The sequence below is a fragment of the Lathyrus oleraceus genome, chromosome 2 (genome assembly GCF_024323335.1).
Source record: "Lathyrus oleraceus cultivar Zhongwan6 chromosome 2, CAAS_Psat_ZW6_1.0, whole genome shotgun sequence".
Classification (NCBI taxonomy): domain Eukaryota; kingdom Viridiplantae; phylum Streptophyta; class Magnoliopsida; order Fabales; family Fabaceae; genus Lathyrus; species Lathyrus oleraceus.
Window position 1 is genome coordinate 288,089,362 of NC_066580.1, and position 72,089 is coordinate 288,161,450.

A 72,089-nucleotide genomic window follows, 5' to 3' on the forward strand; every position below is an offset into this window, starting at 1 on the left:
CAATTCAAGCATTTCAAGTAAACATGTCAAACAAATATTCACATAGCACACACTATAGCCAATCAAGAGGGCTCAAACAATGGGTTTGACTGCCGAAGCAAGTCATCTGTACATGGGTAGTATTCGCTCTTAACCTTGCCATTACGAGGCTAAGGTGAAGCAGATGAAAGGTGAGTGAAGATTAGACTTCACAGCTCTTATCCCTGACCAGGGAGAGCTTCTGACAAAGGAGCGTGGGTCCAGAATGGAGGGACCCTTCTACGCTCAAAGACTCTGACTCGATTGTGCAACAGCACAGGATCTTGGGTTTGTGTCCCAATGCATCAACACACAGCCGTGTGAGCAGAGGGACGACTCACAGAATAGTGGGGGATAGATTGCATATCCCTTTGATCCACCAATTGCCTCATAGAGGTCTTTACCTGTTTGGGCACAAATGTAAACATCCACAAACATCGCCTCTTAAGGAGGACTTCAGACAGTTGCCTGGCCAAGTAACAGGCCAGGTCTTCCAGACTACATGAAGAATAGAAGTCCTACCTCAAGTGGTTTAAAAACCAAGCAACAGCAAGCAAGTTCTTAAAGAACTGTAAGCGACTTAATGTACCTGAAATCAATCAAGTATCATCAGTACTCAGACAAACCAACAGTAAACAGCAAATTGTTAATCAGTTAATCTGTACAAATTAAGCAACACAAGTTAATGCACATAAGTGCAAGCTATAAGCTCAAGCTCAAGCTTCACAACCTACAAAACAAAGTTATGTTAGTTCTCAACATCCAACAATCTCAATTTTATTGACTTGGATCAAACTCCTTAAGCATTGTGCATTTCATCCTGAAAAGTCAAACCAAATGTGAGAAACTGGACCACTAGGCCAAGCCTAGGGTCCAAAAGAGAGAAAAAAGTCTAAACAGCAAGTAATTCTCAACCAAAATCAAATTCAAGCAAATAGAAAACCAAGGCAATTGATCCCATACTCATATCATTCACCATATTCATTTCATGACCAAAACATCACAAACTAGGTCAAATGCAACATCCAATGTTCAAACAGAATGACTTCACTCAAAAACATATCAAAACAAATCCAAAAATTCTCAAATAATTCACACCTAAACAGGACACAATCAACAAGTAGCATGTCAATTTTCAGCTCAATTGGACAAAAGGAACTAGGTCAATGAAAATCAAGAAATCCAGACAAGATTATTCAAGCCAAACCATAGCATCAACACAAGCATTCACTTCAAAAATTCATAACAGAGTGAAAACAATTAAGAAATGAATGGGACCAAAATCATGGTGTCCTACAATGTGTCTACAACCAGCATACCAAATTTCACATTCATACAATACCATATGAGGATTTCACAAGAGATTTACAAACATGTGTCACACAAGCTTGCAAAATGAACATACAGTGAAGAAAAATATCAATCAAATTGAAAATGCCATCAAAACTTCCAGCAAAAATCACACAACATTTCAACCTATCAATGATCATCCATGCAAAATTTCAATCCAATCCAACATCTCTAGGTCATGCAAATAAATTCAGAAAGTTGACCTAGCTAGGTGTGACACAAATTGTCACACCTAGATTCAAAAAATCATATCTCACTCCTCAGGTATCCAAAAATCATGAACTTTATATGGAAATCACCATCAACATGTCCAGAATGAGCACAAAAAATTTCAATCATTTCTTTAAATGTATGAGCATTTCACATTGAAAATGGCAAAACATGTAAAATATACATACAAGTCAAAGTTCAATAGTCCAAGTCAACATTTCACCAAGCACAACTTGTAAAATCATGCTCATAAAATTCTAGGGAAAAAATAGGATCCAACAAAAAAAACTCTCATAATTTTCTGATTAGCCAATATTTTTTTATGAATTTTCTAAGATTTTTGTGATTTGTGTAATTTTTATTAGATGTTTTATTAAATTAATTGAACTCAGTGGCAAAGTGGTAATTAAGCGCGCAGGGACCAAAACGCACAGCTTCACTAATTGACATGGAGGCGTGTGATTGGTTAAGATCTGGCGCTAAACAAGATTCAAACGCGGCAATGCATTGAGACGGATCAAACACAAACATTTTCCAGAAATCTATCATCTTCATCAACGTATTTTCCAGAATTGGCCATGAACTCAAGAACATCAAAACTCAACGAAAATTCACAAACGAGTAACCGTTGGAAAGGTCTGAGTGTCAGGATCACGAATATGCTAACGATTTTGTCTAATTCTTCCTAAATCTCCTGGATCGAACGTTTTAGGTTTTGATATCACAACTAAAATTCAAGATATCTCGTCCTATGTTTCACCAATCCAAAAACCAATGGCATCATGATAATCTACATGGAACGAACTTCAAAACGCCTATAAACATTCATCAAATCATGAGATTCGAATTTCATGTACCTTGAGATGGCAGTAACGATTCTTGAATCCTCCCGCTCCAATTGCCAAAAACAGATCAAGTAGAAGATATAGGAAGATGAATGAAGTGTCCAGGTTAGCTCGAATTTGCTCCTAGTGCAAGAAATTGGAAATCACCATGGATGAGTCAAAGAGGAACAGTCACGATCTTGAGGTTCTTTGATGATGAATTGCCAAAACAGTTGAGGAAGAAGATGAATGGAGGAGGAATCAACAAGAATTACACGAATTGATGGAGAATTGAAAGAGTTTGATCCAATTTTGCTCTTGTGTGTTCTTGAGAATTTTGGAGAATTTGGAGGGAAAAATGGTTGAGATTCTTGTGAAATGTGTTTCTGATCAGAAGTTAGTTATGATTAAGCTTAAATACTCCAGCTCTAATCACCTTGTTAATCACTAATTAACAAAAATGAACTGTAATTAGCATAAATGTCATTTTCACTTCAAGGGCAAAAATGCCATTTCACAATAGGCCTTGTGACAGCTGTATGACAGCTCACACACTCTCCAAATACCAGTTGTGATGTGTTGCAACTTGTCCCATGGTCATTGGTTGTGTAATTTTGATTTTCACTATGTCATGGCAAATGGTATAATTTTCAAGTACACTCCAAAAGTGACTTAACCAAATAATGAACCTCAACATGTTATGACCATTCCAACAATTTTCAAATTGCATTTGTGAGGTGTTGCAAAAATCCCCATTCCAAAATTCTCATTATTTCTCAACTTGGACCATTTTGCCCTTGGTCCTTTAACTATACACTTGAAAATTGACTTTTTGCATTGACCATTTTTGATGAATTCCAATTATGCACCATTAAAGCACATGTCAAATGGAGTTTGTACATAAAAAGATCACTCAATTTGGACACTCCATGTGGAAGTTATGCCCCTCTGATTATGGGTCCTTTTTGAAATTGAATGGACCATAACTTGCCAACCATACATGGGATTTTCAAGTTCTTGGACTTTTTGGAAAGGTGAGACCAAGATCTACAACTTTCATGTTGAACAAATTTTCATTTGAAGCTTCCTTGGACATGTAATTTTGAGGTCAAAAACTTTCCATTTTTGGAAACTTCCATTACAAGTCACTTTCTATTTTTGGCAGTTTTTGTCCTGACTTGATCTTCTTCATTCTTGAGCTTTGAAATGTCAAATAACACTTGTTCCAACATGAATGAAGTGTACCCAACTCTCTTCCCCCTCCAAATCCATCAAATCATGTACAGTTGACCACAGTTGACTTTTTCAACTGATAGATGAATTTGGCAATGCACTGATCAATCTGAGCCCCAATTCTCTGATGAAATGGCCCAAGGGTGAAACCCTAGCCTCAATAAGCACAATAAAATCATGTTAAGATCTCCATAGCCCTCATAGACCCCATCTCCTTGCTAATCCCTGATTGGCCCAATGCAACTGATTAGGGTTGACCAGTGGTCAAAACCCTAATCTCAAGGAATCCTGATGATCAAACTTCTTGAATTTTCTGGATAATACAAGACCATGATGATGATGATGTATCACTTCAAACAAGACCAAGATCAATCTCCTTGAGAATCATGAAACCCTAATTTGAACTTCCACATCCTCAGATGATTAATGACCAGTCCAATGAAACCCTAGCTTGCACTTTGACTTCCTCATCTTCTGATCAAGACTTGGGAGGATGACTTGCACAATGTAACCACATGATATGCAATATGCAATGTCTAATGACCTAAAAATGATATGTAATATGTTATGCTAGTCCCAAGAGAGGAGGGCAAATTTTGAGGTGTTACAGTATGCAAATGTAACCAAGCAAGTTGTTATAAGGTTTATCAAGAACCAAATTATATGCTGTTATGGTATGTCGAGCAAGATCATTACTGATAATGGATCTAACTTGAATAACAATATGGTGGAAGCTCTTTGCAAAGACTTCAAGATTGTGCATCATAATTATTCTCCCTATATACCTAAGATGAATGGGTATGTTGAAGCTGCAAACAAAAACATCAAGAAGATCATTCAGAAGATGGTTGTGACATACAAAGACTGGCATGAGATGCTCCCATTTTCTTTGCATAGGTACCGTACATCCATCCTCACTTTAACATGGGCAACCCCTTTGTCTCTTGTCTATAGTATGGAAGTTGTGCTCCCCGTGGAGGTTGAGATCCCGTCATTGCGTGTTTTGATGGAAGCCAAATTGACTAAGGCTGAATGGTGTCATACCATATATGATCAGTTGAATTTAATTAAAGAGAAGAGATTGACCGTCATGTGTCATGGTCAGTTGTATCAGCAGAGAATGAAGAAATCTTTCGATAAGAAGGTCAGACCTCGTGTGTTTAGAGAAGGTGACCTCGTGCTCAAGAAGATTTTATCTTTCAAACCTGATGCTAGGGGAAAATGGACTCCTAATTAGGAAGGTCCATATGTTGTTAAGAGAGCCTTTTTTGGTGGTGCTTTGATTCTTACAACTATGGATGGTGAACAACTCACTTGTCCTATGAATGCCAATGCAGTCAAGAAATACTTTGTCTAAAAAGAAAAGAACAACTCGCTAAGTTGAAAACCCGAAAGGGAGGCTTAGGCAAAAATGAGAGTCTCGGTGGGTTGAAAACCCGAAAGGGAGATCCAGGCAAAAGTTAGAGACATAAAACAGAAAATTTATCCCGGTAGATTGAGTACCCCAAGTTGGGGCAATCTAGGAAAAAAATTAGGGATTATGGCAAGTAACTGCATTCGGTTGGTCTTGATCATGAAAGCAGTTTTGAGCAAGTCGTTTGGTTCTGATTCATCATTCTCAACCGAAGACAACCCCAATGGATTTTTAAGTTTGTAGGGAGAGTAGTGATCATTGTATTCAATGCATCCCTTTTTCCATGTAAATTACCATTTTCAACTTTATAAAGATCTATGGAGTCTCGTTATTTACGGACTACCATTCTATTAAATAAAGTTGAGCTTTTTATCCAATTATTTCTATTCTTATTTACTTCTGCTAAATAAAATTGAATTTTTATGATGATAATTTTAAACTAATGAATAATAATTTTTCTTAAAATAATAAAAACAATCACTTTAAGAATAATCAATTTCAATAAGGAATGTCAACAACAATCTGAGAACAGGTAAGTCTTGAAGTGTGAAGCATTGTTGGTCTTCCCCAAACAGTTGGTTTGGTAACTATTTTCCTTCCCAATTGTTCGTCATTTATCCCTAGTCTGGTCGATGAGTTTCTCACTGAACAATTTATCTCATCCCCAGTAGGGCCAGTGAGTCCCATCTCCAGTAGAGTCGAATTGATGATCGGTCCCCTTCACAAATTCGTATTCCCCAATTGAGGTGCTCATTTTTTGTATCCCCCAATTGGTGTTTGGACCCTGGAGATCCGGAACCTTTATTTGGTTTCCATTTTGCATAAATGTGTTGCATAACTTCGACAGTTTCTCCTCTGTTTGAATCAAACCTGGTCATCTTTGCCTTGGAATTGGTTTATTTCGTAATTTCGAAGAAGAATTTGATGATTATTGAGGAATGCGATGATCTTGGTTACTGCATCCCCAACAATTTGCTTAAATCCTCATGCAGAGTTTTACCTCTTGTATTCCCCGACAAAGTTCATGTTCTGATATGAAGATCCCTCGTTCCCGGCAGTATTGGATTCTGAGCAGTTTTTAATTTTTGTCCCCTACAGGGTTGTCTCCCATTTTGATATGGAGTTGACCTAAAATTCCCCGCAGTGTTGACAATTTGGACCCTCAGCAGATCCTTCTCTATCCTTGGCATGCCAGATTAGTCATCCTTCAGCAATGCTCGCATCCCGTAGAGTTTGTCGTGATTGATTAGAATCATGTTCTCCATGATTTTTCCATCCATAACTGATTTGTTCAGAGCTAGATGATTTATTTTCATCCCTAGCCTTTCCTTCAGTCGATGTTTCCATCCTGTTGAGATTAGCCGAGTATTGTAGTAGTGATTCAAATCTTCGTAATTTGTATCCTTTGTGTTGCTTTGTCAGCATAATCACAATCATATACATGCATATTCATGCATAAAGCACAACATCAGATATTTCATTGTGCATTTTATCACATTGATTTTTCTTCTGATCCCCTGCTTTGGTGAAGTTATGTCCCCATGCAGATTTGGTGTGTCTGTCCTCCTTCAATTATAGAGTGTCAGCCCCTTAAGCAGAAATAATTTAACATTTCTCATTCACCACTGAGTTATTTCCTCATGGATGATTATTATTTCAGTTTCCTCCCTAGTTAATTATCTGGATGGAACCACTCCCCTTGAGTTAGATCCTCTTTCGGTTGAGTCATTGATTGATCGTTTCTTTCTAGTTATTACCTAGATAGATATTTTGGTCCCCTGAGAGTTTATTACCCAGTAGCTGGTCATATTCTTCTGAATTTTTGAGTACCTTACTTTTGCCCAATACCCGATAAAATGTAATCTACTTCTTTTGTTTTCTCCAGCGGATTCATTTTCACGTTTCCCCAGGTAGTTTATCCTTGATATGTTCATCCTAACTAATGATAGATATTCTTCCTTTTGTGGTTTTCTACCTAGTAAAAAGGTAGTTGTAATCCCTATTCTATTCCACAGAGGGTCTATCCTTGATATGTTTACTTTAGCTGGTGATGGATTTTCTCTCCCTTTTCGGTATTCTATCCAGTAACCGGTAGTTGTAATTCCTACTACTCCCTGCTGAGTTTATCCTTGATATGTTCATCCTAACTAGTGACAAATATTTTCTCTTTAGTATTCTATCCAGTAACTGATATAATTCCTATTTCTCCCCGGCAGTTTATCCTTGATATGTTTACCCTAACCGATAACGAATATTCTTTCTCTTTGTCCAAGCGGCCTATTGAAGCTAGCGGAAATATAACCGAACGTATCGCATGCTCGAACATACAACAGAGTCGCCATTGAACTTTATTTATCCCCAAAGGGAAGGGAAAACATTGATAAAACTCGGGGGAAAGAGATATGCTGGGTAAGGAAGTCGGTTATGCAAGGGGAAGGTATTAGCACCCCAAACATCCATGGTACCCCATGGGAACCGTTTTGATTGTTCTCGCTCGAATAGGTGTGATATATAAAGATTACTCGCTAAAGAAAGGGGAAAGGAAAGAAAATTGATAAAGTGCTCGGTGAGGATTAGGGCCCTCATGCCTACGTATCCTCATAGTGCAATGAGGAATTCAAAGCTTCGTAGTTCAAGGAACTAGAGGCAGGAGGTGGAAAGAAGTGTAATCAAAGTATGGTCTGAACCAAAGGATTATGTTATTTGAGCTTCAAAAGAGGGTGAAAACGTGAACCCAAGAGTAAACAGGTATGAACCAACAAGTGAGGGCATATAGCACTTGTATCACTATACTGGAACAACCGAAAAAGAGAGGAATTAGGTGTTTGGGATAAGGGCCAAACAACTCCTGGTTCACAAGGAGGTACAAGATGGAGCACAAAGGTATAGCGTATTAGGCTCGAAGATAAAGGTACATCACGTGGAATGAAGGAAGGTAGATTATGAGTGTATCGCAAAGTGAACAGAGTGAAATGACCGAAGTCACAGAATTGGATATTTGGTGATAAGTGACTGAAGAAGTATTGCTTGAAATCAAAAGGTGAAAGTGTATTGGAATCCATAAGAGAAGTGAGATTTCTACCATACAGGAAAACAACTTTGACCGCGACATGGTGTTAGCCATAAAAGAAGGAATTAAATGTTTGGGATAAGGGCCAAACAACTCTAGGTATGAAACGCGTACTATTTGTTAGGCGTCCTAAAAGGGTATGTATGGAATTCCAAGGAAAGTGTATTTCGATGTCAAAAAGACAGTATGTCACTGGGCGAACAGTTTATGATCGAAGGTAGATAGTGAATTGTGAAAGATATGAATGATGCTCTAAGGCGAGGGAGGAATAATTAGAAATATGCTCGCCAAGGATTCACATCCTCGTGCCTACGTATTCTCATTGTGAAATGAGAAAGTCAGAGCAATCATAGTCCGGAACTACGAGAATGGAAAGAGAGAGATTGGTAGTACTGGAGTGCAAGGAGTAGTGTATCACTCGCTGGGGAATTGGAAATTCAAGATCAACTCAGGATAGTATCTTGGATCCAAGAGAGGGATAGACTCTTAATCAAAAAGCAAAGTGGTGTGTTAGCCTAAAAAGAATGAATTAAATGTTTGGGGTAAGGGCCAAACAACTCTCGATTGAAGAAATGGATTGTCATCAGGACGTCCTAAAAGGATGGATAACGAGTCCAAGGAGAAGGATAGACTCTTAATCGAAGAGCAAAGTGGCATGTTAGACGAAAAAAGAATGAATTAAATGTTTGGGATAAGGGCCAAAGAACTATCGATTGAAGAAATGGACTGTAATCAGGACATCCTAAAAGGATGGACAAGGAGTCCAAGGAGTAGTATGATTGATCTCAAAAAGATGGTATTGGTTGAGTGAATGGAGAGTGATCCATGGGATAGAGAAGGTAGATTGATAAATAAGATAGCTCGTGAAGAAACCGGGTTCTCCTGCCTACATACCCTTATGGTGCAATAAGGAAATCATAGCTTTCGTAGTTCATCCCACTAGGGCTGAAAAGAAATTGTTTGGAGGCAAGAAGAAATGGATGATTGAGATTGAATTGATTAGAATTGGCATGATTAAGAGTTGAATGGAAAGAAGAATGGATAGACTTGATAGTTACTGGATGAGAATCACACTAAAGTCTATGGGTAAAGGTGGATATGATAAGCAACCAGCCAAACGTCTCGCACCCAAAGATATCCAGGATGAGTGTAGGAAAGCTCCAGTCTCATTCCTTCTTTACCACTTAAGGCTCGTGGCATGTAACTCTCACCTTAAACCTCAAGAGAAGAGAGAATAGTTGTTGTAGTTGTTTCTTGCATTGATGATGAAGACCTTATCAATCGTTAGATTCAAATTGCACTAAATTCTATGAACAGAGGTCAATACGATGAGCGTTGGGTCATACGCCCCATACCCAAAGATACTCAGAATAGGGGTAGGAATACTCCAGTCTCACTCCTTCTCCATTACTTAAGGCTCGTATTGTACAACTTGATTCATGATTGATAAGTTATTGATAATCCTTTCTTTTGTTGTTTTGCTTTTGTGAAGATAGACTTGTTAATCGTATGGTTAGAATTGCGCTAAAGTCTATGAATAGAGGTGAATACGGTGAGCACTGGGTCATACGTCCCATATGAAGGAGAATGGCGATCCAAAACGCAGCGGAATTTAAAAATTTCTCCTTTAATGATCCTTACGAATGGGCATGATCAGTGATAGAATCGTTACCTCTTGTGGCGATCACGAACGTTGAACGATGACAACGCCTCTACTCAGTCCACACGAACGGATTCCTTCAATCTCAGTGCTAGCTGCTACGAATGAAGGCTTTGAGTGAGAGAGAGAGAAACGAAATGCAAGAGTGACAATGCTTCTACCCAAGGGTTCTATTTATAGAACCACTTGTGTGGGCTTCAAGCTAAAAAGCCCACTTAAGTGTATTTTGGCCCATATCTTATAATATGCCCAAAATCACGTAAGCGTGTGGTACCTTACCATATTTCGTATTCCATTTAAGTGCACCGTACCCTACGGTGTTCCTTAGTTACTCTATCTCTCATCAATCCGTCCTTTGTGTGTGACCCTGTAGGTTTTCGCGACGTTGGCAATTATATTAAATCACGCATTTAACATAATAAACAATTAGCGGTATCTAGTAACACATCACTGCTACCCAAGACACGAAAATGTCATGTGATCTGACAAATCCTTCTGTGATAATAATTATGTGTATAATTACCCTTTTGCCCTTATGTCTATATTGAACACAAGGCATAGACCATGTCGTCCTTGTCCAGTTCAATATTGGGCCCATAGACATTTATCCTGTTACGCAGGATGGGCAAATTCCATCTAGGTCACTCATGTCCCTTAGCATGCTTTGTGGAGTACCCATCAACTGTCTTTATGGTTATCCAGTTACGGACAACGTTGGATCAGCAATAAAGCACTCGACTTTACATCTAGGGTCCATAGTGGTTTCAGGTCGAAGAGTGGTATACACCATTATCACCATGAGAATAACTTATGACACTTTGCATAACATTCTATATAGTATTCTCATAGCGGGTCAATCCAGTATAAATATTACTCTTAATATTCATACCTATGTTTGAGACTTGATAACTCCTTATCCATGATCCATGAGATGTGATCATCAGTCTATAAACATAATAGTCTTCATGCTCTAATGTTATCCCATTTCACAATAAATCTCGACTACGGATACTTTAAGAATAGTGTCCTTATGTTTAATGTGCCCTCATGATTAAGTCACACTTGATACATTAAACGGACTATCTATTCCAGGGACTTTATTAAACAAACATAATAAAGAAAAAGCCTTTTATTATTAATAAATAATTCAATACAAGTACCAAAAGTATTGGCCTCTAGGGCTTACACCAACAATCTCCCACTAGCACTAGAGCCAATCAGGCATACCCCTAATGCTCATAGATCTAGTATGGCCATCATGCTTCTGCTGCGCAAGATGTAACACCCCAATAAAATAAAATAATTATTTAAATTAAGTTAATAGTATATTTTTAATTTAATCAAATAATTGGGTTATTTTATTATTGGAATATAATTATTGGAAAATATATATAAGTTGGAAATAAGAAAAGAGTTCCATTTTTAGTAAAAGAGTTTTTACGTGAAAAGTAGAGAAGCGATTGAGAAAGGGAGAAAGGGCAAAGAGGCAGAGCAAGAGGAAGAAGATTGGAGAAGAGAAAAGCTTGGAGCTCAAAGATTGCCGGATTAATCAGGTAAGGGGGGTTTATCGTCGTTTAATGGGTATTATTGGTTAGCATGTAATGGGTAGTGATAAACCGTTGAATTGACCCTAATTGGGATTAGGAATGCTGAGAAATTGTGATGAATAGATGAGGTAAAAGTTGTAATTTAATCTGTAATTGGATAGGTAGTGATTTTCCGAAAGTGTAGCTTTTTACGGAATTGGAATCGGAGGTCCGGAAGTCCTCCAACGGCGGAAATTGCGGAGAATTCTGCATTCTGCCTTGTGTTAGCGCAGGAACAGCTTTCTGTCTTGCGTTAACCGGTTAACCCAGGGTGTTAACCGGTTAACACTGTGTTGTATTGTGTAAAATTGTTGTTTTGTCTGCGTTAACCGGTTAACCCAGGGTGTTAACCGGTTAACACTGTTGTGATTGCTGAGATATTGCTGTTCTGTCTGCGTTAACCGGTTTACCCAGGGTGTTAAACGGTTAACACTGTTAAGTTTTGGGCAGGAAGCGTGTTTGTGCTGCGTTAACCGGTTAACCCAGGGCGTTAACCGGTTAACACTGTTGCAGAGTGGAAAAATTGGCTTTTTGAATGTTGTGTACTTGATTGAGGGTTTGCCTATATTGGTGTACGATGTAATAGGGATTATTCCCGTTGTTTTGAGTGGTATAGGTATTAGTAGAGTGTGCTAATACTGTGAATAATTATTTGACATGATATGATGTTTTGATACATGTGTTGATGAGGTATGATGATATGCATAATGTTGTGAATGTATATGTTATGCATGTGTTGTGAATGGACTGTTTTATGGCTTAGAGAGTGAGCATAGGTCCATTGTGGATTATTGTTGTGATGTTGCATTCCTAGGTGATTAGCATGCATAATGTGGCCTTTATGGTGGTAGCTAATTCCCATGGTGAGGAATTAGTGATGTTAGTCATTTTGGATTGTTGTTGATGTTTGCATGCTAGGTGAATTAGCGTGCATAGCATGGCCCTTGGGGTGGTAGCTAATTCCCATGGTGAGGAATTAGTGATGTGAGTCACTAGGTCTCAAATGAGTGGGACTAGTGAGCTTGGTAGCCGTACCTGGATTTGGTCGGTGAAGTTGAACTATATGTTCACGAATAGTCGGTACCGCATGCATGGAGTCTCATTGCATAATATATGTGTGGCGTATAATATGAATGGATGTATTCCAATATTATACGTGTGTTTTGTGTTGATGTTGAGTATGAATTGAGATTATACATGTGCTTTATGTTACTGTTGAGCATGATATTTGAGTTGGTGTGCCGTTACTGAATGTATGTTATGATTAGGGTGATGAAATGTGTTAAATTACTTAGCATTACATGATATTTTATAATGCTTATTATATCGATTGAGGAACTCACCCTTACAACTATTTTTCAGGTAACGAGCAGTGATTGAGTAGAAGCTAGTGCTTGGAGTCTAGTGTAGTCTCCTTAGTGGGTCGTGCTCTGATAGATGTAACATCGGGATGGGATGTTTTAATTAATTGTTGTGGTTGTTGAACCAGTTTACATGTAGTATGCTACATGTTTTGCATGATCAATTTGATCTCTATCCGCTGCTTATTATGCAACTGTTTTAATTGATAAATAAATGAGCATGACAAGCTACTTTGATGAATAGTGTGAAATATTGTGTGACACCCTTAATTGCATATTTACTCTGATAGATACATATTTGTTGTTTTAATTAAATATTTTGGGGTATTTTAGAAGGGTGTTACATTAGTGGTATCAGAGCATAGTCGGTCGTGTCGAGTCGTAATTATTCTGTTTCCCCTGTACGGGATAGGTGTTGTGTAACCCTATCAGTACTTATTGTTTTAGCTTGTTGGGTTTTCAGAATAGAGATGGCTGGAAGAGGTAGAGACGATGCTGCGATTGCTGAGGCTCTGGGTATGCTAGCTGGAGTACTTGGAGGGAATCCGAATGTTGTGGGAATGGGAGCTGCTCGTCAACTGAGTGAGTTCCAGAAGAACAATCCTCCAATGTTCAAGGGAGCATACGATCCAGATGGTGCTCAGAAGTGGTTGAAGGAGATTGAGAGAATCTTCCGAGTGACTGAGTGTGCCGATAACCAGAAGGTCAGGTTCGGTACGCATATGCTGTCAGAGGAAGCAGATGATTGGTGGGTTGCTACCCGCACTGAGTTGGAAACTGCTGGGAATGCTGAGATCACTTGGGCTGTGTTCAGAGAAAGATTCCTGAGGAAGTACTTTCCAGAGGATGTCAGAGGAAAGAAAGAGATAGAGTTCTTAGAATTGAAGCAGGGCAATCGGTCTGTTACGGAGTATGCTGCTAAGTTCACAGAGCTGTCAAAGTATTACACTCCCTATAATGAGGCTGCTGGAGAATTTTCGAAATGTGTGAAGTTTGAGAACGGGTTGCGTCCTGAGATCAAGCAGGCTATTGGATATCAGCGGATCAGAGTGTTTTCTGACTTGGTTGACTGTTGCAGGATTTTTGAACAGGATTCCAGAGCCAGAGCGGAAAGCTATCAGCAGAGGGTTGATAGGAAAGGCAAGAATCAGAATGATCGTGGGAAACCGTATGCAGCTGGCAAGGGTTTCCAGAGGCAGAGTGGGATGAAGAGGCCTAGTGGGGGAGACTCCAGTGCCCCTGCTAAGTGTTACAGATGTGGTCAGGCTGGACATCGTTTCCATGAGTGTGCTAGTGTTGAGAAGAAGTGTTTCAAGTGTGGCAAGGGTGGTCATTTGGCGGAAGAGTGCCGGTTGAAGACTGTGACTTGTTTCAACTGTGGAGAGGTGGGTCATATCAGTCCACAGTGTCCTAAGCCGAAGGAAGAGAATCAGTCAGGAGGCAAGGTCTTTGCCTTATCGGGTTCTGAGACTTCTGCAGATGATCGTTTGATCCGAGGTACGTGTTATATTAATGGCCTTCCTCTTGTAGCTATTATTGACACCGGTGCTACTCATTCCTTTATATCTTTGGATTGTGCTGTGAAACTTAAGTTAGAGATATCTGAGATGCATGGAAGTATGGTGATTGATACTCCTGCGAAGGGTTCAGTGACTACTACGTCAGTTTGTTTAAATTGTCCCTTGAGTATTTTTGGTAGAGACTTTGGGATAGACCTTGTGTGTCTTCCACTAGTGCAGATTGACGTTATCTTGGGTATGAACTGGTTGGTGTTTAACCGAGTTTCTATCAACTGTTTTGATAAGACTGTGATATTTCCTGAAATTGAGGAAGGAAAGAGTTTGTTTCTATCAGCCAGGCAGGTGAATGAGGAAGTAGCAGATGGGGCAGAGTTGTTTATGCTGTTAGCGACTTTGGAGGCTAAAGATAAACTAGTGATTTGTGATCTAGCAGTGGTGTGTGATTTTCCTGATGTGTTTCCGGAAGAAGTGAATGAATTGCCGCCAGAGCGTGAAGTTGAGTTCTCGATTGATTTGGTACCTGGTACTAGACCGATATCGATGGCTCCGTACCGTATGTCTGCTGTTGAGTTAGCTGAATTGAAGAGTCAGCTGGAAGATCTGTTGGATAAGAAGTTTATTCGTCCGAGTGTGTCACCGTGGGGTGCACCAGTGTTATTGGTTAAGAAGAAAGAAGGTACTATGAGGTTGTGTGTGGACTACAGGCAACTGAATAAAGTGACGATCAAGAATCGGTATCCTTTGCCGAGGATTGATGATTTGATGGATCAGTTGGTTGGTGCGAGTGTGTTCAGCAAGATAGATTTGAGGTCTGGGTATCATCAGATACGTGTGAAAACTGAGGATATTCAGAAGACTGCTTTCAGAACAAGGTATGGACATTATGAGTATTCTGTAATGCCTTTTGGTGTGACTAATGCGCCTGGAGTATTTATGGAGTATATGAATAGGATTTTCCATCCGTACCTAGACAAGTTTGTTGTGGTGTTTATTGATAATATTTTGGTGTATTCGAAATCTGAAGAAGAGCATGCTAAGCATTTGAGAGTGGTTTTAGGAGTTCTACGGGAAAAGAAGTTATTTGCTAAACTATCCAAGTGTGAATTTTGGTTAGAAGAGGTTAGTTTTCTTGGTCATGTGATTTCGAGAGGTGGTGTTGCTGTTGATCCTTCTAAGATAGAAGCGGTGTCTAAGTGGGAAGCTCCTAAGTCTGATGCTGAGATTCGAAGTTTCCTTGGTTTGGCTGGTTATTATAGGAAGTTTATTGAGAGATTTTCTAAGTTGGCGTTACCGTTGACGATGTTGACTAGAAAGGGGCAAGCGTTTGTTTGGGACTCAAAATGTGAAGAAGGTTTCCAAGAGTTAAAGAGAAGGTTAACTATTGCTCCTATTCTGATATTACCGAGTTCGTCAGAATCATTTGAGGTTTACTGTGATGCTTCATTGTTGGGTTTGGGTGGTGTGTTGATGCAGAATAAGCAGGTTATAGCGTATGCTTCGAGACAGCTGAGGGTTCATGAGAGGAACTATCCGACGCACGATTTAGAGTTGGCAGCTGTGGTATTTGTTCTGAAGTTATGGAGGCATTACTTGTACGGGTCAAGATTTGAGGTTTTCAGTGACCATAAGAGTTTAAAGTATTTGTTTGATCAGAAAGAGCTGAATATGAGACAGAGGAGATGGTTAGAGTTTCTGAAGGATTATGACTTTGGTTTGAATTACCATCCGGGTAAAGCAAACGTAGTGGCTGATGCGTTGAGTCGGAAATCATTACATATGTCTATGTTAATGGTTAGGAATTGGATTTGATTGAGCAGTTTAGAGACTTGAGTCTGGTGTGTGAGAGTACTCACAATAGGGTTAAATTGGGAATGTTGAAGTTAACGAGTGGTATTCTGGATGAGATTAGAGAGGGTCAGAAGTCCGATATGCTTTTGGTTGATAAGTTGACTCTAGTGAATCAGGGTCAAGGTGGTGAATTCAGAGTCGATGAGAATAGTGTTTTGAGATTTGGTAAGCGGGTGTGCATTCCGGATGTTGCTGAACTTAAGAAGAGTATTCTTGAGGAAGGACATCGTAGTGGGTTGAGTATTCATCCTGGAGCTACGAAGATGTATCATGATTTGAAAAAGTTATTTTGGTGGCCGGGAATGAAGAGAGAAATTGTGAGTTTTGTTTATTCTTGTTTGACTTGTCAGAAGTCAAAGATTGAGCATCAGAAGCCGTCTGGGCTAATGCAACCGTTGGCTATTCCAGAGTGGAAGTGGGATAGTATCAGTATGGATTTTGTTTCTGGTTTACCGAGGACAATTAAGAATTTTGAAGCTATTTGGGTGATTGTTGACAGATTGACAAAATCGGCTCATTTCATTCCGATCAGAATGGATTATCCGTTAGAGAGACTAGCCGAGTTGTATATTGAGAAGATTGTAAGTTTGCATGGTATTCCGTCGAGTATTGTTTCGGACAGAGATCCTAGATTTACATCGAAGTTCTGGGAAGGTTTGCAGAGGGCTTTGGGAACTAAGCTGAGATTGAGTTCTGCATATCATCCGCAGACTGATGGTCAGACTGAGAGGACGATTCAGTCACTAGAGGATCTTTTGAGAGCTTGTGTTTTGGAAAAGGGAGGTGCTTGGGATTGTTATTTGCCTTTGATTGAGTTTACCTACAACAATAGTTTTCATTCGAGCATTGGTATGGCACCGTTTGAAGCTTTGTATGGTAGGAGATGTCGGACACCTTTATGTTGGTATGAGTCCGGTGAGAGTGTTGTGGTTGGACCTGAGATTGTTCAACAAACTACGGAAAAGATTAAGATGATTCAGGAGAAGATGAGAATTGCTCAGAGTCGTCAGAAGAGTTATCACGACAAGAGGAGGAAATCACTTGAGTTTCAAGAGGGAGATCATGTGTTTCTTCGAGTTACTCCGATAACTGGGGTTGGTCGAGCTTTGAAGTCGAAGAAGTTGACACCTCGATTTATTGGTCCTAATCAGATTTTGGAGAGGATATGGGAAGTAGCCTATCGTATTGCTTTACCACCGTCACTTGCGAATTTGCATGAGGTTTTTCATGTGTCTCAGTTGAGGAGGTACATTCATGATCCGTCGCATGTGGTCCAAGTAGATGATGTACAGGTGAGAGATAACCTGACTATTGAAACATCACCTACGAGGATAGAGGATCGAGAGTTGAAGCAGTTGCGGGGTAAAGAGATTGCCTTGGTGAAGGTAGCTTGGGGAGGACCAGCAGGTGGCAATGTGACTTGGGAACGGGAGAGTCAGATGAAGGAGTCTTATCCGGAGTTATTCGCTTGAGGTATGTTTTCGAGGACGAAAACTCTTTTAGTGGGGGAGAGTTGTAACACCCCAATAAAATAAAATAATTATTTAAATTAAGTTAATAGTATATTTTTAATTTAATCAAATAATTGGGTTATTTTATTATTGGAATATAATTATTGGAAAATATATATAAGTTGGAAATAAGAAAAGAGTTCCATTTTTAGTAAAAGAGTTTTTACGTGAAAAGCAGAGAAGCGATTGAGAAAGGGAGAAAGGGCAAAGAGGCAGAGCAAGAGGAAGAAGATTGGAGAAGAGAAAAGCTTGGAGCTCAAAGATTGCCGGATTAATCAGGTAAGGGGGGTTTATCGTCGTTTAATGGTTATTATGGGTTAGCATGTAATGGGTAGTGATAAACCGTTGAATTGACCCTAATTGGGATTAGGAATGCTGAGAAATTGTGATGAATAGATGAGGTAAAAGTTGTAATTTAATCTGTAATTGGATAGGTAGTGATTTTCCGAAAGTGTAGCTTTTTACGGAATTGGAATCGGAGGTCCGGAAGTCCTCCAACGGCGGAAATTGCGGAGAATTCTGCATTCTGCCTTGTGTTAGCGCAGGAACAGCTTTCTGTCTTGCGTTAACCGGTTAACCCAGGGTGTTAACCGGTTAACACTGTGTTGTATTGTGTAAAATTGCTGTTTTGTCTGCGTTAACCGGTTAACCCAGGGTGTTAACCGGTTAACACTGTTGTGATTGCTGAGATATTGCTGTTCTGTCTGCGTTAACCGGTTAACCCAGGGTGTTAACCGGTTAACACTGTTAAGTTTTGGGCAGGAAGCGTGTTTGTGCTGCGTTAACCGGTTAACCCAGGGCGTTAACCGGTTAACACTGTTGCAGAGTGGAAAAATTGGCTTTTTAAATGTTGTGTACTTGATTGAGGGTTTGCCTATATTGGTGTACGATGTAATAGGGATTATTCCCGTTGTTTTGAGTGGTATAGGTATTAGTAGAGTGTGCTAATACTGTGAATAATTATTTGACATGATATGATGTTTTGATACATGTGTTGATGAGGTATGATGATATGCATAATGTTGTGAATGTATATGTTATGCATGTGTTGTGAATGGACTGTTTTATGGCTTAGAGAGTGAGCATAGGTCCATTGTGGATTATTGTTGTGATGTTGCATTGCTAGGTGATTAGCATGCATAATGTGGCCTTTATGGTGGTAGCTAATTCCCATGGTGAGCAATTAGTGATGTTAGTCATTTTGGACTGTTGTTGATGTTTGCATGCTAGGTGAATTAGCGTGCATAGCATGGCCCTTGGGGTGGTAGCTAATTCCCATGGTGAGGAATTAGTGATGTGAGTCACTAGGTCTCAAATGAGTGGGACTAGTGAGCTTGGTAGCCGTACCTGGATTTGGTCGGTGAAGTTGAACTATATGTTCACGAATAGTCGGTACCGCATGCATGGAGTCTCATTGCATAATATATGTGTGGCGTATAATATGAATGGATGTATTCCAATATTATACGTGTGTTTTGTGTTGATGTTGAGTATGAATTGAGATTATACATGTGCTTTATGTTACTGTTGAGCATGATATTTGAGTTGGTGTGCCGTTACTGAATGTATGTTATGATTAGGGTGATGAAATGTGTTAAATTACTTAGCATTACATGATATTTTATAATGCTTATTATATCGATTGAGGAACTCACCCTTACAACTATTTTTCAGGTAACGAGCAGTGATTGAGTAGAAGCTAGTGCTTGGAGTCTAGTGTAGTCTCCTTAGTGGGTCGTGCTCTGATAGATGTAACATCGGGATGGGATGTTTTAATTAATTGTTGTGGTTGTTGAACCAGTTTACATGTAGTATGCTACATGTTTTGCATGATCGATTTGATCTCTATCCGCTGCGTATTATGCAACTGTTTTAATTGATAAATAAATGAGCATGACAAGCTACTTTGATGAATAGTGTGAAATATTGTGTGACACCCTTAATTGCATATTTACTCTGATAGATACATATTTGTTGTTTTAATTAAATATTTTGGGGTATTTTAGAAGGGTGTTACACAAGAGGCTTTGTCAGTGGGTCAACAATATTGTCAAGTGTACGTACTCTACATATTTTCACATCTCCTCTATCTATTATCTCTCGAATGAGGTGATAACGCCTAAGTATGTGTTTGGATCGTTGGTGAGATCTAGGCTCCTTAGCTTGTGCGATAGCACCATTGTTATCACAATAGAGACCAATGGGATCCACAATGCTAGGAACTATTTCAAGTTCACTAATGAACTTTTTGATCTAAACAGCTTCCTTTGCTGCACTTGAGGCAATAATATACTCGGCCTCGGTTGTAGAATCAGCAACTGTATCTTGCTTTGAACTTTTCCAGCTCACAGCGCCACCGTTTAAGCAAAACACATAACCAGATTGCGATCTAAAGTCATCCTTATCTGTCTGGAAGTTGGCATCGGTGTATCCAATTACAACCAACTCTTCCTGACCTCCATATATCAAGAATGAGTCCTTAGTCCTTCTCAAGTACTTAAGGATATTCTTGACAGCTACCCAATGGGCATCACCAGGATCAGATTGGTACCTACTCGTTGCACTTAAAGCATACGAGACATCTGGTCGAGTACATAACATGGCATACATGATAGATCCTATTGCAGATGCATATGGAATCTTATTCATGCGATCCCTTTCTTCCTTAGTTGAAGGGGATTATGTTTTTGATAGACACATGCCATGTTGCATAGGTATGAATCCTTTCTTGGAATCATGCATGTTAAAGCGTCTCAGCACTTTGTCTATGTACGTACTCTGACTTAGGCCAAGCAGTTTTTGTGATCTATCTCTATAGATTCTGATTCCTAATATATAGGCTGCTTCACCTAGGTCCTTCATAGAAAAGCATTTCTCCAACCAAGACTTTACTTGTTGCAGGGTAGGGACATCGTTTCCAATGAGTAATATGTCATCTACATATAATACCAGGAACACGATCATGCTCCCACTAACCTTCTTGTAGACACAAGGCTCATCTTCGTTCTTGATGAATCCATATTATCTTACTGTTTCATCAAAACGAAGATTCCAGCTTCTGGAAGCTTGCTTCAATCCATAGATTAACCGTTGTAACTTACATATCTTTTGGGCTTCTTCTGGTATGTCAAATCCTTCAGGTTGTGTCATGTACACATCCTCAAGAAGATTCCCATTAAGGAAAGCAGTTTTGACATCCATCTGCCATATTTCATAATCATGATATGCAGCGATAACAAGTAAAATTCGAACAGATTTAAGCATTGTAACTGGTGAAAAGGTGTCATCATAGTCAACCCCATGAATTTGTTTATATCCTTTTGCAACCAGTCTTGCCTTATAGGTATGTACCTTACCATCCATGTCAGTCTTCTTTTTAAAGACCCACTTGCATCCTATAGGGTTAACTCCTACAGGAGGCTCTACCAAGGTCCAAACTTGGTTTGTGTACATGGAATCCATTTCAGATTTCATGGCCTCTAGCCACTTCTCAGACTCGAGACCAGTTATGGCCTCTTGGTAGGTCACAAGCTCATCTTGATCCATGAGTAATACATCACCTTGATCTGTTATGATATATCCATATCTCTCAGGTAGGTGACTATCCTGCCTGACCTACGCTGATCTTGTTCTACTTGAGCAGGTTGCTCTTTCACAACCACTTGTGTTTCCTGCTCTAATTCCTCCATAGGTGTATCGATGCTTTGTGATTCTTGAATTTCTTCAAGCTCTACTTTCCTCCCATTGATTCCTTTGGAAATAAAATCCTTTTCTTGGAAAACTCCAGTTCGAGCGACAAACACTTTGCCCTCAGAAGGATTGTAGAAGTAATACCCTCTTGTTTCTTTAGGATATCCCACAAATAAGCATTTGTCAGATTTGGGCTCAAGCTTAGTTGAAATTTGTCGTTTCACATAAACTTCGCAACCCCAAATCTTCATGTAAGACATATGTGGTTTCTTACCACTCCATATCTCATATGGTGTCTTCTCAACCTTTTTGGATGGAACACGGTTAAGTGTGTGAGCTGTTGTCAATAATGCATGTCCCCAAAAGGAGTTTGGAAGATCGGCGTGACTCATCATGGATCGGACCATGTCTAACAGGGTTCGATTTCTTCTCTCAGATACAACATTCCATTGGGGTGTTCCAGGAGGAGTGAGTTGGGATAGGATCCCACATTCTTTCAGATGGTCATCAAACTCTAGGCTTAAATACTCACCACCTCGATCTGATCGAAGAGTTTTAATATTCTTACCTAGTTGGTTTTGTACTTCATTCTTGAATTCCTTGAACTTTTCAAAGGACTCTGATTTGTGTTTCATTAAATACACATAACCATATCTACTGAAATCATCAGTGAATATGATGAAGTATTGAAAACCTCCTCTGGCTGGTATGTTCAGTGGTCCACATACATCAGTATGTATGAGGGCCAAAAGATCATTAGCTCTTTCACCCTTTCCTGTGAATGGAGACTTTGTCATCTTTCCAATTAAACAAGATCTGCATGTCTCATATGATTCATAATCAAAAGAGTCCAAGAGTCCATCTTTATGGAGTTTGGAAATGCGCTTCTCATTTATGTGGCCTAATCGACAATGCCAAAGGTAAGTTGGATTTAACTCATTAGGTTTCATCCTTTTAGTATTAATTTTATAAATAGGCATTTCAAGATCAAGGACGTATAATCCATTGTTCATTTGTGCAGTAGCATAGAATATATCATTCAAATAAATTGAGCAACAATTATTCTTTATTATAAATGAAAAACCAAACTTGTCCAAACAAGAAACGGAAATAATATTCCTGCTAATTGCAGGTACATAATAACAGTTCTATAACTGAATTATTAAACCACTAGGTAAAGTCAATACATAAGTTCCTACGGCTAAAGTAGTAACCTTTGCTCCATTGCCAACTCGTAGGTTGACCTTTTGCCAAATCTCTACTCCTTTTTAGTCCCTTCACATTTGTACAAATGTGAGAACCGCATCCAGTATCTAATACCCATGATGCAGAAGTAGATAAATTAATTTCAATAACAAAAATACCTGAAGTTGAAGTCTCTACTCCATTCTTCTTATCTTTCAGGTACTTTGGGCAGTTTCTCTTCCAGTGTCCGGTCTTACCGCAATGGAAGCAGGTGCCTTCTTTTGATATGCCTCCACTAGGCTTTAAAGTAGCAATGGTGGGTTTGGGTTTGGCAACTTCCTTGCCTTTCCCTTTATGACCCTGCTTGGTGGGCCTTTTGTTCGGTCTCTTTCCATTTCCGATCATCAGAATGGACTTCCCTTTTGACTTTAGGTTCTGGTCAGCAGTTCTTAACATGGCGAACAGTTCAGGAAGAGATTTGTCCATATCATTCATATTGAAATTTAGGAAAAATTGACTGAATCTATCTGGCAACGATTGCAAGATCAAATCAGTCGCAAGTTCCTTTCCGAGGGGAAAACCCAATCTCTCAAGGTTCTCCACATACCCAATCATCTTGAGCACATGGGGACCTACAGGGGCTCCCTCAGCTAACTTGCCTTGAAAAAGGGCTTTTGAAACTTCACACCTCTCATGCCTTGCTTGCTCTTGATAGAGAATTTTCAGGTGTTCGATCATATTGAACGTTGCCATGTTCTCATGTTGCTTTTGCAATTCTGAGTTCATGGTAGCTAGCATGAGACAAGCAGTTTCATTGGCATCATTGATATGCTTCTTATAAGCATCTCTTTCTGCCTTAGGTGCAGAACTAGGAGGTTCCTCTTCAGGAACAGGTTTCTCCAAGACATACAGCTTTTTATCATGTTTGAGAACAATCCTCAGGTTTCGGTGCCAATCCAGAAAATATGTCCCAGACAATTTTTCTTCGTCAAGGATTGATCGCAAGATGTTGTTAGAGGTGTTTGTTGTCATGGTAATATACATAAGAATTAATGAAAACATAAGTATCATTGACATATTTAATTAGGCCTTTAATTAAATATGCTCCCACTATTTTACTCAAAACAAATGACCCTCATCATTTGATTCGGAAAATCCCGTTGGAAGATTTTCTAGTGGGTCGAGATCTATATTTCACTTCGTTCTAAGTCCGCGTAGGCGGATTACACAAAACTAGGTTATTTAGGTAGGAACTCCTTCTAATTGTATCTCATACAACTCTCGAAAATTTCAGTTGGGTGAATAACTCCTTATTCCAATCCATCACATGGATAATTTCCAACTCTTGCTTCTAAACATATATAATCTTATTATAATTTGTTTAGTCAAGTTTGACCCATTGTTTTAACAATTGGATATTACAATTATCCCATCGCACCTTACTAATATAGAACATGCACCTCGCGTAGGCGAAACCTACATTATCCGATACTAGTCTTGATGAGTGTTAAAACTTGGAAAACATAAACTTAATATTTAATTTGAGGGAATTTGCAATTATTCTGATCTCACTGGCTTATTTATCATATAAATCGTCTCTCACATGCATCAACATACATACACATGCATCAACATACATATATAATGAAACAGTTATGGCCCCTAGCGCAATTGTTCTCCCAAGCCAATGAGAGAACCTAAGCTAACCTAATAACGATCTAAGCTTCTCCAAGAAAGATCTTCAAGGTTGTCCTCCTTTAGCCTTGACTTCTTTGCTTTCTTCATAACATTACATTACATAAAGAAACTCGTTTTACATACGAGGGAGTGAGATGAGAAAAGAAGTTACATTGAGAGATTAAAAGAGAGGCACGACACACAGGTCGTATTTTAAAACCCAAAACAAAATAAAGGAAAACTAAGGCCATAACCGATCACCATAAGACAATAATAAACACATTATTATTATTAATTTTAATTCTTTTAATTAATTAAAACCAAATTAAATTTCGACGACCGATCACCCTACGTAGAGTTGGCCGAACGGGTGTATTCTGTCTTGCGTTAACCGGTTAACCATATACGTTAACCGGTTAACCCTGTTTGAAAATCTGTTCATAAGTTGTATTCTATTTTGCGTTAACCGGTTAACCAAATACGTTAACCGGTTAACACTGTTGAAAAACTGTTAGAAAGCTGTATTCCGTTTCGCGTTAACCGGTTAACCATATGCGTTAACTGGTTAACACTGTTCGAAAAAGTGTTTAGAAAGCATAACTCTTGTGCAGTCACAACCCCAATCGTATAACTCTCTGACAACACAACCCTTGTGCCGTCACTAACCCTAATGCACCAATTTCAGACCGTCAAACACATCTCGATTGTTGATTCAGTATGATTGATCAACACGTCATTGCTTCACCATACTAATGTCGGATCAAGAAGCAAACGATCATTGATCGCTCAAAGGATAACAAACATTGAGTGTTTGAATGAACGAAACAAGAACACTATATCATATATAATGTATTTTTCATCAGGATTACTTATATCATATATATAACTTGATCGATCTCAATTTAATCTTTGATTCATTCTGTCTTTAATCGTATTAATACAGAAAAAAAAAACAGTTATCAGATTCATGGTTTCGTAAGTGGCTCTGATACCACTGAAGGAGAATGGCGATCCAAAACGCAGCGGAATTTAAAAATTTCTCCTTTAATGATCCTTACGAATGGGCATGATCAGTGGTAGAATCGTTACCTCTTGTGGCGATCACGAACGTTGAACGATGACAACGCCTCTACTCAGTCCACACGAACAGATTCCTTCAATCTCAGTGCTAGCTGCTACGAATGAAGGCTTTGAGTGAGGGAGAGAGAAACGAAATGCAAGAGTGACAATGCTTCTACCCAAGGGTTCTATTTATAGAACCACTTGTGTGGGCTTCAAGCTAAAAAGCCCACTTAAGTGTATTTTGGCCCATATCTTATAATATGCCCAAAATCACTTAAGCGTGTGGTACCTTACCATATTTCGTATTCCATTTAAGTGCACCGTACCCTACGGTGTTCCTTAGTTACTCTATCTCTCATCAATCCGCCCTTTGTGTGTGACCCTGTAGGTTTTCACGACGTTGGCAATTATATTAAATCACGCATTTAACATAATAAACAGTGATCGGTATCTAGCAACACATCACTGCTACCCAAGACACGAAAATATCATGTGATCTGACAAATCCTTATGTGATAATAATTATGTGTATAATTACCCTTTTGCCCTTATGTCTATATTGAACACAAGGCATAGACCGTGTCATCCTTGTCCAGTTCAATATTGGGCCCATAGACATTTATCCTGTTACGCAAGATGGGCAAATTTCATCTAGGTCACTCATGTCCCTTAGCATGCTTTGTGGAGTACCCATCAACTGTCTTTATGGTTATCCAGTTACGGACAACGTTGGATCAACAATAAAGCGCTCGACTCCACATCTAGGGTCCATAGTGGTTTCAGGTCGAAGAGTGGTATACACCATTATCACCATGAGAATAACTTATGATATTTTGCATAACATTCTATATAGTATTCTCATAGCGGGTCAATCTAGTATAAATATTACTCTTAATATTCATACCTATGTTTGAGACTTGATAACTCCTTATCCATGATCCATGAGATGTGATCATCAGTCTATAAACATAATAGTCTCCATGCTTTAATGTTATCCCACTTCACAATAAAGCTCGACTACGGATACTTTAAGAATAGTGTCCTTATGTTTAATGTGCTCTCATGATTAAGTCACACTTGATACATTAAACGGACTATCTATTCCATGGACTTTATTAAACAAACATAATAAAGAAAAAGCCTTTTATTATTAATAAATAATTCGATACAAGTACCAAAAGTATTGGCCTCTAGGGCTTACACCAACACCATACCCAAAGATACTCAGAATGGGGGTATGAATACTCCAGTCCCACTCCTTCTCTATTGCTTAAGGCTCGTGTCACACTCTTCTAACTTTGATTTAACAAGTGTTGAAGTTTCCACCTTTGATGTGCTTGAATAATCCGCTGCTTGGTATAACTGAGGATGCCTTGATCGAAGATCTTGAGTTGAGGCCTTGAGCTCCACAGCTTGGAAGAAAAGTCTTATTAAGTGACCAAGGGTCTTTTGGTCACTCAATTTAGACTGTGGGATTATACAAGTTCAAAGGATTTAATTACTCAAAATTTCTTTTGATCAATTTAATCATGGGTTTTGATTTGGTTTTGTGGGGAACTAAGTTTGGATCTAATCAAAGTTAGTAATTGTTAGAAACTATCCTAAGGGATCATGCATTAGAAGTTGATTGAATATTCTAAGTTAGAAGTCCTAAGGGAGCATGTGTAAATTGGTCAAAGTCATGATTAAAATTCTATGTTAAGTCCTAAAACGATTGAATTCTAATCCTAAGGGGAGCATGCAATTCAAACACAAAAATACCAAAAATAAACCCATATGGACAAAATGGTCAATTGCAAAAATATGTTTAATTTTATTCATGGCCTAAAGGTGATTCTAACCTAAAGTTGAATTCTAATCCTAATGTGGAGAATGGTGACGTTCTAAATTTAAGCAAAGCATAATTGTTTCTAATTTCAATCTAATTAAAATTCCTAATTAAAATTCTAATGAAAAATCCTAATTAAATTCTAATATGCTAATGATCAAGATTTAAATTCTAATGACTAACCTAATTCAACTAATATTTTGCTAATTAACCTAATTAAATTGTAAAAAGAATAATTAAGAAATTGTCATTAAACTAGGAGGTGTGAATTGGAAAAGGCGGTGTAAACAACAATTGGTCAATGGGCTCCAGGATGAACCCAATACATTTATTTTGGTGCAGGAAACAATGTCCAAAAAAAGTGGTGTGTGAAACAAAAAACAGGCATGGGCCGCGTCTGGGCCCAATGCCAACTCCAGCATTTCCAGGGGGTGCACGTTGGAGACATGGTGAATTAGTAAACCAACCATTGGGCTTGGTTAAGCCCAGTTCTAATTTCTTTCCAGAAGGCATTCGGGGTGTGTTAGTAATACAGTATGTATGATAAGTAATTCCATGGGCCTAACCAAGACTGAGCCCAAATCACTCTTTTGTTGACTTGTCCAAGTCAAAAGAAATCAAAATGAAAACCAAAGCGCACGCTCGTCCTCACCTCTTCTCACCGTCCGTTCGTCGTGACTCACCGCGCCGGCGTCGGTGTTGCTTACAGACTGTCTACCACCATCATTAAAAGCACCACGACAAGCTAAGCACGAATATGGGGATGAACTTGTGAAACAATCTCTGTATTGGTCGAATCGGACAGCTAAATGGAAGAACCCTAACTATCTACAAGTTAAATTAATTTGTGCTTGGTGCAAATCAATCCCTAATACTACGGGGCTTCAATTTCCTACCTCAGATACTACAGCGTGGTGTTCTCAAAGCAAGAAAATGCCGCTGAATAAGAAATGACATACGGAGAAGGTGATCGGAAAAATTCGCCGGTGAGTTTTCTGACCTTGCTTCCTTCTTCTCCTCCTTGCTTCATCTCTTTCTTCTTTTGCTGAATTGGAACAATGAGAAGTGAGGAGGTTTTGGCTTAGCTCAAGCGAAATTGAAGCTTCAATGGCTTCTTTGAGAGAGAAATAGAGCTCTGGTGAGGGTGAGGGAAGAGATTGTAGAGAGTGATTGCATTGAATTACACAGGGTTTCCAAGCCTCTCATAATGAGAGAGGTGAATTATTTAAATAGATTTTAGGTTTGGAACTTGTTAGCTTTTGGATTTAGGTATGGAGTTGGTTAAATGTGGTTAGGAGTTAGTTGGACATGACTCACTGAGTTAACTGAAAACTCAGTTGGTTAATGAATGGGAAACTCAGTTAGTTATGTTAGTTTGAGTTGGCTAATGAATGAGTGGAATGAAACTTGACTGGCTGCTGCAGGTTAGGATCAGATTGAGGTTATATTGGAATGGTTTTTAATGACCTACTATTCATGTTGCAGGTTAGTATCTTTGGTTTGGTTTGAAATTATGAATGGCTTTGGTATGTGGAAATAATTGAGTATGCTAGTTGTGAATTGAACTGTTAAAGTTAGATATCGTTATTCAAACGGTTAGTGTTAATTTAAATGAAATTCCTCTGTGTTAATGTTAGATGATAGGAATTTGTCACAGTTAGTTTAAGCTAGGGATGAGAGGTTATTTCCATTGCTGTTCTGAATGGTAGTTATTGATAGGTGTAGCAGCCTGTTAAGGGACCTGTTAAAAGTCATAAGCTATACACCTGCTATATGAATGTGTAGTCGGTTTTGAATTGGCGACTTGTGTAAGTTTCTGTTTGAATGCTGCTAAGTGCATGAGTTTATGTTTGTTAGACATGTATGCTTATGATGTGTTTTGAAATGGCCTGTTGTAGGGTCGTGTGGCGGAATTTCTGGTTTTTGTGGTATGCACTTGTTGTAGGGAGCCACCATTGAAGTGAGTTTTATGGTAAGAATCATTATTGACAATTAATTTGTTAGGCCATATTTGTAGGGAGCCAACATTATCTGGAGATTGAGGTGAAATCTGTTGGTCCCTGCGAAGCGGAAATCGGCTGCATGTTAATATGGTTGTTGTGTTTGCAGGTTGAAAATGAGCTTCGCTCCGTCATGTTTTGGAGTCCTGCGGTTCTCTGGTATTTGAAAACAACAAACCTCCCCACCCTTCATAAATTAAGAGAGCAATTCCTTACCTGATCTCAATTATATTCACAACTGAAACTAACCACCGATCCCGACAATGCATTGGTTCAGGAAGTCTGTGTATGCCTGTTTATCGTTTCGAAATGTTTGGAATCTTACACGCGAGTATGGCGATGTCTGAACTAGTGCCAGTTGTAGCTGATCTTGGCAGCGCCGACATTCATTTCCAGGATGACATATGTTATACAGTGTGTTAGCATAGGTATGCTAATTAATCTTTCTTTTGGCCATTAATTCTGACTGGGCTGGTTGTGATGCATATTAACTTTAGCAGGAAATGACAGATGATGAAGCAATTCTAACTGTTGGTGACACTCCGATAATGGAACAAAAACACCAATTCCAAAGGAGTACAGACACCTCGGTGGTTAGGAACGACGAACATTAAAGGTAATAATTTATGATCCTTAGCTTTGGCGCATTCGCTCTATTTTTGATGGCGAGTGTTGAATGAATTGGTCAACTTAGAAATGAAATGCGAGCATCGACGGAACAAAGTGCGAGTGAGTTTAGTGAATAGAGAGTGCTTATGGGATTATTACGAAATGCGGTGGTTAACCGAAATATTAGTTAGAAATGACTTAGTTGGAAAATGAATTGAATTATGCTTATTTGTGTTAGATTAATTAAGGTTTTGTTTGTAAATGGTGTTTTGGCCGTGCTTGCAGTAGCTGGTGTTGGCTCCCGTTGGACTAACATTGGCTTGTTGTGATTATTGAAATGATGTGGTCATTGAACCAAATGGAAACTACATGAACTGATGCAGACTTATGCAGAGCCTATCAGTGGCTTTCTTTGATTTGTCGTTTTATTATGCATTTCCTTACTTTTTTTGAAGTTAATTTCCATTCTGTTGTGGATCTTATGCAGGAAGGATCCTTGCCGTCAGATTTGCGGTGCTTTGTTTATGTTGTGGATCTTATGCAGGAAGGATTCTTTGATTTTCCTGTTTCTTAATGTCAGTATTTGGTGTCATCCAACTCGCATATTAGCAACGGCGCATACTGCTCATCTGATATGGCGCTGACAAGGATGAACCAGTAGTTTATGAAAAGGTTTGATAATTCATGCTCTTATTTACACTTGAATTGTATGACGAGCCGGACATGCGTTTGCAAATTTTCCTTATTTATGAGTGTAACAGCCACCCACGTTGATCCAAAGTGAAGACCGACACGCCTTGCATACGGAACCGACATTGTTGTTCTGCAAACAAATTATGGTCGATTCAAGCTAAAGACACTAAAGGCATGCAACTTGATGCTACACTTGACGACCAATCCACCTTCAAGAATCAATTTCTAAGAGTGTCGACAGTACCCAATTGTGCAACGTGGTTCCTCTAGTAATCACTGTACTATTTTGCCATGGCCCATCTCATCACCTAAAATTCCCAATGATCCAACGTTGATGGTCTCTCAACGTACCTTATGAAGTAACATGATGTTCCTCCTTTTTTGTAACATGTACATATTTGTGGAGAAAAAATACATGCGCTGCTTATTAACAGATTGGAAAGTGCACTTTTTTTTATATAGAATTGGATTTTTGTAATGATTTTGTAATGTAATGCTTGTAGTTTGAAATGAAAAATGAATCGGAATGCAAATGTGTATGGTGAAAATGAGACTTGTGTTCTAAGTAACACATTTTCCCTTTAAAACATGGTTTGAAATCATCTTAAATCAAAGGATCAATCATGAGTGAAGCATGAAGGGATTTACATTGTGATGTGTATGTAGGGACTTGTGCAAATAATTTGATGAAATGTAAAGTGAATGAATGAAAACTTGGTTTAGGTGAGACGACAGTTCATGTTCAAATGCTGAGAAACAGTGAATTAACCTTGACTTAATAGACTATTCCACATGGATGAACCATTAATGAATGACCTAAAGGGGCTAAGAACCTCAATGGACCACAGATAATCCAATGATCAAGGACTAATGCACTAAATGCAAGTAGGAAACCCATAATCAATTGAAACAACGTTGACCTAGGGATTAATAGTCACGATTCTAAGTTAAACAACAACCAGGAACTCAAAGCAAGAAACAACTCACACAAACCGTCTATCAATGCCATAACCCAACTTAGGGTTTCCAACCATCCAAAATAAACCACAAGGTTTGCCCAATCCAAGTTCTCAAATTAGGGTTTCAACTCAAGCACCAAGATCCATAAGCAACATTTCAAACCAAGGTCTCAATTGGGGTTTAGCTCCTGTACATAAGTCAGCCACAAACTCCCATAGAGTTACCAAAGTTGAGTCGAGGATTAGAGTTACCACCCTCATAATGAGCAATACCATGATCCTTCTGCCAAGCGTCTGATTTTGTCAACCATGAATCTTGAATCCATGGCACTTGTTAGTAAGTGTTAATCATGAACGAATGATGAGTATGCATGAGTATATATGAGTCTCAAATCATGGGTTAGGTGGAAAAGCAAAAATGGAGGGTAAATTTTGGGGTACTATAGCTGCCCCTATTTAATCTTCTTGAACCTGAATACAAGAACTGTGGGAGCTTTTCACGTATTCGAGGTGGAAGGTGATTAAATTCCTACGTGCCCGAAATTTGCCTGAATAGGTGGTCGAAGTTTTATCACCGGCGTGGGGAAGATGCTTCATGTAGTGCATGATGTATGCTTTTTTTTATGATGCACGTTTTCTTGCTTATTTGTCACATGTAGGGATGAGTCTTTATTGCGATGGGAATTTCGAATCGTCATCGAAAAATAATTGCCGTGAAGTCTAAGTAAGGCCGACACTACTGTTAAGGAATCTTTGTTTGTTAAGGAACACTGAAACTGCCGGAACCAACATGGTATCTCAGCCAATTGAGTGTCACAGGTGTTCAAGTGAACCATTTTTTGAGTCACCGATCATCTTTCAGGTTTATCGGGTTTTAATAGTAATGCAAAATGTTTCTCTTTAGTGTAGTTTTTTATTATTCCCCGAAATTTTAAAGCATTATGTGAGCAAGACAAGTCAATTATTTTGCATACAAAACATAGAAGAAAATGTTTGATTGAATAATTGAATTTTATTGATATGGAATCTGTACATTTGGTGAGTACAAGGATGCAGACGCCCTTAATGAGAACGTTGCAAAAATTGAAAAAATAATTGAAATGGCAATGGGAAATATTTTTGTATGATTTTCCCCATTGATTACAACATTGGCTCATTCTACCACATAACCTATATCTCCAAAACCTTGCTTCGACTGACGGTGATTGGATCGGTCCTTGACCCTCTGATGTCTAGCTTGTAGCGCATGGGCTCAAGGATCATAGTCAATGCCTTTATCGCTAACTTTTTCCTGGACCTTTCAATTCTTTTCGTCCACCGGGATGCTCCTTTTTTCCTAAGTCGCCCTTTCGGGTTTTCGGCTTAGAGAGCTTCATATGTGTTCCCTAACTTTTGCATGGACAAATCATTTTTTGGTCCGTCGTGATAGCCATTTTTGCCTAGATTCACCTTGCGGAGGTTAATCTAGCGGGCTTTCATTATTTCTTTTTAGGCATAATATTTTTTTACTATGTCTGCATTTACTGGCGAAGGAAAATCATCCCCATCCATTGTTGTGAGGATTAGAGGCCCACCTGAGAAGGCCTTTTTAACGATGAAAGGTCCCTCATAGTTGGGAGTCCATTTGCCTCGCGGATCTGAGTGAATGGCAGAATACCTCTTGAGCACGAGTTCTCCAATGCGGTACGCACGAGGAAGAACCTTCTTGTCAAAAGCTAGTTTGAGACGTCTTTGGTATAGCTGACCATGACAGACGGCCGTCAAACGCTTCTCTTCATTCAGATTCAGCTGGTCATACCGAGATTGAACCCATTGAGCTTCATCAAGATCAACTTCCATGATGACCCTGAGTGAGGGAATCTCGACTTCAATTGGTAGGACAACCTCCATTCCATAAACCAAATAGTATGGAGTTGCCCTAGTGGATGTGCGGACCAAGGTTCTGTAACCGTGCAGAGCAAATGGTAGCATCTCATGCCAGTCCTTGTATGTCTTTACCATCTTCTGGATGATTCTCTTGATCTTTTTAGTAGCTGCTTCCACGATGCCGTTCATCTTGGGCCGGTACGAGGAAGAGTTGTGGTGCTCGATCTTAAATTCTTCGCACAACTCCCTCATCATAGTGTTGTTGAGGATATTGGCGTTGTCAGTGATGAGCTTGCTAGGTATCCCATAGCGGCAGATTATCTCTTTCTTGATAAACCGGGTAACCACTTGTCGACTGTGTAGCGGGAAATTCATGATCATCAAGCTATTGACAAACTAGAGATCAAATAACAAGAGTCGCCACCGCGCTTTTATTGTTTCCAAGGGAAAAGGGAAAAAGTACGAACAAAACTCAAAAGTAAGAAGTTTTCAAATCAAAACTAATAAAAAGTCAGAGATCGCAGATAAAGGGGTTGGTTAGACAGAGGGAAGGTGTTAGCACCCAAAGTGTCCTAGGTACTCCTAGGGAGCCCTTTTTGTGTGCATATGATCTTGGTATAAAGTGATGTTTGCAAACAAATGGAATGGGGGGATGATAAAAGAATTCATTAATTATTTTTTTGTGTTTGACAAGACCTTCGGTCTTGTGCCTACGTACCAACATAAAAATGAGGGATCAAAACCTCGTAGTTCGTGATACAAATTTCAAAGTGGATGCATTGTTTTTAACAAAATTAAGTTTGAAAGGCACAAAGGCCTAAAAGGGTTTGAATGAGTTAGTTCTTTTTGGCTTTTTGAAAGTTTAGGTCAAGTATAGTTAAGTTTATTTACAAGTTTGATTTAAGAAAATAAGTTTGAAAATGCAATGGCATAAGGCCAAAGTTTCTATCTTTTTGCAAAGTGGTCAAAGTTTAGAACAAAAGTAGTTCACACAAAGAAGATTTTGAAAAATGGAGGGAGAGATTTTGAAATTAAAGAAATGGGGAGAATATGAAGAGACTATCCTATGTACAAAATTAAAAGTTTAGAGTTAAAAAGATCTGACCACGTGGGTAGCAATCAAATAGACAAGAATGTCAATAGAAACCCAGAATTCCCTTGGACTTTTAGAATCAAGCAACACACAAATGCACAATTATATTATCTTGAAGATCAAGGCATCAAATAAATATGGCCACATCCAAGCTTATCCATTCCATGATCTTCCCCAAAATAGCCCATGTAACAGATGAATTCCACAAGTCACAGGTTCAAAATAACAGCTTCACAATGATCATGTTGCAGATGAACTTAGAGATGTCTTCAAAGATGTATGAGATGAATTTCAAATTGCAAGCACTTGGTTCTCAACAAGCTGGCATTGGCCAAGTCCTTTAGCTTAGGAAGGTTGCCTAGATTCTAAGCCCATTGTCCAAGATTAAACCAATAGTCCACTCAAAAGTTTTTTAGGGTTTTTATTATTTTTATGTACATTAATGGTCAAAGACTAAACGAGCAAGCAAAGTACACAAACAAAAATATATCACACAATATGGTCCAAATGGACAAAGTGAAAATTGCATTAACATAAATAATTAGAATGATATGAACAATGACAAATGAAATAGAGTGCTAAAAATAAATTTCATTAAAGTAAAGGCTTGAAATTAAAAGTTAGTAGCTAGTAGGTTAGGAGTTAGTATTGTTTTGCTTTTGCTTTTTATTTCCAGACATTCTTTGGAGAACACTCAACCCACTTATCACAAGCATAAATCCTTGAGCCAAAACATCTTCCAAAGGAAGGAAATAAGGCCAAGTTTCCACACAATACCATGAAAGAGGGGAGACTTACAATCTCACTAACTTGAATGCTTATGCCTTTTATGTCACAAATTTAGCGCTATGTTAAGCAATCGTAATTGGACTTATGTAGAAGTCACAACTATTTGAGGTAGGGCAATAGAATTTTGGTGTTAATGCATGTTAGAGACATAGTATAATGGACTATGCTCATGAAATATACCACACACAAAAAGAATATGCAAAAGGTGTGGCTTAATCTCATCCATACTCATGTCAATTTTTCAATCAACTAGCATTAGGACTTTGAGATGTCATAGGCCAAATGGAATGAATGAATGAAGAAAGGGAATAATATGAAGTGGGAGGGGAATGAATCAAAACACAAATTGGTCAAAGGAGGACTTTTACCAAATTAATATCATTCATTCATTTTGGGAGATAGAATGTACATTCCATCAATCCCCTAAATCCAATGATATTAATTTGACAAAGTGAAATCAATCTTGACCAAGGCCCAACAACAAGAGTTAAACATAAACAAGTCATCACAATTGGTCAACAAATTTATTTGGCATTTATTCAAATTAAAAATACTAAAATAGTGCATTTAAATTAAATATGGTTTGTCCAATTCCTAAAATCTCATCAAAACACCAAAGAAATGACCATGAGATATATAATATGTTAGACGGTGTGGCTAGTGATCGAGAGGGGGGGGGGGGTGAATAGATCACCTCTTTTAAATAAACGGATTTAAAAAATCTTATCAGAGTTATTGAAACTTAGCGGAAAATTACAGTCCCGAATCGACTTCCGTCTAATCTGAACCGCTACTAGAAAACCGGACACGCGAGTTTATTGCTGGATTTGAATAGGAATGATAGAGATTATTAACACCAGAATATTATCAAATCAAATGCACTTATCACTAAATTCTACTTCCAATGAATAAAACTCAGCTGACAGTTTTGTCAAACATTTGGTGTGTATGTGATCAATGATGAACAATGGTGGAGTTTAGATAAGGAAGTTTTCTTGCCACTATTGTATCACGAAATGTACATCCACAATACACCAACTGAAATCACAAAACTGTTGAAAACGTAAAGATAGATAAGGAAAGAATACGATACGCAGAGATTTGGTAAGGAAGTTCCCCACTGTCGTCCTTGCGTGTGGGTACGTCTCCCTCTCAATTTCAAATGAAATTGAGAACTATTATTATCAATAATACCGAATTCGTTGATGCAAGGTTACAATACAAAGACAGAAATCTAAATCCCAATATCTTCTTCTTGTATAAAACCTCCACTTGATCTGAGCTCGATCAAGAATTTCCTGCACGAAATTGCAAACAATTCACCGGTTCCACGACCTGTTTGCGAAATTACCCAATTTCCAAACCCTACGCTACGACTGAATCTGTCCTGCAAACGTGACTAACAAACCCGCAAGAACACTCCAGTTCTTGAAGGACAAACCATTTGGTTTTTCCTCGAAACCCCCTTCAACCTTCAACTCAGCTAGATCCTCGATCGTTCCACTGAACACCTCAGCTAGATCCTTGATCGTTCCACTGAACGTTATCTCGTTGATCCTTTAATCCAAAGAACAAGAATGATTATGTGTTGATGTTCTTGAAGAAAAGAGATTGATAAGATGAAGAAGATGAAGTCTCTTTCAGGTTTCTAACTGCTCAAAAACAATTGCTGCTACACACTCCTTTGATTTGTGTTACAACTGTTTTTCACTTCTGAATTCACACACCTTTTACTGAGCTGTCAAAATACTTCTTATATGTGAAAGACAAAAGCTGTTAGTAGACAAAACAGAATTATGTATTGATACAAAAGATTATGCATCGATACATACTGTAGCTTTGATTAATTTTAGAGAATTAATACAAGCATGTATCGATACAAAGCTCGTATGTATCGATACATATAACATTTTAACTAAGCATGTATCGATACAAAGCTCGTATGTATCGATACATAGAACATTTTAACTAAGCATGTATCGATACAAAGCTCATATGTATCGATACATACTGAAGCAAAAACGTTTTGTGATTTAAAACAAATTTATGTATCGATGCAGATGAGCATGTATCGATACATACTGACACAAAACAGTTTTTATGAGTTCTTTTAAGAAATGTATCAATGTGGATCTTTATGTATAGACACGAAACAATAGTATAGGCTAAAAACACAAATGAAACATGTAAAATAATGCACAACCAACAATTAGACAATGATCACACAATTTGCTATCATTCAAAACTTATTCAAAGTAAAGAATTTGCTCACAAACTCCCCCTTTTTGATGATGGCAAATTTTTAGCAAGATGTGTGATACTCCCCCTGAGTTTGTGCATATCTGTCAACATCAGCATTTCTCCCCCTTTGTCAACATAAAAAAGAAGAAAAAAACAGTTTTATCAAGGCAACATGTTGTAGCAGGACACATCAAAAATGATAAAGAAGCTAACAATCACAAAGAAGGAAGCTTAAAAAGTAAAGAATCACTCACAAAGAATGACAAATAAGGGCAATAACACCAGAAGTAAGCAGAAGGAAATAACCATTTAACTAGTAAAAAGTATTTAAAAATTACATAAGCCAAGACATATAAGGTGCAACTAATCTGAAAAGAAAAAAAACTCAAGCAACATGCAATGAAATGCAGTGAAATGAAATGATAATGGTTTAATGTGGATTATAGCCACCACAGGACTCCTCGTCATCTCTATCAGGATCTCTGAAGCTTGGCGGAGGCGGAGGAGGAGGCATTGCATCTGGATTGTGGCCCATGAAGGTGTAGTGCATGTACCGGTCCTGAACTTCAACACTTCTGAATCTGTCCATAATACCAGGATTGGCACGACAGTCGTCCATAAAACCATACATTTCATTATAGAAGACTTGGTGCCACTTAACCAAGTCCGTGTGCCAAGAGTGTTGGTTATGGTACATCCGTGTATGATCGTCATGCCACTCACGATGCTCCTTATGCCACTCACTTTGTTGTACATGCCAAGACCGTGCCTCTTCATGACGTTCTTGGTTGGCAAGCTCCATTTGTTGAAGCATTTGAGTTAGGTGCGCAGTAGGTGTTGAAGATGAAGCACCGCCGAAGAACGGAGGAACCGTTGGTTCAGGTACATAGTTGGTTGGAGACCACCTTTGTGGCACCCAATCACCCCAACCAGTATTGTCATCAGTTGCAGGCACATCTGCTTCGTTCACATCATGCATTTCTTCATCAGGTTGGTCTTCAACTACATGAATTCGTTCAGAAGGCACATCAAAATTATAGATCCTTGTTTTGGATTTCCTTTCAAAGAAATAGAAACATTGACGTTCCTTGTCCCACCGATATCCCATATGAGATAAAGTGGAAAAGTCAAACTCTTGAGCAGCAGATGGTGATATGAGAGGAACTAAAGGGATTGCAACATTCCAGAACGTAAGAATTTTCATGATTTGAGACGCATAACCAAGAGCAACATTCTTGGCACTGTTACGCACGAAAAAGAGACGCTTCACAAAGTAATTTTTCCAATTCAAGGGAACCTTATTTTGAAGATTATACAAGAGATGAATGCCTGCCCTGTCTAACCTAGAATGTCCACTATTTGCTGGACGCATAATGTGCGAGATAATCCACTGAAGTATACGAGGAATTTTCTTAGTCATACCAGACGTAACCTGTTCATCCTCACCCAGCGGTCTGTCCAATTTCAAGATAGATAGAGTAAACTCCTTCAGGTTAAAGTCAGTATCAAACTTCAAGTCATGCCAAGTCTTGAAATTATGCGATGGAAGCGGAATTTGAAACACTGTTTCCCAATCACCAACCTCAAAAGTATAGGTTCTGACACCAATAGAACACTTAAACATATATCCTTTACCAGATTGTAAGCCAGCATAAAATGCACGGATAAAATCCTCATGGTAATCATCCTTTGTAGTAAAAAATGAACCAAGTTTTTGCGCATTAAGGAGTTCAACCACATCATTGAGATGCAGATGAATAGCATCATGTTTATCGAAGACATGGGGTTTCATAACTAACCTTGTCTTGAAAGAATCCTCAAACTCAGTAGCAATTGCAGGATGAAGCAAATCTAAGGCATTAGGAGGAATTTCTGGTAATTGCTGAGAAGTGCCAACCGGTTCCTTTCCTTTTCCTTTTCCCCCTGCTCTAGCCGGAATGATTCTTGGAGGCATGGTGATGAAAAATTGAAGAAAAGTGAGATGAATTTAGGGTTTTGGAGAGAATGATGATGAAGGAGATTAGGGTTAGTCGCAGGTTTTGAGAGGTAGGGGAACTGCTGATACCAAGTTTGTGAAAAGATGTGATAAGAATTGCTGATGTGTCGATCCATGAGTGAAATAAAATGAATTTAATCCAAATAACAATCAGTATGTGTCGATGCATATGGGAATGGGTCGATCCATGTCACGCATTTTTGTTTTTAAAGGGTCTATGTATCGATACAAACGAGGAATGAATCGATACATACTGAACCAATTTTGACAGATGTGAAATGAAGAAGACATGAATCGATACATACATCTTTGAATCGATACATACTGATGCCAAACCAAATTTTAATTAATTTTTATGCAGTATGGTTATGCATTATGAAGTATGTAATGATAATGATGCCCAAGTATAATTCACAAATCAGATATTAATGTTCAAACAATATATGCAAAGAAATTCACATAAACGAAAATAAGGAATTTTGTTCTAACATACACAATCACATAGTTCTAAAAGAGATATAGAAAGGAGTGATATTACCTCTGTTGATGTAACCTTGTGAGGTATAAATGAAATCTAAAACAAATCTCATCAACCAAGGTGAGGCATAATATAAATAAGAACAAACATGCTTAAGACAACATGGAGAGAGATCTAAGATCCCTAATTCACGACGAATATTGAAGAACGGTTTCGTTGCCAAAGGTTTAGTGAAAATGTCAGCAAGCTGGTTTTTAGTATCAACATGCTCAAATACAACGTCTTCTTTTTCAACATGATCGCGAAGAAAGTGATGTCTAATCTCTATGTGTTTAGTGCGTGAGTGTAAAACAGGATTTTTAGTAAGGTTTATGGCACTAGTGTTGTCACATTTTATTGGAATACGTTTGATTTGAATGTTAAAGTCTTGTAGTTGTTGCTTTAGCCACAAAATCTGAGCGCAACAACTACCGGCTGCAACGTACTCATCCTCTGCAGTTGACAAAGCCACAGATACCTGCTTTTTGCTATGCCAACTTACCAAGGAGTTTGAAAACAAGTGACATGTACCACTCGTGCTTTTCCTATCTGATTTGCAGCCAGCAAAATCAGAATCGGAGTAACCTACTAAGCTACAATCACTTCCTTTAGAATACCAAAGCCTATATTTAGATGTTCCATGAAGATATCTAAATATACGCTTAACAACTTTTAGGTGTGATTCCTTAGGATTTGATTGATATCGTGCACACATACAAACACTAAACATGATGTCAGGTCTAGAAGCAGAAAGATACAGAAGAGACCCAATCATACCTCTAAACTTTTTGACATCTACACTCTTACCATGCTCATCTTTATCTAGATTTCCGTTGGTAGGCATAGGGGTGTCAATTGATTTTGAGTCGTTCATTCCAAAGCGCTTTAGTAGTTCTCTGCAGTACTTTGTTTGACATACTGTTGTACCCTCATCAAGTTGCTTTATCTGAAGACCTAGGAAGTAATTCAGCTCCCCCATAAGACTCATCTCAAATTCACCCTGCATAACCTTAGAAAATTCTTCGACCAAGTGTGTGTTAGTTGAACCAAAAATTATATCGTCTACATAAACTTGAACTAAAAGAATGTGCTTTCCCTTGTGTTTAATAAAGAGAGTATTATCCACTTTACCTCTTGAATATCCATGATCAATTAGAAATTTGCTAAGCCTTTCATACCAAACCCGAGGGGCTTGTTTAAGACCATACAAAGCTCGTTTTAATTTGTAAACATAATCTGGATTTTCAGCATTCTCAAAACCAGGAGGTTGTGAGACATATACCTCTTCATTTATGACACCATTTAGAAACGCACTCTTTACGTCCATTTGGTAAAGCTTAAAATTATTAGAACATGCATAGGCAAGCAAGAGACGTATAACTTCAAGGCGAGCAACTGGAGCATAAGTTTCCTCATAGTCTATGCCCTCCTCTTGGTTATACCCTTGTGCTACTAAACGTGCCTTGTTCCTAGTTATCACTCTGTTTTCATCAAGCTTATTTCTAAAAACCCATTTAGTACCTATGATATGATGATCTCGCGGACGAGGGACAAGTTCCCAAACGTCATTTCTTTTAAATTGATTAAGCTCTTCTTGCATGGCCATTAGCCAACATTCATCAATCAAGGCCTCTTTGTCATTTTTAGGTTCTACTTGTGAAACAAAAGCGAAGTGAGAACTAAAATTACTTATCTTAGAACGAGTCATTACTCCCTTTGAAATATCTCCCAAGATGTTGTCAATAGGATGGTCTTTTGAAGATTTCCAAGCTGGTGGAAGGTCATTCACTTCAGCTTTCCTTTCTTCCTCATCTTCTTCATGACTAGTATCTTCCTCCTTCTCATGGGCAACTGTTCTGGACTGATCAATTTCCGTAACAGCTTCCTTGAGTATGTCTTCTGTAGATACACCTGCGTCATCAAAAGAAATACCTTTTCCGACACTTTTCAGATAAGACTCATCAAAAGAAACATGGACAGATTCTTCAACAGTAAGTAAACGCTTATTATATACTCTATATGCTTTACTTGATTGTGAGTATCCAAGAAAGATACCTTCATCCGCTTTTGCATCAAACTTCCCAATATTTTCCTTACCATTATTCAAAACAAAACACTTACAACCGAATACGTGAAGATGTGACAAGTTTGGCTTCCTTCCTTTTAAAAGCTCATAAGGAGTTTTATTTAAAATAGGACGAATTAAGATCCTGTTTAAAACATAACAAGCTGTGCTAACTGCATCAACCCAAAAATATTTTGGTAATCCTGTAGCGGTGTATTCGTCACTTTATGATTTATTGATTAAACCAAAAGCAAAGCATACAAAGAAATCGAGTCGCCACCGCACTTTTATTTATCCAAAGGATTGGCTAAAAAGCGAACAAAAGCCTAAGAAGTTTTACACATAGAAAACTAATGAAAAGATCAGAGAATCTGGGTAAGGGGTTAATTACGCAATGGGAAGGTGTTAGGCACCCAAAACGTCCTAGGTACTCATAGGGAGCCCTTTTCACACTTGTTGTATAAAAAGTTTATTTGTTTATGACATATTGTGCAAACATGATTGGGAAGATGAGAAAAGAATATACAAGTTATTATTTTTGTGTTTGAACGGATGAACCCGTTGCCTACGTACCTTCCATGAAAGGTAAGGATCAAAACGCCGTAGTTCGGCTAAAAGATTTCCAAAATGTAGGTGAATTGATTTTAAAACAAGAGCACTAAGGCTTTTTATTATCAACGGGAGAAAACTCAACCAAGACCAACAATCCACCATGCGAGGATGGCTTCAACATACTAGTGAGGGGTTAACCCTATAATAAGTATGGAAGGCTTACAATCAACTCACTAAGGATGTGGTGAGGTTTACATCAACCACTATGATAATTGAAACCTATGGCTAATGTATGAAAACATATCAACAATGGACAAAGCCACAAAAACAATTGTATGAGTTGGATTAACCAATTAGGGTTTATTCACAAAAGATGGTCAAAGTATGATTAGAATTCAATTCAAAGAAGTATTATGAAATGGAGTTTGAAAAAAAATCAAAGGCCTAAAGCCTAGGTTTCTAATTTGAAAAGAGATAAGAATGTTTGCACAATAGATGTCAAAGTTTTTGAATTAGCATGTGAAAAGGGAGTTCTGGAAACACACAAAAATGGAAGGGTGAGGAAGTAAAGCTTCTTAGATGTTCACCTCTTGAAATCATATGGAAGATGATTCAAGTGTGTCCTTTGGAATGAGGCAACAAGCAAGTAAGCAAATGAGCAAAGCAAGGTGATATCGGATGCCAATCAATGGACTTATACCAATCTCACAAACAAACATGGATACCGGATACCAATCAATGGATTTACACCAATCTCCTAAAACCAAACAAATGATACCAGATGCCAATCAATGGACTTATACTAGTCTCACAAACAAATAAAGAAACAAGGATACCAGATGCCAATCAATGGACTTACACTAGTCTCACAAACAAAGGTGGATACCGGATACAAATCAATGGATTTACACCAATCTCCTAAAACAAACAAGGATATCAGATGCCAATAAATGGACTTATTCCAATCTCCTAAAACAAAACAAAACATGGATATCAGATGCCAATAAATGGACTTATTCCAATCTCCAAAGAACCAAACAGACAAGGATACCAGATGCCAATATATGGGCTTACTCCAATCTCCCCAAAGCAAAACAAAACATGGATATCAGATGCCAATCTATCTGGACTTACTCTAATCTCCAAAGGATGATCATGGGAAAACAAATGCCAACAACATGGACTTACAATTGAATCCTCACATACAACAAACAAACAAAAGCACTAAGCAAAGAGGACATAAGTGGCCAATGAAATGGTCTTACACTCAATCCCTTCCAAATCATAGGAACAATGGCCAATGAATGGACTTACAGTTGATTCCTCAATGGACAAACAAAGATGTGTCACAAAGATATGAAATAATGATCATGCAATAATGAACAATTAATGATGATAAATGCACAAAAGCAAACAAGCAAACATGTACAGATGAACCGATAAGCAATCAATGATTCAGTTAGCACACACTATATACAAGCAATTAGGCTCAAGCAAGGGTTAGACTTTAAAGTCAACTGAAATGGGGTAAGTTGTGCTCTTAACCTTAACATTGAGAGTTAAGGTGAAGCAGATGAAATGGAGATGAGGGGTGTGCCTCATAGCTCTCATCCCTGTCCTGGGAGAGCTTTGAATAATAGAAGGTGTGGGAGTTCAGAAAGTTGGAACTCTCTCCACAAGAGAATGACTCTATAGATCTTGGGTTAGTATCCACAATGCATCAACATGTAATGTGAGCAAAGGGATGACACACTGAATAGTAGGAGATGGACTACACATCTCTTTTATCTACCAATTGCCTCATATGAGGACTTTTCCTGCTTGGCACAAAAAGTAAACAATCACAAGCATTGCCTCTTAAGGAGGACTTCAGACAGGTGCCTGTCCACATAACAAGCCAGGTCTTCCAGACTACATGAAGAAGAGAGGTTATACCTAAAGTGGTTAAGCAACCAAGCAAAAGCAAGTTCAAAGTGAACTTAAGCAACTAATGTACCTGTGGAAACATCAAACAAATCAGTATACTATACAGACAAACAACCAACAGTCAATGCAACAGATAACCCATATAGGCAAAGGCATAAGCCACAAGTCAATCTCAATTGAGTCAACATCAACCTACAAAACACACATTAGTGAGCAAAAGCAAATATCAAATTCTCTCAAGATGAGGCATCATCAATTGTGTAACTTGCATGTGCAACCTGAAACAAAGCTTCAAACATGAGAGGCAAACCACTAGGTCAAAGCCTAGGGTCAAAGATGGGGAAAAATTTAAAACAGAAGCTCAAATTTGACATGGTGAAACCTCAAACAATTATTGACACATAGCAGAAAGTCTCACATCAATATCATTTACCAAATGCATTTTATGATCAATTGAAGGCAAGGTATGCAAATTGAAACCATATTGAAGCAACAGAATGAACCAATGCATATTAATTCCAGAATGGCTCAATAAATCTCAAGAAAAATCATGGCTAAACAGGACACATCAAATGATCAACACATCAAAAATCATGGCATTTGGACAAGTATAAGCATGGAAATCAAATTCATCAAGTCAAGGTAGGCACAAACAAGATCAAAGGAGGCACAAATTGATACATCAATTTAAGGCAATCCTAAAACAGATATGACAAATTATAAATGACTCAAACCAAAGCCATAATAAACTTCAATGTGTCTAGAAAACATGTGTAAAATTTCAAGGTCATATGATAAAGCATCAGCATTTCCCAAATCATTGAAGTTCAACACTCATCAAAAGTTCAAACATGACAATCCAGCAAGAAAAATCCCAAACAAATCAGAAATGAACCCTAAAATTCTACAAAAAATCATGATCAATCCTAACATCCAGAAGAAGCAACATGCAAAAGATCACATCATTTGGCATTTATTTGGCATGGAAAAGAAAATCAACAAATTGAGCAAGCAAAGGTGTGACACACATTGTCACACCTACATTAAACAGATCATATCTCAACAACCAAATATGCTAAAAATGCAAACTCAACACCAAAAGGTCAATTAGGATGTCTAGTTTAAGCATGTCAATTTTCAAATTCATTGAATCAACCATCATTATTTCACAAAGAAAATGGCAAGCAAGGTGCAAGATAGCATATGCATACACAAACCCTAAGCCAAAACATTTTTCAACCGTGCACAAATTTTGGAAAAATAGTCAAAAAATAGTAGACATCATGAGGAATAACATGCAAAAAATCTCATGTCATTTGGATCATCCATCAATGAGTTATGAATTTTCTAAGTGAAGAGAAAAATTAAAAAAATATGAAACGGCATGTATGAATGGCATATGGAGAAAAAGGAAATAAAATGTAAAGGCAACTTGAAAATGTAAGAGCCAGGAATCGAAGCCAGGCGAATTTTGAAATGAGAAGCGTGCGCTAGCCTAAACGCCGTCGTTTAACCTAAACCCTAGCCACACGTGCATGCATGCAAACCTAATCCGCAGGTAAAGCTGAAGAACACGTAGGAAAATTCACAGCAAAGACGATGAAGGTTATAGGAAAATCCGTAGGTAAAACGCAGCAAATGAAGAACACGATGAAGATCTTCATGATCTTCATCATCACATTTCCAGAAAATCTCAACATGCACAGAAACACAAATTAAGCATGGCATTGCAAAGATCTAACATCAGGCATCAATAATCAACAACAATTTCATCAAACAACATCATAACACGCATGGATCGAGTGAAACAATAATCATCAACCAAACTTTAATCAAACAGTTCTCACTCATTTCAGCATGGATTCACACGATTTAAAGCTTAATCTATTCAGCAATCAAAGATCTATAACATTAGCATAATGAAAAGCAAGATTTCGAGAATTAATTTGTGACCTCTTGTAGCAACAGAATCGGATTCAGCTGGAATTATGCCTTGCAATGCTCAAAGTCTTCTTCTACAATGCTTATGAAGTGTATTGGATGAGGTTTGGATGTTTAATTAAGCTTGAATCCACGGATTTTGCAATTCACCATAGATGTGTTCTTGCTCCAAGCTACTTCAATTCTGCACGAAATCACCTGGTTCTAGCTTGAATGTTGCTCAGTGATGATGTTAGATGAAGAATCAAGCAAGGATTTATGAATTGATATGAAGAAATGAGAGAAAAATTTGAGAGAAAATTGAGAGCAAAAATTTGAGATCTGAAAAAATGAATTGTGGTTACTGATTTTATGTTATGCTTTAGCTTATATACTCCCTCCTAATCCAATCCCTAATCATGTTTAAGCAATGGTAATGAGAATTAGCTAAAATGAAGTGCAAATGCAAAATGGCCATTTTACCCTATGCATGGTGTGCATGATGAACAGTGCACGTGGCTGAGCTTAAATTCACTTAAAATTGCATTTTAGAGCTTTTGGCAATGATAGAATGTTCACACAATTCACCAATTTTAAACTTTGAAAATTCCCTCCAAAAATCAAGTAAAATATGAAATGATCATGTGATGATAATTGATGAAATGTAATGCATGATTTGGATAGTAGAGTTCAAGAGAGGAATTTGGCAAAAAGAACCACTTCATTTGGTCATTTGGTTGAGAAGTTATGCATGTTTGAAGCTCCATGTACACCTTGCCATGTTTTGATCATATCTTTTCAACCACAAATGAGAAATTGATGTTCTTGGACATTTTGGAAATGGGAGAGAAATATCTACAACTTTCATGTTCAAAAAAATTTCATTTGAATCATTTTTGGTCATGTAATCTTGAGGAGAAAACCTTTCCATTTTTGGCAAATTCAAATTATAGGTCACTTTCTATTTTTGGAAAGTTTTGACCTGACTTTATTTTCTTCAATGTTGATATTTGAAATGTCAAATGAGACTTGTTTGAACATGAATGAAGTATTTCCCATCACTTCCCACCTCCAAAAACCACAGTTGACTTTGCAGTTGACTGGCCAGGGCTTCAGTTGACTGAAGAATGCTTTGATGAGATTCAAGCCTCTAGCACTTGAGATTTTGATTCAAAATGATATCATGATTCATGTGAACTCTTGTGAATGATCATGGTGCCCAAATTCTCAAGAATGGCCACCATCTATTGCTCAATGAATGCCTTTGACTGTCTTGACCTAGGATTGCTTCATCTGCAAGTAACAAGGTTATATGACATATTTTTGTACTTTGGGTTAGTAAACATGTGAAAAGAAATGATATACAAATGCAAAACATGCTTGGTGATCAAGAAATCACTCTCAAAAGATTACCACCCACAGGGAAGCAGGCAAGGTGCACAATGATCCTTGAGGCAATGATATGATATGATATGATGCCATGAGGGATCTTAGGGACAAAATTGGGGTCTTACAAATCCACCCTCATTTAGCATTGTTCTTGCCAACTCCTCAAAAACACGATTTTTACGCTCCACAACGCCATTTTGTTGTGGAGTTCGAGGAGCTGAAAAGTTATGCTCAATACCATACTTGTCACAGTACTTATCAAAGTGATAGTTTTGAAATTCACCACCATGATCGCTACGAATTGTAACTATTTTGGAATTCATTTTGTTTTGGGGCAGATTTGCAAAATTCTTAAAAGCAGAAAAAGTTTCATCTTTGCTATGAAGGAATATAGTCCAAGTAAATCTAGAATAGTCATCAACGATTACAAAACCATAATAATTTCCACCTAAGCTCTTTGTCCTAGAAGGTCCAAAGAGATCCATATGGAGAAGCTCAAGGGGTCGTGAAGTTGAAATTACATTTTTAGATTTAAAAGAGACCCTCGTTTGTTTTCCCATTTGGCACGTGTCACATAGGTGGTCTTTTGAAAATTTTATTTTTGGAAGACCGACTACTAGATCCTTGGATACAACCTTATTAAGCAAATCGAAATTAACATGCGCTAAACGTCTATGCCAAAGCCAAGAATCATCATTCAAGGTAACTAGACATTTAGTACTTCTTAAAGATACATCAAAAAGGTCAAGCATATAGATATTGTTTACTCTTACACCCTTAAACACAACGTTCTGTTCAGCATGTTCAATTATGCAGCAAGTTTTTGTGAAAGAAACTTTATAACGCTTGTCACACAATTGACTTATGCTTAACAAATTGTGTTTAAGCCCCTATACTAAATGGACATCAGAAATAGTAGTGGTAGAGGGATTACCTACACTACCTTTGCCAAGTATAACTCCTTTGTTATTGTCTCCATAAGTAACATATCCCTTCTTCTTTGCTTTGAAGTCTATAAAAAGCGATATGTCACCGGTCATGTGCCTTGAGCAACCGCTGTCAAGAAACCATCTCCTATCTACGGAAGCAAGGCACTCATCCTACAATATCAAAAGAGAGAAGTTGGTACCCAATTTTCATTGGGTCCAAGTGGGTAAGTGCTAACATGGTTGCCTTTTGGCTTCCATTGATAAATACCTTTAGGAACAAGAAATCTCCTAAACTTGCATTTCTCAATGGTATGGCCAGCACGACAACAATAATAACATAAACCATGATGATGTGTTTGTTTATTCTTGTTCATTAAATCCTTTGGAATAAAAGAGTATTTTGCATATGGTGGATTTAATGACTTCTTAAACAACCTAGAGTCAACGGCATAAGTAACCTTAGGTTGTAAAGCTTTTTCCAATTTGACCTTGAGAGTGTTTACCTCTTGTTGCCAACTATGACAAGCTTCACAATACCTAACTTTACTACATCCACCAATGTCAATATTTTTTGAATTTTCTGCAATACTAGCTTTTAACCATTCTAAATCTTTTTCAGCTTTGTATACTTTACCTTCCAGAAATGAAAAAATTTGTTTATCGGAAGATAATCTTTTAAAAGAATCTACAACTCCGTTATGCAGTTTTTCAAAAGCTATTTTCAGTTCAGAAAAAGACATAGAAGAGAAATTATTATAATAGGCTTGTTTTACCTTTTTATCATTGATTTTCTTCTTGTGGTAGGACAAATTTTTGGTGTGAGCCATAAGGCACAGATTTACGGTTTCATCACTATCACTTGAACTTTGTGTGCTTGATGAATCACTATCACTTTCCCATGCAATGTAAGCTCTTCTTTGTTTGCTGTACCCTTTTGGTGGAGCTTTTCCTTGATCCTTATACTTCATAGGACAATCTGTTTTATAATGTCAAGATTTATCACAATTAAAACAAGATCCTTTTCCTCTACTCTTCTTATTCTCTTCCTGTTTTGAATCTGTAGATTGTCTTCGAAACTTCATGAGGTTCTTGTCGGAATGCTTGACTCCATTCTTTCGAATGAATCTATTTTATATCCTTACAAAAATTCCCATTTCCTCATCATCCGAATCTTTGTCACTACTAGAATCATTGTCACTTTGCTCTTTTCGTGAGGACTTAGAGCTAGAGGCCACAAGAGCTATTGGCTTCTTCTCTCCCTCTTTGTCTCTCTTCTTCTCCTTTTCCTTCTTACTTTTGTTCTCAAACTTTTCAAGACTTTCTAATGCTTGCTGATGTTCTTCCAGCTTTCCAAACAGAGTTGTAATCGTAAATGTCGTTAGATCGTTGGCTTCCTTAATAGCTGTTACTTTAGGTTACCATTCCCTGCTAAGACATCTCAGAATTTTATTAGTAATTTGAAAAGGACCATTTTCAATGGCAGCCCATACTAGCCTATCAACAGAATTTATATGAACTCGCATGCAGTCTTTCCAGTAGTCGTAATTTTCACCGTTGAAAATCGGCGCTCTATTATACGCCCCCTTTGGTTCAGAATCCATATCGTTACAGGCAGCCACAGAACACCAGCGAACCGGTGCTCTGATACCACTTGTTAGACGGTGTGGCTAGTGATCGAGAGGGGGGGGGGTGAATAGATCACCTTGTTTAAATAAACGGATTAAAAAAATCTTATCAGAGTTATTGAAACTTAGCGGAAAATTACAGTCCCGAATCGACTTCCGTCTAATCTGAACCGCTACTAGAAAACCGGACACGCGAGTTTATTGCTGGATTTGAATAGGAACGATAGAGATTATTAACACCAGAATATTATCAAATCAAATGCACTTATCACTAAATTCTACTTCCAATGAATAAAACTCAGCTGACAATTTTGTCAAACATTTGGTGTGTATGTGATCAATGATGAACAATGGTGGAGTTTAGATAAGGAAGTTTTCTTGCCACTATTGTATCACGAAATGTACAGCCACAATACACCAACTGAAATCACAAAACTGTTGAAAACGTAAAGATAGATAAGGAAAGAATACGATACACAGAGATTTGGTAAGGAAGTTCCCCACTTTCGTCCTCGCGTGTGGGTACGTCTCCCTCTCAATTTTAAATGAAATTGAGAACTGTTATTATCAATAATGCCGAATTCGTTGATGCAAGGTTACAATACAAAGACAGAAATCTAAATCCCAAGATCTTCTTCTTGTATAAAACCTCCACTTGATCTGAGCTCGATCAAGAATTTCCTGCACGAAATTGCAAACAATTCACCGGTTCCACGACCTGTTTGCGAAATTACCCAATTTCCAAACCCTACGCTACGGCTGAATCTGTTCTGCAAACGTGACTAACAAACCCGCAAGAACACTCCAGTTCTTGAAGGACAAACCATTTGGTTTTTCCTCGAAACCCCCTTCAACCTTCAACTCAGCTAGATCCTCGATCGTTCCACTAAACACCTCAGCTAGATCCTCGATCGTTCCACTGAACGTTATCTCGTTGATCCTTTAATCCAAAGAACAAGAATGATTATGTGTTGATGTTCTTGAAGAAAAGAGATTGAGAAGATGAAGAAGATGAAGTCTCTTTCAGGTTTCTAACTGCTCAAAAACAATTGCTGCTACACACTCCTTTGATTTGTGTTACAACTGTTTTTCACTTCTGAATTCGCACACCTTTTACTGAGCTGTCAAAATACTTCTTATATGTGAAAGACAGAAGCTGTTAGTAGACAAAACAGAATTATGTATTGATACAAAAGATTATGCATCGATACATATTGTAGCTTTGATTAAGTTTAGAGAATTAATACAAGCATGTATTGATACAAAGCTCGTATGTATCGATACATATAACATTTTAACTAAGCATGTATCGATACAAAGCTCGTATGTATCGATACATACTGAAGCAAAAACGTTTTGTGATTTAAAACAAATTTATGTATCGATGCAGATGAACATGTATCGATACATACTGACACAAAACAGTTTTTATGAGTTCTTTTAAGAAATGTATCAATGTGGATCTTTATGTATAGACACGAAACAATAGTATAGGCTAAAAACACAAATGAAACATATAAAATAATGCACAACCAACAATTAGACAATGATCACACAATTTGCTATCATTCAAAACTTATTCAAAGTAAAGAATTTGCTCACATAATAGGTCAAACAAGGTCAAAGGACCTTGGAGAAAAAGTTTCATAATTTTTGGACATTTAAAAATATTTTTAAACAATTAAAAACAAATGCAAAATCAATTAATTCATGAAAAATATTAATATTGATCCAAAAAATAATTTTAATTCAGAATATGAAAGAGAAAAATATTTGAAAATTTCTGGCGAAGGTCTCATATTTTTTAGATCAATGTTGAATTTAATATGAATTATTGAAAATAAAACAAATAAAATTAAAATTAAAATATCAGAAAAAACGTGGACCACTTGATCTCTCTCATTAGTTGAGGTGGCAAATCAGGTGACCAAGAACACGCAATCCACGCTGGTGACTAGTCAGTGCGTGGCAACATTGGTAATTCAAATGCACGCTTTAGATTAAAATAATTCAAACCAATCCAAAGGCTTAGAACCAAGCCAACACATCACCGACGTCCAAAGGCCGGTCATCTTCTCCAGCGACCCTGGCCGGACTGGTTCACTCATCACCATTAAAAAATGAAAAAAAGGACATGATTTGAAAGAAAAAACGGCGTAGAGCACGAATCTGACCTCAGTTCATCCTAACTCCAAGTATATTGAGAGATACATGGAGTTGAAATTTGAGGTACATGAACTGAGTTGCTTCGATTTGGCCTCAAAGCAACTCAATCTTCTTGCCTACATTGGTAGGACTTCAGACAACCAAAGAATCAATAGAATTGAGCAAGAATTTGAGAGAATCGAAGAGTTCAAAATTTATGGAAAATACCTTCAATGGAGGTCTGGATTCAACTGATCTTGATCTTGCTTGTGCTTGGTCTCACTCCACTTGCTTGCAGAAGAAGGATTGGATGCTTACAAGGTTGTGGATTCCTGGATATTTGAATTTCAAAACAGTGGAAATTCAACCTCAAGTTCAAAAGAATTTCTCAGGTTTATCCTTTGCAAAGTGAGGGTTTGAGACGGGGGATCAAAGCTGGCGCGAATGTGTGTGAAATTCTGAGCAATTGGAGCTCTATTTATAGCTGAAATCATTGATATTTTCACACTTGAAATCACTTTCCAAATTTGGCAAAATGGTGATACATGGGTGCATGGGCGTGTACAGGCCCATGAGATCATTACAACAAGTCCACAAATGAATGTTAGATAGTCTGAATTGAACTTTGTTTCAAGGCAAGTGTGCATTTGAATTTGAAGTTTGATCCTTGCCAAGTGATGTCACCATGTTCATGCCATGCACAACCTATGCATTCCTTATCCAAAATGAATGAATTTGAGCTCTTTGGAAATGTGAGATCAAGGGGAACAACTTTCATGTTCAACACTTTCCCATTTGGAGCATGGAACTTGGAGAAATTTGAGAAATTTTTTCTAAGTGTTAAGCTATATGTCTCAATATTCCACATTGCTTAACTTTTTATATGAGCTTCAAATGAGAAAAGTATCTTCATAAAAGTTGTAGCTATCTCAAAGAACTTCAAAATGGTCACCAATTGCATGTCATTTGGATTTAAAATGATAGAGTTATGCATTTTTGAAGTTTGGAAAAATCAGTTTATCAATGGTATAGGTCAAAAGTGACCTATAATGTAACCTCATATCAAATGCTCAAAAAAATTGAATTACTCCCACTCCATACATAAAAGTTGAACTATAAACATTAAATTTGATTGTGAAACTTGTAAATCTTTCATCTCATAAAAATTGAGCAAGTTATGGCCTTGGGAAGTTGACTTTCAAATTAGGGTTTAGACAAAATGACCTATAATATTCCAACATAGAAAATTATTTTCCAAGCAAAACTAGCTCTAGGTCTAAAAGTTAATGTTGTTTGGAATGTCATTTAGAGTAAGTTTTCTATTGGAATCATTTTCATATGGTGAAAATTGTAGGAGATAGGGTCTAGGGAGACCCATTTTTTATCAGATGAATTCATCTGGCCAACCACCATCAACCAACTTGCTAACTTCCAATTCTCTTCACTTTATTGGCTCATGGTAGATCATATATGCTTAATATGACGAAATTTTAAGTTCCCCTTGAGAAATTTGATCAATTGGTGAGATTTGTTGGAGAAGTTACTCAAGATACCCAGTTAAACTAGGGTTTCCAAGGAAAATCACCCTCAAACTCTTGAATAAAACTTGATCAACATAATATCTATAGAACATTGGGACTCATATATGATATTCATAACCATTCTTGAAACAATTCTTGGTTGTGCTCTTTGTTCATGAGGGTCTCAAACCCTAGATGTGACCTTGATGAATCAATGAGATCATGCCCTACCTACAAAAGAGTTAGGCAAATGCAAAGACATATTTTTGGTATTTTGGTTAGTAAAAATGATAAAGTACACGTATGATATAATCACAAAAGTGCTTGGTGATCTTACCCAATACAAACCCAATGAAGGAGGGGTAAGAAGGATGCCAAGGTATGATCCCAATGCTTATGCTTATGATGAAATTACATGAGGGATCTTAGGGTCAAAATTGGGGTCTTATAGCTGCCCCTATTTAAGGACATTCTAACTGAGGAGGTGAAGGTTTAAATCTTCGGCTCGACTCAGTAGAATGGGCTTAAATAACAACATAGAGAAACAAATTTTGGTCCCTAAGAGACCTCATGATGCATATGATATGAATGTAAGAGTTAATGCTCTGTGGGGAAATATTGCCACAAAAGAAAAAGAAATCAGGGAGGCCGAAAATCCGCAGGAGCACAATGCATTCCGTAAGAAAAACTCACTGGGGAGACAGAGACTCTGGGGGGTGGAGGAGTTATGCGTAGGCCAGGCTACAACTTAAAACTACTGGGGGACTCGAGGAATTCCATACAAGATGGAAAGACTCAGTCGGGGAAACAAAACATCTACAGGGGATACGAGTAAGTCAGGATAAAACTGAAGTACTTGAATCATGTAGGAAAAGTGATTTCACTAAGGAAATGCGCACTCAACTCAACTGGGGAAGAAATAAACTTCAATGCAGGAGGAGAAGAAATCTATTATCTATTACCTGTTACTGGATAAGGAGATAATAAAGATCTGACAGAGAGAACATCCGTCATCGGTTAGGATGAACATATCAAGGATGACTTGCTGAGGAAATGCCAGGAGGGAGTATTCATTACCGGTTACTGGGTTAGAATAACCTTGCTGGGGAAAACTACAGAAAATAGGATTTACAACTACCAGTTACTGGGTAGAAGACCAAAAGTGAGAATATCCGTCATCGGTTAGGATAAACATATCAAGGATAAACTCAACAGGGAATAAAATCCGTCATCAGTTAAGATGAACATATCAAGGATAGACTTGCCCGGGATTGTCAAGGAGGATACCCGTCATCAGTTAAGATGAACATATCAAGGATAAACCAACTGAACAAAAAGTAGGAATTCCGTCTATCAAATGCTAGATAGAAGACCATCAAAGAGAAAATCTGTCACTGGTTAAGATGAACATATCAAGGATAGACTCTGAAAGGGGAGAAAATAGGAATTACATCTATCCGTTACTAGATAGAATACCATCGAAGAGAAAATCCGTCACCGGTTAAGATGAACATATCAAGGATAAACTCTGCGAGAAGACAAAGTAGGATTTACAACTACTGGTTACTGGGTAGAAAACCAATCAAAGATAAAATTCGTCACCGGTTAAGATGAACATATCAAGGATAGACTTTGAAAAAGGGGATAAAATGGGATTTACAACTACCGGTTACTGGGTAGAAAACCACGAGGAGAAGAAAACCCGTCATCGGTTAAGATGAACATATCAAGGATTAACTCTCTGAGGAACAAAATAGGGATTACAACTACTTTTTTACTGGGTAGAATACCAAAAATGAGAATATCCGTCACTGATTAAATTGAACATATAAAGGATAGACTCAGGCAGGGGCAAGAAAGATATCCGTCACCGGTTAGGATGAACATATCAAGGATATACTTCCTGGGGAATAAATCCATTGGGGGCTCTACTAAGGAGAAAGAAATAGGGGTACTTTTTCTGGGTATTTGGGCAAGAAGTAACAAACTGCAAACTAAGAAGAATATTACCAGTTACTGGGTAATAGACTCTTAGGGGACCAAAGAATCTATCTAGATAAGAGGTAGAAAGAAACAATCAATCAAGAATCAACCCAATGAGGACGTAACTCAAGGGGAGTAATTCCATCCAGAAAATCTACTGGAGAGGAAACTGAAATAACAACCATCCACGATGAAACAAACTTAGTGGGGAAACGGAGAAAGATTAAAGTCTTTCTGCTTAAGGGGCTGGCACTCTATAATTGAAGGAGGACAGACACCAGATTTAGTATGGGGATAAAATACCTCCATAACAGAGAATAAGAATCTCAAACAAATCAAATATAAAGCTGCGAGATATGCAAATTATGAAATTACATGAATGTATATGTATATATGATGGTTATGCTGACAAAACGATCACAAAGGATACAGAGCTGTCACAAAGAATTTGAACCACCGGTATAATCCTCGGTCAATCCACAAAATATGGAGACAAAAGCTGGAGAATAGAGAGATCAACATCCCAAAGGTTCAAACCTAACTGTGGAAGAAGGAGATTTGCTGAGGATAAAATAACCAATCTGTGGGGAATTTTAGGTCAACACCATAAAAATGAGAGACAACCCTACAGAGAAATAATCATAACAAAAGTTGCTCAGAAACCAGAAGGAAACTCTGACTGGGAGAAAGTTGGATAGCGATTGGTGGGGACACCAAAGCAATCCACTGGGGAAGATCAACCATCTCTGAAGATCAACCCTGCTGAGGAAATACAAACTTCGCTGGGGAAGGCAAAAACTCTGTCGGGGAGAACAACATGCCGTAGGGTATCTGAATCAACCAAATCAGCTGGGGACAAAGAAAATCTGCTGAGGACCAAACACTCCACCGAGGAACTGAATCAACACTAGGGATACCCGAAGGGTTAACTACTTAAGGAACCTCTGATGTTTCGCACTTAAGGACTTGCTATCCATTGAAATGCTGTTGATATTCCTTTTAATTGCTTTGAAAAATTCTTGCTTTTATATATTTAAAAACTTGATTTTGATTTAAAAAAATTTAATTTCAAAATGATCATAATAAAATTTAAAAATATTGGCTGAAATAAATAAGAATAGAAACAATTTGGATAAAAGCTCAACTTTATTTAATAGAATGGTAGTCTGTAAATGACAAGACTCCATAGATTTTGCAAAGTTGAAAATGGTAATTTACATGGAAAAGGGTTACATTGAATACTTAATGATCCTTAATCCTTCTACCAACTCTTGATATCCACTGTGCTCTTGACCGCTGCTGGGGTGATGAATCGATGTCAACCCTTGTGCTCAAACAAACCTTCAAAACATTGAAGATCAGCAGAATGCAGTTACTTGCCATAATCCCTAATTTTTGCACAAGTTTTTCCAAGGTGGGGTACTCAACTTATCGGGAAATTCTTTCTGTTTTATGTCTCTAATTTTTCCTGGATCGCCCTTTCGGGTTTTCAATCCACCGAGACGCTCATTTTTGGCTAAGTCGCCCTTCCGGTTTTCAACTTAGCGAGTTGTTCTTTTCTTTTTTAGGTGAAGTATTTCTTGACTGCATCTGCGTTCACAGGACGAGTGAACTCTTCACCATCCATAGTTGTAAGAATCAAAGCACCATCTGAAAAGGCTCTTTTAACAACATATGGGCCTTCGTAATTAGGAGTCGATTTTCCTCTAGAATCTGGCTTGAATGTCAAAATATTCTTGAGCACAAGGTCACCTTCTCTGAACACTCGAGGTTTGACCTTCTTATCAAAAGTCTTCTTCATTCTCTGCTGATATAACTGACCATGACACATGGAAGTTGATCTCTTCTCTTCAATCAAATTCAACTGATCAAACCTGGTCTGACACCATTCAACCTCAGTCAACTTGGCTTCCATGAGCACATGCAATGAAGGAATCTCAACCTCTATGGGAAGCACTGCTTCCATACCATACACAAGAGAGAAATGGGTTTCCCCTGTTGAAGTGCAGACGAATGTATGATACCCATGCAAAGCAAATGGGAGCATCTCATGCCAATCCTTGTACGTGACAACCGTCTTCTGGATAATCTTCTTGATGTTCTTATTCGCAACTTCAACAACCCCATTCATCTTGGGTCTGTAGAGAGAAGAATTATGATGTGCAATCTTGAAGTCTTTGCAAAGAGCTTCCACCATATTGTTATTTAAGTTCGATCCATTATCAGTAACGATCTTGCTTGGCACACCATAACGGCATATAATCTGATTCTTGATAAACCTTACAACAACTTGCTTGGTTACATTTGCATACGATGCCGCGTCAACCTATTTTGTGAAGTAGTCAATTGCCCCAAAATGAAACGATGTCCATTATAAGCTTTGGGATCAATCATCCCAATCATGTCAATTCCCCACATGGAGAAGGGCCATGGGGAAGAGATAACATTCAATAGTGTCAGAGGAACATGAATCTTATCAGCATAAATTTGACACTTGTGGAATTTCTTCACAAATTTGCAACAGTCAGATTCCACTGTCAACCAATAGTAACCTGCTCGCAACATCTTCTTTTCCATTGCATGTCCATTGGAATGAGTAGCAAAGGAACCTTCATGCACTTCAGTCATCAACAAGTCTGCTTCGTGTCTATCCACGCATCTGAGCAAAACCATGTCGAAGTTTCTCTTGTATAGTATATCACCATTCAAGTAGAAATTACCGGCTAATCTTCTTAAAGTCTTCTTATCTTTCAAAGATGCCCCAGGCGGGTAAATCTGACTTTGGAGGAAACATTTGACGTCATAATACCACGGCTTCTCGTCTTTGATCTCTTCAACCGCAAACACATGAGCTGGCCTATCAAGATGCATCACAGACAAATTGGGAACTGCATTCCAATACTTCACCATAATCATTGACGCCAACGTTGCAAGAGCACCTGCCATCCGGTTTTCATCTCGAGGGATATGATGAAACTCAACCATTATAAAGAAAGTTGAAATCCTCCTCGCATAATCTCTATATGGTACTAAACCGGGTTGATTTGTCTCCCATTCTCCTTTGATCTGATTCACAACCAAAGTGGAATCACCGAAGACATCCAAATACTTGATTTTGAGATTCATGGCCTCTTCAAGCCCCATAATGCAAGCTTCATATTCTGCCATGTTGTTTGTACACTTGAAAGTCAATCTAGCTATAAATGGTAGGTGCGTGCCTTGAGGAGTAATAATCACTGCCCCAATGCCATTTCCATATTGATTAACAGCTCCATCAAATACCATGCCCCAACGGGAACCAGGTTCTGGCCCTTCTTCAAGCAATGGTTCATCACAATCTTTCATTTTCAAGTACAAAATCTCTTCATCAGGAAAATCATACTGCACTGACTCGTAATCTTCAATTGGTTGGTGAGCCAAATGGTCAGCCAAGATACTACCTTTGATCGCTTTCTAAGATTGGTATTCGATATCATATTCTGATAACAACATCTGCCTACGGGCAATCCTCCCAGTTAAAGCAGGCTTCTTAAATATATACTTGATTGGATCCATTTTGGATATCAACCAAGTGGTATGATTCAACATGTATTGACGCAGACGCTTAGTAGCCCAAGCCAATGCGCAACAAGTTTTCTCAAGCATAGAGTACCGAGTCTCACAGTCGGTGAACTTCTTACTGAGATAGTAAATTGCAAATTCTTTCTTTCTAGTCTCATCTTACTGACCAAGAACAAAACCCATACTATCTTCTAGCACACTGAAATACATGATCAACAGTCTTCCTTCAACAGGCGGAGACAAAATAAGAGGTTCAAGCAAATATTCCTTGATACTGTCAAAAGTTTTCTGGCAGTCTTCAGTCCAATCACAAGACTGGTCTTTCTGAAGAAGCTTGAATATAGGCGCACATGTGACTGTCATGTGGGAAATGAATATGGAAATATAATTCAAGCGGACGAGAAAACCTCTGACTTGCTTCTCAGTTTTGGGCGCAGGCATCTCTGGTATTGCTTTGACCTTGGCCGGATCAACTTCAATACCCTGCTTGCTGACAATGAAGCCCAACAACTTACCAGAACGAACACCAAAAGTACACTTATTGGGATTCAAGCGGAGTTTATACTTCCTCAAACGCTGGAATAGCTTCAACAAACGTTCAACATGTTCCTCTTCATTAATTAATTTAGAAATCATGTCATTGACATAAACTTCAATCTCTTTATGCATCATATCATGAAAAAGAGTAGTCATTGCTCTCAGGTAAGTCGCACCAGCATTCTTTAAACCGAAAGGCATCACTCTATAACAGAATGTTCCCTAGGGTGTAATGAATAAGGTCTTATCCATATCTTCGGGTGCCATCTTGATCTGATTATATCCAGAAAATCCATCCATAAACGAAAAAACTTTGAATTTAGCAGTATTGTCTACCAACATATCGATGTGTGACAGAGGGAAATCATCTTTCGGATTGGCTTTATTCAAATCTCTATAATCGACACACATGCGGACTTTTCCATCTTTCTTCAACACTGGCACAATATTGGCCACCCATTGTGGATACTCAGTTGTCATAAAGAAACCGACATCAATCTGCTTCTGCACTTCCTCTTTGATCTTCACAGCCATATCAGGATGCGTTCTTCTCAACTTCTGCTTGATTGGCGGGCATTCTGGCTTCAATGACAATCTATGCTCCACAATCTCAGAGTCCAACCCAGGCATGTCTTGATAGGACCAAGCAAACACATCTGAATACTCTCGAAGAAGATCAATCAACCCCTTATTAGCATCTGGACACAGTCGAGACCCAATCTTGGCTTCCTTTACATCATCTTCGGAACCCAAGTTGACTAGCTCAATCTGTTCTTCAAACGACTGAATAATCTTTTCATCTTGCTCAAGAAGATGAGACAATTCATCACTCACTTCGACATCACTTTCCTCGTCGGCTTCAAACACAGGGAATTCAAAATTTGGAGAAGGAGAAGGATCATTGTAATCAATGGGGTTATGAACCAACCTACATAATGATTTGATATTTTGATTTTAGAGAAGTGAATTTGTGACCAAATATTATGCAGATGGATAATTATATTGTTTATTTATGTTTTTTGTGATTACCATTTTTAGAATAAAGCAAAAAGTAAAATAAACATCAAAGATGTGGATTAATAGAATTAATTTTATTGATGATCAATTTAAAATGCCCAAACAATTTCACTTCTCCCTTAGGCATAGGAGAAGGATTTTTAAAATATAAAAGCAATTACTTAGATCGATGCAAAATAACAGGAATATCAACGGCAATGCAATTGTTGCATGTCTTTCCATGCGTTACAAAGTTGGTGCAGTCTTCCTCTTCGCTATCTTCTAGCACAACAGCTAAGTGTTGTTCATTGCCATGAATGAACCCTCCGCTACAGAAGCTAAGTTGCATATCTTCAGATCTTGCAATTGATGAGCCTTTTTGGAACCCCAAGCCAGTTCTGCCTTTGTTGTCGGAGACCTCTACCATGCGCCCCCACTGGTCAAGAATTCCTTCTTCCACAATCTTCTAAGCATCTTTCAACGAGGACATAGGTGCCCCAATTCTCTTCTCAGCAGCAATAGATAAGGCTTGGAACGGAGTTCCAACCTCATCCTCAGCTTCAACATACGAGAAAGATGATAGATGGCTAACCAATAGCGCCATCTCTCCTCCAACAATCACAAGCTTGCCATTCTTGACAAATTTCAATTTCTGATGCAGAGTGGAGGTATCAGCTCCTGCCTTATGAATCCATGGCCTTCCCAATAAACAACAGTAGGCTGGGTGGATATCCATTACTTGAAAAGTAATCTGAAAATTACTCGGACTTATCTTAACTAGAAGGTCCACTTCACCAATTACTGTCTTGCGTGAACCATCAAAAGCTTTGACGATTACACCACTGTACCTCATGGGTGCTCCTTGTTAGGATAACTTTGACAAAGTTGACTTTGGAAGCATATTTAGTGACAAACCGGTGTCAACAAGCACATTTGACAAACCATCTTCCTTGCAGTTCATGAAATATGTAAAGCCAGGTTATGATTTCTTCCCTCCTTAGGGAGTTCTTCATCGCAGAAGCTCAAATTATTGCATGAAGTGATGTTAGCCACAATGTGATCGAACTGACCCACAATAACATCATGCTCTACATATGCTTGTTTAAGAACTCTCTGTAGTGCTTCTCTGTGCGTTTAGGAATTCAAAAGCAGAGACAACACGAAGATTTTTGAGGGGGTCTGGAGCAACTGCTCTACCACATTAAATTCGCTCCTCTTTATTAATCGGAGTACCTCATCATTATCATTGGATTTCAAGTTGTTGGATTCACCAGACTTATCTTTTGAACAACCAATTGGATATACATTAGGCACCTCCGCCTTCTTACCCACAATTGTTTCCTCTTTGTTTTCTGGGAACAACGGCCCAAACACTCGACCACTGCGGGTCACCTTCGTAACATCAACAATGCTCACTACTGAACTAGTCGTAGGTAACGGGACCTCATGACCATTCTTCATCATTGTAGCATTATAGTGGTACGGTACAACCTTATCAGATGAATACAGGACTGGGCCCACTAACCGTATTACCAACGGCGATACTGATCTTTGAATGACATTATTATTGTTGCTGATATCATATTGAATTACCAACCGCTCTTGTTGCTTGAAAACGGGATCTATGACATTGACGTCGTCATCTACATGACGAGATTGAACAATTTGAGTCATGCCTTCATCCATCAGACGTTGGATGTCCCTTTTCACTATATCACACCCTCTTAGGTTCACACTACAAACAACACAACCATCATGGTCATGTTCACAGTCACTCACCATACAGATATCCTTATGCATCGGCACCAAAGATCTTCGGATAAACCGGATGTCAAAAACTTTAAATTCTCCAGGACAATCGTCCACCATATTCACTGAAGAGTTCCCATGAGCGGGCAAAGGGTTTGCTTTCACATTTGGCGCACGGTCCTCAAAGGACATCATACCACTCTTCATAAGCTTTTGAACCTCATACTTCAATGGATAGCAGTTTTCAATATCATGTCTGGGTGCTCCTTGATGAAAAGCACAATGGAGTTTAGGTTTATACCACCAGGGAAGTGGTTCTAGGATCTCGATGTGTTCCTCGGTTGAATCAAGTTCTTGAGAACTAGCGAGGGATACAACTCTGCATACGACATAGGAATCGGGTCAAAAGAGACCTTCTTCCTCTCAAAGTTCTGCTGCTAATGATTGTTGTTGGTATTGTTGTTGTTGTAGGTATTCGTTCTTTGTTGCGGTTGTTGTTGTTGACATTGATGTTGTTGTTGTTGAATTAGTGTTGCTTGTTGATTAGAAAATACTAGAATTACTGATGACACTTGATGATGATGATGTTGATGGGGTGGTGGATTTCTTCTGATCTGAGGCCTCCTCTGCCTCTCACTGATTACTGTGTTGGTTTCACTATCCTTCTTCTTACCAAAGTTGCTACCATATTGTAGCGGGGTATTCGTTACCATTAGAGATATTGACTAAATCCAAGGTAAATCATACAAGTTGAGTCGCCACCGCACTTCTATTTATCCAAAGGAATGGTTAGAAAGCGAACAAAAACCTAAAAGTTTTATCGAATCAAAAACTAGTAAAAATGTCAGAGATTTGGGTAAGGGGGTTGGTTATGCAATGGGAAGGTGTTAGGCACCCAAAGCATCCTAGGTACTCCTAGGGAGCCCTTTTCACATTTGTTGCAAAGGTTGTTGTTTTTTGTGAAAATTTATTTGTGCAAACATGACTGAAGGGATGAGAAAAGCGTGTATGTTTATCTAATGCACTACTTACTAAAAGAAGGGTCAAAAGAAAATGACTCGCACAGACGTCGCATCCACTGCATACGTATCTCATCTGAATCTGAGAATCAGAGTCTTCGTAGCTCGGCTACCTATGGGTTAAAGAGGAGTGTGCTCGCTAAGACATCGCGTCTTATGCCTACGTATCTCATATGGGATGAAAATCAGAGCAAAACGTAGTTCGACCACCTATGGGGTAAGGGTTGTGTTTTGGGGTGAACGACGTTACTACGCAATCTACCGGATGCTCGACCTTTGGAGACTTACTCGCCTATAGTAGAAGGAGATAACGTGTTCTTAGGAGAAGAAAAATCAATGAGTTTGGGGTGTTTAGGGATGCTCATGCAAAAAGGCAGTCCTAAATGAAGGAACCGCGCTACCTTAAATGACATGCCACGAGAGGCTATACGAAACCTAAGAAATCGGTAACATGCGGGAAAAGTAAAGGGATCGAGAGATCTACCGTTCGGATAAAGATCCGAAGTAACAGCAATTAGATAAATAAGAAACCCAAGGACTCTTCCAAGCTAAACACCATCAAAGAAAGCGAGTCAGTACAGGTAATCGGAATAGACCTCCAGGTGGTACCCCACAAATAAAGTGGAACACCAGGCCATCTCTGCAAGAGTCATGTGAGCCCTCACAAAAAAAACTCAACAAACAGGTTAGAGAAACAAGATAGGATAATCAAGAGTTTCCCCCAAATCAAAATGTAACCACATGAATCATGCCATTAAAATTTACAAAAAACTCACAAAAAGAAACCAAGGGTAGGAGGCCTAAACCTCTTGTCAAACACATGCATCAAAAGGGTATCAAATTCACCCATAATACCTCATACATTCAGAGCATTCAAATTAAAAGCATAAAGTAATGGGAATAAGGCAAACCTGATTGGAGAGACCGATGAAATTGAATGGCACGGTTGGGTTTGCAAAGCACTCTTAGGGTTTATATGAGAGGGAATTGGTTCTTTGCTGATGAGTTCCTTTCAGTCTCTGGAGGTTGCTCTGAACTCTGTTAGCTCTTCTCTCACTATCTTTTTCCCTGCCAGGGTAATAGGAATAGAATTCCCTTTTGTTTCACTGAAACTCTGAATTTATAACTTGATTTTTGTGGACCTGTGGGCTCAAATGAGAGAGGCCCAAGTCCAAAATTTTTCTGTTATATTTTATTTATTTATTTATATTTTATTTATATTTTTATTTTTTTTAAACACGTGGGCTTCACCTAGCGAGCGTGACAGTTCAAGAAATATCTCTGAGCGTAGGTGATTCTGGTGGCTTTTCTTGGGACTCGCTAGGCGACCCATTCCGCTCGCCTAGCGAGCATGACAGCTCATGAACAAACTTTTGCTCCTTCAAGATTAACGTTTTGACTGACGAATAGACCCCATTTGAACCTGTTGGAAGTATCTCAAGCCATTCCCTTGTGTTGACTGATCATCTAAATAGAACCCACAAAGTGTCTTAGATGATACTCAAGCTTCAAACAAAAGATGTTAGTGACACATTTTTGTGCTTTTGGTTAGTAAACAAAAGTAAGAGAAACAATGATGTATAATTCAAGCATGCTTGGTGATCTCAAACCAATCACAAGGAGTCCCACCCAAAGGCAAAGGTAACCAAGATGCTAAAGATCCTTGAGGCATTGCAAATGCAATGTTATGATGCCATGAGGGATCTTAGGGTCAAAATTGGGGTCTTACAGATGCCCCTATTTAAGGTCATTCTAGCTGGAGAAGTGAAGGTTAAAATCTTCGTCTCGACGGGGTAGAATGGGCTTAAATAATAACAAAGAGAGGAATTTTGGTCCCTAAGAGACCTCATGATGCAAATGTAGGTATGAAAAACGGTAGCACTCTGTGGAGATATGTGTCCACAAAAGCAAAGAAATCAGAAGTCACTGATAATCCATATGAGCAATTCACTCCATGGGACCAAGACCCTGGGGACTCTCCTGGGGATAGAAAAGGGATAAAAATGCGCGAGCAGGTCACGACTCAAAGCGTGGGGAACAGAATTCCAAAGGGAAAAGATCCAATGGAAAGACTCAAGCTGACTCGAAGATGCATGTATTGGGGAATATGCCAATACAGCAAAAAACTATCCACAGCGGATACTTCGGATAAAATCCGGATGAAAACAATCCACTAAGGGACTTCACTGGGGATGTCCACAAGGACACTCCTGGGGAAGCAGCGGGACGAGGTATTACCGGTTACTGGGTAATAAGCTCAAGGAGACATGTGATCTGAACGCCAGGTATGAGGGTGAGAGATACAACATGCTCAGGAAGAGATGAATATCCAAGACCGGTATAAGGGTGAGAGATATCAAAACTTCAAAACGTCTAAGGAAAACCTAAAAGGTATACTTCAACTCAGGGATTCTGACTCCACAGGGGACAAAAAGTCATAATAGGGAGCAGAGAGGAAGGAACACCAGGGATATCGGTTACTGGACATATAATAGATGACCAACCAAGGCGTGAATTAGGGAATATTCCCAAAACACTCATCATCCAAAAGAGGGCTAAAAGCAAACTCGATTACAGGATGGATATTCGACTCCACAAAGGGGATACGAATCTTACTCAACTGGGGAAGAACAAAAGGCTTCAGACCCGAGAGTGCATGAGATATACTATCTATTACCGTCAGAACGTAGATAATATACTCGCATGGACGATTATTCACAACCAGTTACTGGGTTAATAAAGGATAAATCGACCAAAAAGAAAAGGCATCGGGATACCGAAACTAGGTATATAATGATGACCAATTCAGGGGAGAAATAATCGTTACCAACAACAACAAGGTAGACGAGAGATGACCCGCTGGGGATAAATTGCGTAATCAGGGCAATTATCCAAGCAAATGAGGGGATATCATCACTGAATATTGGATGAAGATAACTGTCACCAATTATAGATGAGCAAAAATAGTTACTCTGCAAAAAGGGAAGAAATATGGTTTACAACTACCGGTATGAGGGTAGAGAACCGCAGACTCTGCAGGGGATAATGATTACTAATTATTAAGCCATTATTAATTTAACACGGGGAAACAGGAAAAGAGTCTCAAGAGACCGATCTAGGATCAAACTAGATAGGCACACCAAATCAAGACTTGTCCCGGTGAGGATATAACTCAATGGGGAAAACCATCCCAATATATGTGTCGGGAAGGAACAAAAACAATCGACATCCACGAGGATATAACCCGGTGGGGAATATGGAAGAAAGGATAGACGCTTTCTGCTTATGGAGCTGACTCTATATGGAGAGATCAAACACACACATCTGCTCGGGGAAGTATATCACCGAATAGCAGGAGACAACAAACAACGATATATGGCAAAGAATGCAACATGAATATCTGAATGTTATAATTATGCATGAATATGCATGGTTTATGTATGATGTATGCTGACAGACAGACATATCTAACACAACCAGGTCCAGGAATCAACCACCCGGTACTACATCTCAAGAGAGAAAGCCAAGTTCACTGGGGAGTATCCAATCTGTTGGGGATCAGAGATACCAGGAAGCAAAGAACTCTGCAAGGGATGAATCATCAATCATTCCAGCTGGGGACGAGAGTTATCACAGACAAGGTCCACGACACCAACAACTCTACTGGAGAATCTATCCGAGGAGATAAAGGATTTATCGGGATCAACCACCAAATATCGCTCTTGCCCAAAGAGATCCAAGCTGCTGAGGAAGAAAGATTGCTACTCTGCTGAAGGGAAGAGAGGTGACTCTCAACAAGCAATCCACTTGGTAGGATAAACCACAAGGGGTTCCGGAGGGAGGAGATACAATCATGCCCGGAATATGGACAAAAATCTAACCTTGTTGGGGATCGTACCACCCTTGGGAGAGCACTGAGGATCTCCTAAGTATCCTGTCGTCACTGTGAATGTTCACTTTGTTTAAAAACAAATTATAAAAAATTTGATCGTTTAAAACAATGATATTTTCTTAATCAAAACATGCAAAACATTTGTTGAATAGAAACAGATAAGAGTGCCAATAATTAGATAAAAGGCTCAAATTTATTTGATAGAATGGTAGTCTGCGAATGGCAAGAGTCCATAGATCTTTACAAATTTGAAATTGGTGATATATATTGGAAAAGGGCTACATTGAACATAATGACCATTTCTCCACCAATTCTGAATCCGATGTATTTGAAGCTTTGGCTGATAATGAGCAAGGATCTCTGACGGACGACAGTTGTAGAACAAAGTCTTGTCAGGATGCAGTTACTTGCCAAATCCCTAATTTTTGCCTAGATTGCCCCAGGATGAGGTACTCAATCTAGCGGGATACATATATCATTATTATATATTTTTTGTGTCTCTAACTTTTTCCTGGATCTCCCTTTCGGGTTTTCAATCCACCGAGACGCTCATTTTTGCCTAAGTCGCCCTTTCGGGTTTTCAACTTAGCGAGCTATTCAGTTTTTTTTGGCGGAGTATTTCTTGACTGCATCTGAATTCACAGGACGAGTGAAATCCTCCCCATCCATAGTTGTAAGTATCAAAGCACCGCCTGAAAAGGCTCTCTTAACAACATACGGACCCTCATAGTTCGGAGTCCACTTGCCCCTGGAATCGGGCGCGAAAGACAAAACTTTCTTGAGGACAAGGTCACCTTCTCGGAACACACGAGGCTTGACCTTCTTATCAAAAGCTTTCTTCATCCTCTACTGATATAAATGACCGTGGCACATGGCAGTCAATCTCTTTTCTTCTATCAAGTTCAGCTGGTCATAACAACTCTGAACCCATTCAGCTTCAGTCAACTTGGCCTCCATCAAGACTCTCATTGATGGGATCTCCACCTCTACTGGGAGTACCGCCTCCATGCCATAAACAAGAGAGAAAGGGGTTTCCCCTGTTGAAGTGCAGACAGATGTACGATAGCCATGCAAAGCGAATGGCAACATCTCATGCCAATATCTGTACGTAACAACCATCTTCTACATAATTTTCTTAATGTTCTTATTAGCAGCTTCAACAGCCCCATTCATCTTGGGTCTGTACGGAGAAGAATTATGATGTGCAATCTTGAATTCACTACACAGCTCTTTCATCATCTTGTTATTCAAGTTAGATCCATTATCAGTAATGATCTTATCTGGCACACCATATCGGCATATGAGTTGATTCTTGATAAACTTCACGACCACCTGCCTGGTCACATTTGCATACGACGCCGCCTCAACCCACTTGGTGAATTAATCAATTGCTACGAGAATAAATCTGTGTCCATTGGACGCTTTCGGCTCTATCATGCCAATCATGTCAATTCCCCACATGGAGAAAGGCCATGGTGATGAGATCACATTCAAAAGTGTCGGGGGAATATGAATCTTATCAGTATAAATCTGACACTTGTGGCATTTCTTCACAAATTTGCAGCAATCAGACTCCATTGTCAGCCAATAGTAGCCTGCTCTCAACATCTTTCTAGCCATGGCATATCCATTGGAATGAGTACCAAATGAACCCTCATGGACCTCAGTCATCAACAGGCCTGCTTCGTGTCTATCCACACATCTGAGCAGAACCATGTCAAAATTTCTTTTGTAAAGCACTTCTCCATTGAGGTAGAAATTGCCTGACAATCTCCTCAAAGTCTTCCTATCTTTTACAGATGCCCCAGGAGGGTAAATCTGGCTCTGAAGGAAACACTTGATATCATAATACCACGGCTTATCATCTTTTACTTCTTCTACTGCAAATACACGAGCTGGTCTGTCCAAGCGCATCATGGTGATATTGGGGACTTCATTCCACAATTTAACCACAATCATTGAAGCAAGCGTAGCAAGAGCATCTGCCATCCGATTCTCATCTCGAGAAATATGATAGAAGTCAACCTCAGTAAAGAACGTTGAAATCCTCCTCGCATAATCTCTGTATGGAATGAGGCTAGGATGATTCGTTTCCCATTCACCCTTAATCTGATTAACAACGAGGGCCGAATCACCATATACATCAAGATGCTTGATCCTTAGATCAATACATTCCTCCAATCCCATAATACAAGCCTCATACTCAGCCATATAATTTGTGCATTTGAAAGTTAGCCTTGCTGTAAAAGGAATATGCGCGCCCTGAGGAGTAATAATCACGGCCCCAATACCATTTCCATACTGATTTACAGCGCCATCAAACACCATACTCCATCTGGAACCAGGCTCTGGCCCTTCATCAAGTGTAGGCTCATCGCAATCTTTCACTTTCAAATACAGAATTTCCTCATCCGGGAAGTCATACTGAACTGACTGATAATCTTCAATAGGCTGATGTGCCAAATGGTCAGCCAAGATACTACCTTTAATAGCCTTCTGAGCTCGATACTCAATATCATACTCAGATAACAACATCTGCCAACGGGAAATTCTCCCTGTTAAAGCAGGCTTCTCGAAGATGTACTTGATTGGATCCATTCTGGATATCAACCAAGTCGTATGATTTATCATATACTAGCGTAAGCGCTTAGCAGCCCAAGCCAAAGCACAACATGTCTTTTTAAGCATTGAGTATCGAGACTCACAATCAGTGAACTTCTTACTCAGGTAGTAAATAGCATACTCCTTCTTCCATGATTCGTCTTGCTGACCAAGGACACAACCCATCGAGTCTTCAAGAACAGTCAGATACATGATCAAAGGTCTTCCCTCTACAGGCAGAGACAGAATCGGAGGCTCAGACAGATATTCTTTAATACTGTCGAAAGCTTTCTGGCAATCCTCGGTCCAATCATGGGACTGATCTTTCCGGAGGAGCTTGAATATAGGCGCACATGTGGCAGTCATGTGGGATATGAATCTAGAGATATAAATCAAGCGGCCAAGAAAACCTCGGACTTGCTTCTCAGTTTTGGGCGCAGGCATCTCTTGTATTACTTTGACCTTTGCAGGATCAACCTCAATACCTCTTTCACTAACAATGAAGCCCAATAACTTGCCAGAACGGACTCCAAATGTACACTTGTTGGGATTCAGACGAAGCTTATATTTTCTCAAACACTGGAAAAGCTTCAACAAATGCTCTACATGTTCAACTTCCGTTCTTGACTTAGCAATCATATCGTCAACATATACCTCAATCTCCTTGTGCATCATATCATGAAACAAGGTGGTCATAGCTCGTTGATACGTGGCTCCGGCGTTCTTCAAACCGAAGGGCATCACTCGATAACAGAATGTTCCCCAAGGTGTGATGAATGTTGTCTTCTCCATATCCTCGGGTGCCATTTTAATATGATTATATCCGGAAAATCCATCCATAAACGAGAAGACTTTGAATCTAGTTATATTATCTACCAACATATCAATATGTGGTAGAGGGAAATCATCTTTCAGACTAGCTTTATTCAAGTCTCTATAGTCCACACACATCCAGACTTTTCCATCTTTCTTAGGCACGGGCACAATATTGGCCACCCATTGAGGATATGTAGAAGTCACCAGGAACCCCACATCAATTTGCTTCTGAACTTCCTCTTTGATCTTCACTGCCATATCAGGATGAGTTCCTCTGAGTTTTTGCTTCACAGGCACGCACTCAGGCTTTAAAGGTAGGAAATGTTGCACAATATCAGTATCTAGACCAGGCATGGCTTCATATGACCAGGCAAAGACGTCAACATATTCTCGTAGCAACTTAATCAACCCCTTCTTAATAGATTCTTCCAGAAGTGCCCCAATCTTTACCTCTCGCACACAATCTTCAGACCCCAAGTTGACTGTTTCCAGATTCTCAAGATGCGGCTGAATGATCTTCTCTTCATGCTCAAGTAGCTGGGTGATCTCATCGGGAATCTCTTCAACATCATCTTCCTCTGCCTCAAATACAGGGAATTCAAAATTGGGAGATGGTGTTGGGTCATTATGTTCAATGGGTTTAGAAATCAACCTGCATAATGATTTTGGATATGAAAAGATTTAGAATTCAAACAAGGCAAATCAATATGCAGATGAAAAGATTGATTTTATTCCATTTTGAGGTTTTATGTGATCACCAATTTCATGCAAAAGCGAAAAGGGAAAATAAATGGAAAAACAAACATTTAACATGAATTTATTGAATGAAAATATCATTGTATTTATGCGTCATCAATGTCATCACTCCTCCTTTTGGCATGGGAGAAGGGTTTTTAAACAAAGTGATCATTACGTTGACTTATGGACAACTGTTGGAATATCCACAATGACCCAATTGTTGCAGACCCCTCCAGGGATGATGAAATTTCCAGAATCCTTTGTATCTTCTTCTAAAACGGCAACAACCTCCTCATCTAGACCAGTGTGGATGAAA

The 72,089-nt window shown here is 38.6% G+C and overlaps 1 long non-coding RNA gene across 6 annotated transcripts; it reads left to right on the forward strand.

The window, feature by feature from the left end:
- The first annotated feature begins 27,652 nt into the window (after window positions 1-27,652).
- On the forward strand, window positions 27,653-30,889 carry LOC127119169 (uncharacterized). 6 transcript variants are annotated; one of them, XR_007802695.1, is made up of 7 exons: window positions 27,653-28,033; window positions 28,472-28,532; window positions 28,767-28,855; window positions 28,946-29,019; window positions 29,157-29,475; window positions 29,548-29,663; window positions 30,144-30,889. It is a non-coding gene; the product is annotated as an uncharacterized LOC127119169 (long non-coding RNA). The 6 variants fall into 6 exon arrangements; XR_007802694.1 differs by lacking the exon at window positions 28,472-28,532; XR_007802691.1 differs by lacking the exons at window positions 28,472-28,532; window positions 28,767-28,855 and having other exon boundaries at window positions 27,654-28,033; window positions 30,144-30,328; window positions 30,418-30,889.
- Window positions 30,890-72,089: the final 41,200 nt, after the last annotated feature.